The sequence below is a fragment of the Bos grunniens genome, chromosome 18 (assembly GCF_055505025.1).
Source record: "Bos grunniens cultivar Pamir isolate PY7600 chromosome 18, Bosgru_T2T1.0, whole genome shotgun sequence".
Classification (NCBI taxonomy): domain Eukaryota; kingdom Metazoa; phylum Chordata; class Mammalia; order Artiodactyla; family Bovidae; genus Bos; species Bos grunniens.
This window is the reverse complement of record NC_141182.1, coordinates 54,373,835-54,434,782: the sequence shown is the minus strand read 5'-3', so window position 1 is coordinate 54,434,782 and position 60,948 is coordinate 54,373,835. Positions and strand designations below refer to the sequence as shown.

Here is a 60,948-nt window from a genome sequence, read left to right as displayed (position 1 = left end):
GAAATTACCCACCCCTGTAAAAACTGACAACTCTCTACCCTGGTGCTGGTGTCACCTTCTGAGATGGCCCACACTGTGTAGAGTGTGTTTCTATCAAAATCCACTTTTTCCTATCACTTTTTCTCTCACTGAATTCTTTCTGCAATGAGACATCAAGAACATGAGCTTTATCAAGTTCTGAGACCAGGTGAGTGATCTCAGTTAAAAGACCACGGGTACAAGTTTGAATCTGAGTTACATGCCTTCATCAAGACCCACTTTCGTATTTTTCCTTTCCACTCTCTCAGCCCTGATCTAACTCTCCATGTGTTAAACAAAATTTTTGGACAACTTAGTCATGAGCACGTGCCAATATTTTATTATAATCATGCATGCAAGGGAAAAAGTTCTCTTGAAGGCCAATTGAAACATTTTCTCTTGTAGGAGCATTTTTTATAGAAGAGAATTGTTAAGTAACCTTCTTAGACTACTGATTAGATCCAGGAAGAAAAGATGATCTGGTTAAAGATCAGCAGATTCTTGGCTGGCAGTCAGCTGACTTTTAACTGGGTGGGCCACTGATTTCCCAGAAGTTTCATTCCAACAAAACTCAATAGAAAATGGCTTAATCTTGTCACTTTATCAGGAATGCTAATTTCTCCCCTGAAAGAGAAAGTGAAATTGTTCAGTCATGTCCGACTCTTTGCTACCGCATGGACTGTAGCCTACAGGGCTCCTCCGTCCATGGGATTTTCCGGCAGAGGTACTGGGGTGGGTTGCCATTTCCTTCTCCAGAGGATCTTCCTGACTCAGTGATCAAACCCAGGTCCACCTGCATTGCAGGCAGACGCTTTACCCTCTGAGCCACTAGAGACCGCAAATTACCCTCCTGAAGATCTTGTGGCCCAGACCTGGTTTGCAATATTTTAAAATTTTATAGTAAGATAAATATAGCAGGCGATCTGGCAGCCTCTGCCTCCAGATTCTCTCTTAATGCCACAAGGCTTTTCTTGTTCTTGGAATCTAACTGGTCCTTGCTTTGTCGGATTCTGAAAGAATCTATTTCCTCTGCCTAGAATTATCTCTTCTTGTCTCAGCTCAAACAACCTTGTCCGCCAATACAATAAGAGTCTTCATTTACTCTTTAACTTCCAGTTTCTTTCCCCTGTGGCATTATCGGTTTCTAAGCTCTATTAAGAAGAAACTATGTTCCATTCGCCCATCACAGGACTTCGACCTGTACAAGGTGCTCATAAAAGCATCCAACGAAGCTCCTCTCTTGTAAATAGCACTGAACAGAATTTTTGCAGGGGAGCAATGGAATGACAGCTGTGATTAAAACTTTGGTATGTTCCCTACGGCTAATCCTATAACCATGAGCCAATTAGCTAGATACTGAGGTTCAGTCTACATCCATCAAAGGGGCATAATGGTAGCTCCCCTTATAAGAGTTGTGAGGGTCAAAAGATTTTACGTTTTTATACTGTTGGAACCCGCTCAGCGTTCCCAAGTCTAGCTTTTGAGATCTTCTACCTACTAAGCTCAAGGTTCTTACATTCTCCCAAAGAATGACTAAGACCCGCCCTCCCGCACCGCCCAAGAATAACATTAGCGACAGAGGTCTCTAATGACGTCATCTCCGGGCCTGTTCAGCTTCATCCTCCGGAAACCTACAACTCCAGGCACCCGATCTCCAGCTTTCGGTTATTATTTTCTCTCCGTATCCCGAATTCCTTCTCTCCCATTCTCCCACCTAAGGCTTTCGACTCTTCCCGCCTCCCTTAAACCTAGCAATTTTAGGTTCTTCTCGCTTGCTCTCGGGCGAATTCCTCAAAGTCTTTACTCTCGTCATTAATCGCTTCACCAGCCCCACACTTCAGCGCTTTCGGTCTATAAACCTTATTACCGCCGCCGGGCATCACTCGGCTCTTTCCGCCTCCTGCCACTCACCCTCGACACTGCCTTCGGTTCTTTCCGGATCACCTCAGATTCTCGTTATTTCCCAGTCCCGATTCGCTTCGGCTATTTCCGGCACCGAGCGTCTTCCCATTCTTTCCCTAGCCCCACCCCCATCGACAACTTCGGCTCTTCCCGCCTCTCGCGAATTTCAGCTCAGGTCCTTCCGGCTTTTTCCGCCTTGCCTCGGCCTTACTCTCTCCCTTCGGCTCTTTCCGCCGCTCATCGGAAGAGCTGTCTCTGCCTCTCTCCTCCACGTGACATGGCCTCCGCCTCCCAGTTTCCCCCTCCCACCTCGCGTTTCCTCCCGCCTCAGCCTCCTGGCTCGTCCAGGCCGGGCCGCCATTTTGTGTGAATTTCTGACAGCGGCGGGGGCCGGGTAGCTGGGGCACCTAGGCGGGCTGACAGACAGACAGTCCGCCCGTCTCTGCGGCCCGTTTCCTCTCCTTAAAACCTTTTTTTTTTTTTTTTAACCGCCCTCGCTCGCTCTCCTCTTCTCCCCTTTCCCCTCGCTTGCTCCATCGCGCGCGGCCCGCGCTAATTACACCGAACCACCCACCAGTGTCCGTGTCCCCCGGGTCTCCCACCCCCGGGCCCGCGGGGGTGCGTGTGTGTGTGTGTGTCGGGGGCGCCTCTCGCCCCGATGAGGGCCCCGCGCCCGTGAGCGAGTGACCCCGCGGCGGGCTGCGGAGTAAGCAGGCGGCGAGCGGCCCGCGGAGGCCTAGGCCGCACGGCCTACGCGGAGGTCGGCGCAGAGGTGATTCCGAAATTGAAAAAATATATACCCATTCCGATCAGGAGCCCTCAAGAGCTGAAGTGTGCCCCTCCCGCTACGCCCAAGCAGTCCTTTTTCGTGCATTAACATCCCCTCCCCCCCCCCCAAAGGAACTATGGAGGCCGCGCCCGGGACCCCCCCGCCGCCGCCATCAGAGTCGCCGCCGCCGCCATCGCCACCACCGCCATCAACGCCTTCGCCTCCTCTGTGTTCCCCCGACGCCTGCCTGGCTACCCCGCACCTCCTCCACCGCCTCCCGCTCCCTGACGACAGGTCAGGCCCCCGGCCCGGCTGGGGCGGCGTCCCCGGGGGGAGGTAGAGGAGGAGGAGGAAGGGGGGCGGCGGCCATGTTGGGCCGGGCCGCGGAGGAGGAGGAGGAGGAGGAGGAGAAGAAGGAAGGGCGGGGTCGGTGGGTGTCTCTCGCTCGCTCGCTCTTTCTCGCTTGCTTTCTCTCCTGGCCTCATGCGTTTCCCCCCCCTCGCGGCGCTCGCCCGCTCTCCCTCGCTCTCGCTCTGTCTTTTTTGGGCGCCATGCTGAGGGGAAGGTGAGGAGGCGCCCCCCGGACCCCCTGCGCCCGCCCTGGGGAGGGGGCGCCGGGGGGGGTGCTTCGGAAGCCCACGGGGGTCCTGGCTGCCCCTGCGCCCGGAGCTGGCAGCCACGGGCCCGCCTGCCTGTCGCCTGGCTTCGGGGAAGGGAATGGGGGAGGGGCTCCCGGACCCTTTGAGGGCATCTGGAGCAACAGCCCCGCTCTTAGGGAGTTGGCGGGGTCTCCCAGCCCCCGGTAGTATCCTTTCTCCTGGGGGAGGTGTGCCCTGCCCTACTTGGAGAGGTACCCTAGCTTTCGTGGGAGACAGAAAGTGGGGGTTCGTTCATTTCTTTCTCCATCCTAATGGGGGGGTCCTTTTGGTTGGGGCTCTTTTACACTTTTTGGCGGGAGTTGTTGCCTAGCTATTCCCTAGGGGGGCAAAAATTGCGGGGGGGTGTGATCCCTTGCCCCTTTGGAAGCCCTTGCCTCTTTTGGGGGCGAAGACCCTTCCCCAAGCTATTTTTAAAGGGAGGGGTCCTTCTGCTTTTCGTAGGTAGGTGATGGCGTTTATTGGCGCGCGGGGTGGGGGGGTAAGCTGTTGAGGTTTGGTTTCCCTGCCTGGTAGAGGAGAGGAAGTTGGTCCCCTCTTTCTCATGGGGTTCCCTCCCTTTTCGGGCTATCATGGGGCGCCATCCCTTCCGGGAGGAAAAAAAAAAACGAGGTTTCCTTGTGCTTTGCCAAGTGGTGAAAGGGAGCGCCCCCCTCCCCTGTATTAAGTGCGAAATGGGCTCGCCCCATGCCCTTCTCTGGAGGGTGATAAAGGGGCCAGCCCGGCGCGTTTCAGCGCGAGGTTGGGGCCCCATTTCACCTGCGCCAGCAGAAGGTTGGGGTGCGGGGTTCGCCCACTCTTCCCTGGTAGGGCAGAGGAAGAGGTGGCTAGAGAGTGGATTTGGAAATGGTAGCAGGGTTTCAGCCGGCTGGAGAGTCTCGGAGGGAGTGGGGGTGGGGAGAGGAAGAGGGCGCTGGACAGATGGCTGCCTGGTCGCAGCCCGTGGCTGGGGAGTCGCAGAGGACCCTCCCTTAGACTGGGGTCTTAGCTAGGGCTTTCCCCCGCCAGGCACCACGGCCCCTTCTCCCCACTCCCACCTCCCCTTTTCCCTTTCTCCTTCACAGACCATACTTTGCCTTTTAAAAGAAATGCCACCCACATTCAGAGACACAAGTGCAGCAGTTTGGTGAGCTTTTTACAAATTTTTTTTTGTTTTATTCTGTTTTGTTCTAATTAAATGTATCGTCCTGGGAATCGCAGCCCATCGCAGCCTGACTCCAGTTCAAGGAAATAAACAGATTAGCAAAGGTCTGTTCGCTAAGCCCACGTTGGGCTTCCGGGCCCCCTCTTGGGGCAGGTGCTTTACTCAAAGGTGCTTACACGCTTTATTCGACCTCTAAGGAGTTCTCTTATGTCAGAAGTGTATGTCTTACAATGGGTTGGGCTGGTAAGTAGCCTCTTTTATTGAGTAATTCAATTATCTCCCTCTTTTTGTCCCTTTCCTGCCTGCCTTCCTCCTCGCCTTTAGACCAAAGTGATGCTTGAGTGAGTGAATTTATATGTTCAAATCGGGATTCTAACCCTGTTGAGCCCTTTTAGACTTGCACATCCTTTCGATGTTTAGTTTTTTAAATTTGATGTACACAGTTTTCTCAAAAAAAAAAAAAAAAGGTGCATTACTGTAACATGTCAAAAACCTGCCTAAGAGGCCCATGTGTTTCCAAGCCCTTGCTCTCCCTCTTGCCATTTCAGTCCATTGCTTTGTCTCCAGGCTTCATGTTTGAAGAAAGTGGATACTTCACATCCGTTTGTAGGAGACAAAGTTACTGAATTTGGTTTATGATACTTGTGTTCAAGTTAATGTTCTCCCTCCCCTTTTCCCAACCAACCCAAAAGATGGTGGTTCAAGTAGATCCTAGTTTCTCATATCTCTTATGGTGATGGACGTTTAAATTAAGCAAGTCATTTGTAAAGTACTGTTTAAGCACCAAATCTGTAAAGTGTGTCAAGCTTCAGTCTCCTCTCCCCATCTGCACTGTTCTTTGTTCGAAAGCACATGCCTGACCGTGAAAAGTTGATGCAAACGTGTTACACGCCCAGCCATGGTGGAGAGAACACTTCCTCCAGCCCCCAGTCCCCTCTCTCCTACATGTACAAAGAAAAAGCAACAGAAATGACTTGCATAACCAAACACTCCTTCTGATATGTTTTACAAGCATAAGTTCTGTTAAAAGACAAAACACGGTGAAGTTCCATTTTCCCTCTTGCCCACTTTTGGTCCCTGACATACTACTCTGTTAGAGAAAACTTTTTAACACACAGCCCTCTTCCCCTCCCAAAGATCCTGTTTCCTTTTTTCCGTTCTCAGGGGAAAAAAGTTCACTGACGTTTAGATGAGGAAACACGTAAACTGCAATTCAGTGGGCCACTTATTTTGTTCTTTCTCTCCATATGTTCACAACTAAAGTGCCGTGACGATCTTAGGTATTTAAAAGCCTTTGTGGGAGGAAGAAATGTCCACACGGTCCAGTATTCCTGCAAAAAAATGTCTGAAGCACAAACTGAACACACTTTCTAGTGCATAGGGTCAGCTGAAAATGAGCATTTATTTGAAGTTTCCCATTTGTGAAATTCCTCCTCCAGGAGTCAAGAGCAGAAACTGGATGCTAATAGATGACCCTACCAAGTGTCAAGGGCTACTCAAGTGTAGAAGGATGCTTTTTTAAAATTTTACTTTTAAAATGAAATGTGAAGGAAATTGGATTTCTTTTTTAAGTGAACTTTTTTAGCGGTCATTAATGTTAAAATCTCCTCAAACAGTGTGAAACGCTCAGGCACATCAACACAAAGGTTTGTTGTTTTTTCCTTCTCAAAGAAATCCTATCAAATCCAAGAAGCCCCAGTCATTATGTCAAACTGTATCTCAGTAGTCTTCCTTTTTGAAATGTCACAGTACTACCTTTTCCCCCCAAACTGATGTACCAGTGTTAAAATTCAAATTAATGGATGTTGCAAAAAAGAAAAAAAAAAAGGGTGTCACTTAGAATCTCTGATTTAACAGCAGGTCTTACACACTTGTAATCTTTAAAATTTTTATATTCTCTGGGGGAGAGGTTTAATCTGAAAGCAAATAAAAAATCTCCCAGTAGAAACAAAAATCATCTGTGACCATGGAAACATGGTTATTCTGGTCATAAACTCCTTTATTTTTTTTTTAACTCCTCTCAAATTTGCTCTTCAAAAGAAAAAAAAAATGTGATTCCCCAAAAGGGCTTTCTAATTCACCTTCTACAACTGTCTCCCAGATAAGGTTTCAATTTGCTCTGAAGGTTTACATTTTTGAGTCTCAGACAAGCCAGAATTTTTTGAAAGTAGAGCTAGCTGTTTTAGAAAACCACCACTCTGACTTATCCTCAGCCAGGAAGGCTGATCCCAAGGGGACCTTGTTCTGCACCTGCAGAAGTGAAGGCTTTCCCAGCTGTTGACTGGCAGGTTAGAGATGGATGTTGATTGACTTTGGATGTTCCCGTCCGGGTGAATGTGGAGAGTTTCCTATCGGGGCTTGTTGAATAAGGCCTCCACCTCCACTCTTTTCTCTTTGATCTTTTCCCTTCCCTGATGGGAGAAAATTGGGTGTCTCAGGGTTGCCTTACTTGTTCACTTATGTTACGTTCTTGTGGTTGTCAGGTCCCTAGAACATCCCATCGTGTAGGCCAGATCCAGTTACAGTAAATAGCCTCTGTGGTGAAAATTGCTAATGAAACTATTACCAAGCCTCTGTGGGTAGCTTCAGGCCAAACCATATTCCAGAGAACCTAATTTTGGTCCCTGTGGACCATATCTTCTAGGACCAGAGCAGCTGATTGTAACCCAGCTTAAGGGGTTAGAAGAAAATAATTCAGCACAAACAGTGAAGTGGCTGTGTCTGAGCACAGTGCTCACCTGTACCTTGGTAACGTAACTACTGACACAGTAGGAAGGGAAAAGAAAAAAAAGGATGATTTCTGAGATTTCTGGCAGTTGGTATTTAATAAGCTGATTGAAAGAACTGTAGGAGCAGTCTGCTCACTGGTGGAGGGAATCCTGTTACACGGCTTGAGGTCCGTTTCAGAGTCAAAACCCAGTGAAAAGAGTGGAAAAGGCTTGGCTGTTTGGGTGGCATATAAGGTTAATTTGGGTAAGTTAAGGTGAAACTGGAAGTTGGGTATCATGGATTTGACCTTCCAGATTTATGGGCCAGGTCTTTGCTGCAGGCTGTTTACTTTTGTTAGTTCACGAAGATGCAGTGTTGAAGACATCGTGCAAAGCTTTTACCTTGCTTTAGTAACGGTATGAGGTTACAAGGGCAGTTTCTTTTAATACATTTCTGAAGTTGAATCAGTTGATGAGCAAGAGGAAGACACCGCTTTTGGATTGGTGTAGATGTAGTTAGGTCCCGTATTGGAATCGTTTTCAGTAGTATGTCGGCTCTCTGCTCAGAGCGTAGTTTGCGTCTGCTGTCCAAATTGCTGTAGGTTGAGGATCTTTCTCGTTTTTGTTACTTCTCATCTGTGTGAACTGGTGACTCAGCTCGCTATTTGTAAGGCAAGTGGTGACATCTTCTGAACATTGGAGGTGGCGACAGGATGTGAAGGAACAGCGTGGGTTTGGAGACGGATAAGCTTGTGTTCAGTGTGCAGTGGGCACTGAGGATAATGCCCTCCCCTCAGGGGCATTGTGGTCAGATGGGCATATGTAGGACACCCACACAATGCCTGGCATTCAGAGAATCTTGGCTTCTTTATCTTCCTGCTGTCCCTGCTAGAGAAGAACTCTAAATAGAATATACACTCTGGTGTGTAAACAGAAGTAGAGTAACGTCTGTGTCTTTGAAGGAAGTCAGTTTCTTACCTCTTAGGTTTCTTTATGGTCAACTCATTAAAATTGCAAGGAGCCCATTAGGGTTGCACCCGGGTGGGAGCAATCTTAAAAAGCATTTCTTACTTGCTCAGTGTCATTATTATAAGATGCTAAAACAGACATGGGCTTCTCTGGTGGCTTAGACAGTAAGGAATCTGCCTGCTACGCAAGAGATCTGGGTTCGATCCCTGGGTCAGGAAGATCTCCTGGAGAAGGGAATGGCTGCTCACCCCAGTATTCTTGAATTGAGCTCATACTGGCTACTTCCCCTATTCATCTTTTGCAGTTCAGGTCTGAGTTAAGGCTACAACTTTGGCCAGCCTCCTGAGAACAAGGGATCGAGAGGGCTATGGCAGCTCACCCACTGCTAACTAGTCACATCCCCCTGAGCAAGTCCTTCACCCTCACCAGAGTCTCTCAGAAAAATAGGCAAGGCCTGCCCCAGCTCCAAGGTTCTCCCACCCCTGGTGGGAGATTTGGCCGAGCCAGTTCAGGTTCTATTCATTTATCAGCCAGGCTTGTCCCGTGCTTTTCTTGGAGCAGAACAGTGTTCACTCGCAGTGTTTAAGGAGTCCGTCTCTCCTCAGGACTTTATTTAGAGTTGGGCAAAGGTTGACACTGCCTTTTTAGTAGGCCTCATGTTACCTTCTCGTGTCTGCCCTGCCTTCTGTGGCTTCTGGCCACGGTGAACCATGGTTGCTGCGACTGCAGCTCCTGGTACCGGCTGCAGAGTAGATGCCTTGGAAATGAATTGTAAGGTTAGGCTAAATGGCTAGATCCCAGGCAGAGCCATTAGAGAAACCTTGGCTCGGCAGCTAGCTGAATTTCAAGCTGGATCCTTTGTCCCTGTCAAGGGGTCCCAGAAACCCGACTCTGGAGCCATGAAGCTCCGTGGAGCCTGGATGCTGCCTGCTCCCTCCACACCAGGCTGGCCCTGTGCCCAGAGGCCAACCTGGACCTGGTACAGTATTTTTTAAACTGCAGCAGGCAGGCTTTAGTGGAATATGAAGTTCATTTATTGATTTGCCTCCTGTATTTGAGGGAAAAAAAATAAAGAGGATAGAAAAAGCAGAGTACTGCGAAGGTTAAATGTGGTTTTGTGGAAGTTTGTTTGTTGAGTTTTGTTGAAGCGTTCCTTTATCTCCATGGTGGCTGCTTTTGCACTAAACAGCGGAGTAATTGGGACATAGACTGTATGACTTGCAAAGCCTGAAGTGTTTATTCCTTTGCTCTGTAAGAAAAAGTTTGCTGGCCTCTGCACTGGTTGTGGGCCTAGTGCCTGGAGGGCTTGCACATCAGCCACCGTTGCTTATTTTTGTGTGGGGGTGGGGAGTGGGAGGGAACTTTAAAGTTGTTGAGGGAGTCCTCTGTACTCCTGCCCCTCTATGACTTGCTGAGGGTTCCATCATTGCTGTGTTCCATACCCCGGCTTTTGAACCTTTTGAAGCAAAGGGATTTTCATTCATTAGGAGTAACTGGAGCCCTCTTGAAATCCAGCGTGAACTCGGATGGCAGCTAACCCATCCCTGCCGTGGCCCGACCCAGGGGAGCCTGGGCCCAGGCGCAAGTGTCATTTGGCTGAACGTCCGCTGCAGGTGGCTTGGATTATTGCCTTCTGCATTTTCCTAACAGACACTAGGGCTTAGGTTTCCTTGGGATTCCAGGCCCTGCCGTCGCTCAGGACACCAGAGCAGTCCCCGGAAGCGCAGCCTTTCCGCAGCCGAGGCGGGGCCCTGGCTGCAGCCCTGAGGCGACTGACTGGCAGCTGCTTTTATCTGCTGGGTTGATGTAGCAGTCACCTAGGGGCTCCTGTCCTTTACCCTCTGGCCTCTCTGGAAGCCCTCACCAAACACCTTGATGAATGAGTTTGTAATCAGAGGTCACCCCTCAGTGACCTGTTGATTACAGAGTTTTAAGTGATCCAGGTTGCTCCCTTGGAAATAGTCCAATGACTGTGCTGATGAAATTGACAAAGGGTGTGGATGGCTGAGATGGATGCCTGTTTGTGTGGACAGAATCCCAAGCACCCACCCCATCTATACCTGGCCCTGTTCTGAGCCCGTGGAAACCCAGGGATGACTATCAGTCTCTTCTCTGCCCTCCCAGAGCCCAGAGTTGACCAGAAGTTAACAAATAATTGTAAACAGAGAATTGTGTATATGAACAAGAAATCTGGGCATCCTAAGCCAGATCTCTTGTAAGAGGAAAATATTAATATGTTGTCTTGGCTAAATGGAATCAAATTGATTCCTCTGAAAAAAATTATCAACAAGTCTTAGTTCACAGGTGTTGTGATTCAGCTTTCCTTTCTGGAATAACAGGAATCGGCTCTCTTTGGATGAGAGCCAGCATCTTTCCAGCTTTAAGCAGTCCAAAGCGTGGTTGGCCTGAGAAGGTGGCTAGAAAGAGAAGCATATTTCAGAGGTTCATCTGACAGGAAAAACTTGAATCAGAGAGATGCTTTTATCAAGAAGACTGTTTTCAGAGCAAGTGGGAGTAGGAGAATAGCTATTCAAGCCAAGAAAAGGATACTTTTGACTCAGATCCTTCCAGGAGGCTGGGTTTTTGCTTGCTCAGCTTGTTTTCAGCTCTACAGCAATGTTCTGCTTCAGAGGTTTGTGGATGCCACACACTTGGGGATGAAGCAGTCCTTCTAGAGGACTTTGGAGTTTTCTTTCCTTGGATTAATGTTGCTTTCTGTCCCTGTTGGGATAAATCCTGTTTTTTTTTTTTTTGCTAAGATTTCTTGGACCTTTCTGAGTACCTCTTATTCCCTAAACTATCCAGATTCTTTGGGTCATATTTTTGAATGTCCCAGTTCCGTTCGTTTGACGTGGGATGGCCTGGGGGGATGGGCTTATAGTGTCTTTTCATGTTGATAGATTTACTCCTGAGCCTGTATTTTGGGCCAGGTTGACGCCAAATCCTTGATTTACATGGTTTCGGGGGATTCTTCCCAGGAAGATGTATTAATACGTCCATCTCAGAGGTTCCTTTACTGCCTTCGCTTTGCAGTTGGAACAGGGCAGAGTGTTGAAGGAGCTTGTTTGGTGTCTTAGGGCCTCCCTTTGGCATTTTTTGCAGTACTGTTTGATTTGATCTATTTTCTGCACCTATGTGTTTTTTTTTTTCCAACTCAAGTTTAAACTTCAGGGTGGCAGTTGTTTGGTTAGTTGGTCTGTATAGTAAATTACTCTCTTTTGGATAATTTCTAATTGTCTTAAGGGTTGAGGTTAAGAGCTGGCCATGGAGTCAGAAAGTCCTGAACTTGGATTCCCGTTCTGCTTCTTCCTGCTGTGACCCTGTGGGCATATTTCTTCCCATCTCTGAGCCTCAGTTTACTTGTCTGTAAAATGGGGATACTGAGTCACTACTGCATGTTTGTTCATGGGTTTCGGTGACAGGTTGTAGAGCTCAGCAGTGTGGTACTTGGCATGGAAATCACTGCTGCAGGATGTTAGTCATGAATAGTTCCTATGGCTCTTGGACTTTATGAGGCCCTGGGGTGCCCAGGGAGGTTTTGTAGTTGGGGAAACCACCGTCCAGAGGTGAGGGCTGGCGGAGGCCCTCCCTTGAACTCCAGCTCTTTGCTGGGGGGAAAGAACGTCTTGAGGACCTTGATGAGCTCTGTTCACTTGACTGAGGTTGTCCTCACCCAGGGCATCTTTTTTAATCTGTTCATGTTTTCTTAGGGACATTTTCTAACAAATCAGTATTTAAGAGACAAGGAAATAATATCATAGACTGCCATGTACCCGTCACCAGTTTCAACAATTCTAAACATCATTTTGCCAGTTTTGGTTCATCTCACTACCTCCCCCGTCCCCCTTGAGTAGTTTGAAGCACATCCCAGGTTTCATCTCATTTCACCCATACATTCTTCAGTATGAATCTTTAACTTAATTTTTTTTTTAAGATAACTACAAAACTTGAACCATGCTTAACAAAATTAACAGTAATTACGTAGTATCTCAGATACCCAATCTGGACTCAGAGTTCTCCAGTTTCCCCCACGCTGACTTGTTGGTGTGTTTCTCGCAGGGTCCTTGCACTGGGCAGGCTATCTCACTTCTTTTGAGAAGTGAGGGGTTCAGGGTGTGGCTCGGGTTTCTCATCTCCCAGGGCTGGTTGGTGCTTGCTGCTTGGGTGGGGTCTGTGATGTGGCCCTGTTGCCATGGAAATGCTGTGACATCACAGAGCCAGTTATGACCACTCCTGAGAATGTTGAGGGCCAGGCAAACCCAGTGCTTATTTGCTCCTGATTTGTGGTTGATGAACCTAGGTAGTAAGGACACTGAAAAACACGTGCAAGACCCAGAGGTTTATTTCCAGAATTTCCAGCCTCTGAAAATCCCTCAGTGAGGCTCCCTTCCCTGTGGCCTAAATCGAGGGAAGGTCTCCGGGGGCCTTCCTCAGGCAGGCGCCCTGAGTCAGTTTTGTAAAGGAAAAAGGCTCCATGCCTTTGCTCTTAGTAACCTACTGTCCCCCCGGGTCAGACTTGGGGATCCCGGACGTCTGCATTTAGGCCTGTCGTTAAACATTTGAAGAGGCGGAGCCTCCTCGTAATTTTGTAATTTTGTCCCTAGTTAATGGGTCATTCAGAGCCTACCCAGGCACTTTGTTGAGAGTTGGGGCAGTTAATGATCATGACCCTGACCTTCACATTAACCTAGCCGCCTCTTGTCAAGGGCCCTCATGATGTTCAGGTAATAGCCACTGCTCCCATGGGTTTTCATCTTTGTTGTTCTGTGCCAGTCTCTCCCCCCGCCCCTCTCTCTCATAAATCAGGTCAATGCATAAACCCAGGCCCCTCTAAGCTTCCATCCAGCTCTCTCATCTAGAGGATGTCCATGTTGCCAAACCTCATTTCTGTCGGGGACCTTTGTTCCCTTTTCCCGGGACTCAGTGCTCCCTGGGCCTCTTCCTCCTAGTCCTCCACTTGGTTACTTTGTTGGACCCCCTAGATGAGAGCTGAGGAAGGGGAGGTGTCGACCTGTCAGTGTCATTGTCAGAGGATGGCGTATGCGTAGACAGACCAAAGAAAGCAGGAGCTTGCTGGCCAGTGCTGTCCCTGAGGGGAGTTGGCTGTAGCTTCTGCACAGAGAAAGTGCTTTCATATAAGGATTGGCAACTGTTTAGGTTAGTCCGTCCCCATGGAGGTGCTCCTGCTGTGGTTCTTAATACCACTCGTTACTATGTGTCTAGTACTTACTCTTTGCCTTCCCGGGAGGGACATCAGGGGTTTTATACATGTTATCTCATTTAATCCTCACAACCCCCTGAGGGGGGTGCTACACTTACTCCATTCTGCAGGTGAGAAAACCAAGGCTCAGATTCCATACCAGAGCACACTCTAGGGAAGACTCAGAGCTGGCCAAGTTACTTGATCTGCAGAAGGAAGCAGGATGCCCACTCTCTAGACTGGCGGGGGTAGGGGGGTGGAGGGTGGTGAGGCCAGCCTCCTTTGAAGCGTGAGGTTTCTTTACTGTTTTTGCCAAGCCCATGATGTGTGGTGAACCTGTGGAGTTGGCCTGGTAGGCATTCCTTAGAATGGGCACCCAGATCTCTTCTTTGACCCAAAAAGAGGAATTGGCCATCACCAGCTCTGCAAGGGGAAACCTAAATGTCCTGGATGCTCAGTCCAAGAGGCACCAGGCAGAACTGACCCTACACAGGGATTTGGCCTGTTTTCCCCACCGGTGCCCATCCGAGGTTGGTCTCCCAGCGTGGTTGATTGCTGGTCCCCAATGGCTCTGGCGGGCTGGCTGTTGTGCAGCCGTCCCAGCGTGTTGCCAGCCCAGGCCCTGGAAATCAAGCAGCCACTGCCCAGGCTGATGCTTTAGGCTTTCTCCTCCATGCTTGTCTCAAGAGGGTTTGGCACGTCTAGATTGAAATGATTAGCGCAGTGGGGCTTCCCCCACTCTGCTTGGGGGATTATGTCACAGTCTATTAAGCATGCTCCCTTGGTATTTAATGCCACTCTGACACGGATTTTGCTGGCAGTCTGTTAAGTGGCACCACTTAAACCACGTTGCTGTTTTGTGGAGGCAGCCCTTGTGCGTGTCAGAATTTCTGCCTCCATCCCAGTTGGTTGACCCCCCCTCTTTTTTTTTTCCTTCTGGTATAGAAGAAAATAGGCCCTGTATTCATGCAGGACATTTAGCTGGGAATCTCAGTGTTATCCAGGGCACCCCCTCAGGTGACCAGAGATGAGCCCAGTCCTTGGAAAAGCTGGAGAGCACAGCGTGGCCAGAGAGTGGGGAGAAAGAGCAGTGGGCAGTCAGGTGTCTGCATTCATTTCCACACCTCCTCTAGTATCCTGTTCCCCCTTCAGAAATGACCAGGAAATTTTTTTTTTAATGTTATTTGTTTTGCATCAGCTCCCAGGGAACAGAGTTTCAAGTATTTACTCCCCAGTTTGTAAAAAGTTGTAGATCTGCCTGGGGCTGTTAATGAGATGATACGGAAAAGCTGTCTTTGACTAAAAGAAGTCTTTGTAGAGTGGATTTGAATGCTGGAATTCCCGGCCTTGGATAAAGCCTGTGGAATGAAAAGGCATTATTGTGGAATCTCTCTTAAAGGTGGTTGAAGCTCTTGGAGTTGCTGGGATGGTCTTTGCCCCCCAGCGAGTGTGAGGTGTGTGTGACAGCGGGATGCAGGTGGAGGTCTCAGCTGACCCCGGGCAGGACTTGGCGCCTGCTGTGCCTGGGCGTCCTTGTCCACGAGTGTAGGGGTGGAGGAGTATCTGCAGGGGCCAGCCCCTCTGGCTCAGCTGCTGGCCCTGTATCCCAGAGGGCTCAGCTCCCCTGCCCTATGGACTCAGCTTCTTGTCATTTGTACCTTTCCCTGCAAGGGCAGCGTAGAACTGGGCTTGCTGAGACCCAGCACAGAGAAGATGCTCGGTATGCGTGGCGTCGGAGGAGGCGGTCAGTGAGCTGCTCCTGCTTCGCTTTCGATCCTCACCAAGCAAGGGAAGAGTGGGGAGCTAAGAACCAGTTTCTGACTTTTTCCATGTCACTTGTCTGTCTGGCCTCAACACGCCCTTTCACCTGCCGTCCCTTCGGTTTGTTCCTTCAGTTTGAAAACGAGAGGGTTGACGATGTCCCACTGTCCCTTGCACTCTGACAGGCCTTTGCTGGCTCCAGGGGGGCCTTTTGCTCTCTGCGACCTTTGACTTCTCATCCAGGCTTCTGGGCCCCCAGACAGTTCCTGTCTTCCCAGGTTCCCTCCCTCCTGCCCTGTGGTTCTGGGTGCTTATTTAACTTTTCCCTTTCCGGACTAAAGCGTGGAGAGTGGTGCTTTTGCTTTCCTTTTAGCTTTTCTTCACAGAGTACCAACCCCTTCCTCTCCAGTCTGTCTGTGGGCCTTCCCTAGTCCCGTAGCGTCTGTCTGTCTAGTCCTGTCTGTCCCTGTTTTTTTCTGCTGAGGTTTGGTGACCTGGCCCGTCCAGCCAGATTCTCAGCAGGGATGGGTTTGCTCTCTCCGTGTCCTGCAGGACTCCAGGTCTCTGCGGGAAGTTTGCCATGCCCCTGAATAACAGCTTCCCCCTCAGCTCAGAACTCGCCAGAACCAGTTTCCCCAGTCAGGTGGCACCTTTACTGTGGGTGAGGCCGTTCCAGCAGAGTCGCCTCTTCCCAGGAGAGCTTTGCTCCCATGGAGCAACTCTCATGTGGGCCACACCCAAGCCAGGAGGTGGCTCACTTGTCAGGAATGTGGCCTTCTCCAGCCTTGACTCTTCCTGCGTGGCTGGCCCAGGACCGCCGGGCGGGTTCCGGGGTCACCTCACTCTATTGTTGAAACGTCAGTAGGAGTTTTTTGGTTCTGCGTTCTGTGTTTGAGAACTACCTTTGATCTCTGCCGACGGAGTAACTGTCGGCCTGGACCACTTGGGTTTTAAGCCGCCCCGACTCCTTTGAATTGAGAGTGAGAATTAATGGGAGGGTCCCCTTGATGGGTGGTGAGGCGGACAGCACAGAGGTGCCCAAAGGGAGCCTTGCGTGTGTAAAGGCCCTGGAGGATCCTGAGAGGTCAGCCGTCGTTTCTCCACAAAGCCTCTTAGAACCTTTGAGGTTCCAGGGGCTGAGCCCCCTTGATGAGCTTGTTCCCACACTGAGCTGGTCCCTTCTGAACACCAGGGGCCTTTTCTGCCGAGATTAGTTCCTTTTGGGGTTAGCCTTTTAGGTCCTGGGCCCTTCATGTTATTCTTTTTTATCTTTTCATTCTCTCTGTGGGTCTTAGTTAATGGAGTATTTTGTGCTCTCACACATACTTGGCAATCATCATGCATGATGAACTTCGAGAGATTTGGACTTTTTTTTTACACTTGTTTATTTTTTTTAAACCAACTTCTGCATTTGTGAGAACTGTGTCTGTGGGTTTGGCTCCAAAAACTGGATTCTTTTTCCAGCTGCTCCTTTTCTTAATCTGATTTATCCCTTCACCCCCAACCCCACCCCATAGATATTTAGATGTTCAGAATGTCCTGTCGGCAGCATCTGTCCCACGCGGAGGGTTGTTTCTTAAAGTGCTGGAGATCAGGGTGACATGTAGGGGATTCAACAGAAAGTCGTAGGACAGGGAGCCGGGGGCTGCTGTGGGTAAGGCGAGCCAGGTGGGAAACAAGGGGCCAGCGCAGGCTGGGGGGCCCTTCTGTGGGCACTGCTGCTCCTGTCATGCGGGGACCCCAGGGAGGGGTCTGGGACCCTCCCCCCTGCCGCCCAGCTCTTCACCTCTGGCCCAGAGCCGAGGAGCCGACGGAGCAGGGCCGGCCTGAGACCCGGGGACCCGAGCCTGTTCTCCACGGGCCCCCGTCCTCCGCCTCAAGAGACAGTAGAGAATGGCGTCGGTGCCGGGGGCTACGGGGTGGGGCAGGAGGCAGGCCTCGTGCCCTCAGTCCTGGGCCCTGCTGGCCCACGGACCCCGGGCCCCCCTCAGACCCTGTGCTCACTCAGCCATGGGGTTGGTTCGCAGGGAAGATGGTGAGTTGGAAGAAGGCGAGCTGGAAGATGACGGAGCCGAGGAGACGCAGGACACCTCTGGGGGCCCCGAGAGGAGCCGGAAGGAGAAGGGGGAGAAGCACCACAGTGACTCGGACGAGGAGAAGTCTCACCGGAGGCTGAAGCGGAAGCGCAAGAAAGAGCGGGAGAAGGAGAAGAGGAGGTCCAAGAAGAGGAGGAAATCCAAGCATAAAGTAGGTCCCAGAGGGTGCCCTGGGCCTGCTGGCGCCCAGCCCGGCCTAGTGCCCCGGGGCCCAAGCTCAGCTTGTCAGGCCACAGGGCACTCTTAATCAGGCTGGTTTTCCTTTCCCCAAACTGTTTAAAGACCTTTTCTGAAGAGTGGTAGCTCATGCTCCATTGCCGCTAGATGCCCCTAGGTGAGGCCTTCCGCGCGCAGCCTGGCTGGCACCCTACAGCAGCCAGGCACGTGGCTTGCCCGCCGCCAGAGCCCTGACCTTCTGCCCTGTCCCTGCAGCGCCACGCTTCTTCCAGCGATGACTTCTCGGACTTCTCCGATGACTCGGACTTCAGCCCCAGCGAGAAGGGGCACCGCAAATACCGAGAGTACAGCCCCCCCTACGCGCCGGTGAGTGCCTGCTGCCCCGGGGCCCGAGCTGGGGTCATTAGATCACCCACGTTTCCTGAGCACCGGCGCTGTGCTGGGCACTCATGCGTGGCCCTGTACACGGGTTTTAATTCTGCAGGATTAGGTGTTGGTTTTATCCCCCGCTTTCTAGGTGAGGACACTGAGACTTCGAGCACTTCAGCCAGGCTGAGGCTCCCGGGGCAGGAGCCAGGTTGAGCCCAGTCGGTGCTTCTCTAGGCCACCTCCGCAGTGGCCTTGGCAGGACTCATCGTGTCTGTCCCCTGTCTCTGAGAAAGATGTTGATTTGTCCCTGTCAGAGCTGACTTTAACTATTCTGAAATGACCTTTTGTAGAAAATGGGCAAGAAAGTGAAATGGTTATGGGAATAAATCACCTCAGATGTTGTAGGGTCTGAAGTTATATAGCACTGAGCTTAAGCATAAATTTAAATGATTTGCCCAGTTTGTGTATTGTTTTCCCCTGGCAAAACCAGTAAGAGATGAATCAGCATAGATATTTAAGGTTTTTATTGGGAGAAAAAAAAAATTTAAGTTCTTAAAAGTATCCGGTGTTCAGCATTACCCGTCATAGCAGATACTGTAGATATTCGAACTGATGTTAATCTGCTCACGTAGGTTCAGACTTTAAACTTGAGGGCTGCAGGGAATCCAGGGAACACCACAAGCTTTGATGGGGAACTAGGGGTTAAGGCATTTTTAAGATCCACTTTTAGAGCCGTTTCAGTTTTTAAAATTTTGCTGAATATAGTTGATTTACAGTGTGTTAATTTCTGCTGTGCAGCAGAGTGACTCAGTTACACACAAATTATATTCTTTTCATATTCTTTTCCATTATGGTTTGTCACAGGATGTTGAATAGAGTTTCCTGTGTTATACAGTAGGACCTTGTTGTTCTTAGAGCGGTTTTAGGTTTAGAGAAAACTGAGGAGCTAGGCCAGTCCCCTCCCCACCCCACCCCACCCCACCCCCCTGTTTCCATGTCTTAGATCAGCGTGGTCCATTCGTTGTAATTGTTTAGGCACCATTGGTGTGTCCTGTTGTGTAGTCACCAAAGACTGTCATATAAAGTAGTTTGAATGCCCTTAAGTCCCTCTCTGCAGGCCCCTCACACTCACCAGTCTTTTTACTGTTGCTGTAGTTTTGCCAGTTCCAGAAGGTCATGTAATTGGACTTGTATGCAGCTTTTCCAGATTGACTTCTTTCACTTCACAGGATGCCTTTATGGTCCTTCCGTGTCTTTTCATTGTTGGATACTCCACTGGAGTTGGATACTCCATCTGAATGTACCACAGTTTGCTTACCTGTTTTACCTACTTAAGGACACCTTGGTGGCCTCCATTTGTGCTATGTTTTTAAACTTCATCCAGTATCTGTTGGAACTAGCACAGTCGGAAAGCATCATTTTAAATGGTTTCTACCTGGGCCCCAAAAGTCAAAGTGAAAGTCACTCAGCTGTCTTTGACTCTTTGTGACCACATGGACTATACCCTGCCAGGCTCCTCTGTCCATGGAATTCTCCAGGCAAGAATACTGGAGTGGGTAGCCATTCCCTTCTCCAGGGGATCTTCCCAACCCAGGGATCGAATCCAGGTCTCCTGTATTGCTGGCAGATTCTTTACCAACTGAACTACCAAGGAAGTCACTAGTTTGGGTCCCAAGCAGTCATTAATTGAATTCCAAGGTCCCAGGAGATTTCTGACTAGAGAGCGTCCCTCTTGCCTAGCAAGCCCCCTCCCCAAATGAGATTATTCTAGATCCCTGGGAAATACGCCCTTCTTTTCCCAATCGTTCTTCACGGGTCATGGGGCCTCTGTTTCTCAGCTGTCTTTACAACTATGGCTCTTCTGAAGAGCAGAGGCACCTGGGTCCACAGCCCAGCTCTCATTCAGGTGGAAGCCAGGAACCAGCGTGGCTCGGGGCTGGCCTCTCACCCCAGGGCCAGCAGGGACGCCCACACAGACGTGCCAGTTTGGGGGACAGCGGGGGTCTTGGCGGTCCGAACCGGAGGCCCCGGGACTCATGTCCTCTCCCCGTCAGTCCCACCAGCAGTACCCTCCGTCTCACACCACGCCCCTGCCCAAGAAGTCCTACTCCAAGATGGACAGCAAAGGCTACGGCATGTATGACGACTACGAGAACGAGCAGTATGGGGAGTATGAGGGGGACGAGGAGGAGGACATGGGCAAGGACGACTACGACGACTTCACCAAAGAGCTGAACCAGTACCGGCGCGCCAAGGAGGGCAGCAGCCGGGGCCGAGGTGAGACCCGCCACTTCCCCTGGCCTGCTGGGCTGGGCCCCGTCCCTCGCAGCCTCAGGTCCGGGACCAGAGGAGGACTGTTGTTCAGGGCTGAGATGAGCATAGCGGGGGCTGGGCGGGGAGCTGCCCTTGAGCACCAGAGATGGGCTCTGCCCCCAGAGTAGAGGGTCTGTGCTGAGGCTGTGGCTGGGAGGGAGCCAGGCCGGCATGAGGCAAGGAGAGGGCTCTTGTGACTCAGGTTGCTTTTGGAGGGGGGCCTCCCCTCCCAGGGATCGAACCCAGGCCCGGCAGTGAAAGTGCTGAGTGCTAACCAACTACTGGACCCCTGGGGAATCCTCTGAAGCGTTGTTCTTTAAATTCATTTCCTGGTCAGTTCTGAAGAGATAGACAACTTTTCACACAGCTTGGGAGGGTCACGGGCTGACGCCTGTCTCCTGTCACCTGACAAGGTGTGACTGCAGCCCACGGGACTGCCACACCTCTGAACCTTGAACTGTGGCAGTTAGGAGGATGCGGGGGGGCCGTGCACCAGAGACACAGCCTGACCTCTCAGAACCATCTGCCAGTCATATTTCTCAGCCCCAGAGGGCTTCCAGAACTTTCAAGCTCAGCGGTTCTTAGTGCTGCTTGTTTAAGTGGCTAGTCATTCAGCAGTCTTTCTTGCACTTCTTTGTAGATAGGCCCCGTTCTTTGGGGAGACGCTAGACTGGCCTGTCCAACAGAAATACAATGCAAGCCACTGTCGAATTACAAATTTTCTAGTGGTCACACTAAAAACATAAAAGAAAGCATATGAAATAATTTTAAGAACACATTTTATGAGGCTTATATATTCTAAATCTTATTTTAACATGTAATCAAAATAGATGTGATTTTTTTATAAATATATATTACCTCTCTCTTGCTCTCTTTTAACTAAGTCTTTGAAATTCACTGTGCACTTTATACTCCCAGCATTTTCTTTTTTTCTTTCATTTAAAACCGTAAACGTGAACTTTTAAGCATTTAAAAACGTAAACTTTTAAGTGTAAAGTTATTACTACTAGTCCACAGAGTTTTAATATTTTGATCGTCTGGTTGGTTTAACAAAGAACCTAGCCAACTTTCCTCCTTGTAGGCTTTTTTTAAAGTACTGTACATATTTGCAATCACATTGTGCATAGATTCCTATTGAGTAATTTTCTCCTGTCAGGCCACAACAATGAACTGCAGATTCCTTGTTTGTAATGTAAATGATTGAATACATTTTGTTAATATGTTTTTATTCCTATGTTTTGCTATTAAAAATTTTTATAACATTTCCAAGACAAAAAAAAGACAAGTTTATGCTTTGAAAAATTTACGTAATTAAAATTTCATGAAACTAATCTTTTTAGTTTAGGAGTTATTTGGATTTTGACACTGGGGTTGCACCAACAGCATCAGAAATGTAAGATGCTTAAAATTGTTACACTACTTCTGTTGATTGGGGGTTGGGTTTGAGAGTTCTTTGGTTTTATTAAAAAGCTTTTTTTTTTTTCCAAATTTAAAAGCCTTAAATGTACTGTAAGCCTCCGATTGTTGTACAGCTGGGTTGCGGGTGACTGCCCGTCTGTGTAGTGTTGCCTGGTTGCAACACAGTGGTTGGTCATGGAATAAAGGATGCATGGATCTGGAAAAAAAAACAAAAACCGTAAACGTTTACTGAAAATCAGTGCATGCAGGAGAGGGCAGTAGGTGTTGTGTGTCACAGCCTCTTAGTTTGGTCAGCCCCGTGTTGGGTGCTCGGTGGCCCCATGTGCCTGGTGCCCTCGTGTGGGAAAGTGCAGCAGTCAGGGTTGTGTGGGGAGCGTGCAGCAGCTGTGTGTCCATGGCGCTGAGCCAGCCCTGTCCAGAGGCCCAGGGACTGTGTCAGCCCAGAGCAGCTTGCAAGGCTTCTTGGAGGAGGAGGAGGAAGTGATTGACCTCGGGCGGACGGAGGTTGAGGTCTCCCTTGTTCACTGTCTCATCATCATGCAGGCAGCCGGGGCCGAGGCAGGGGCTACCGAGGCCGAGGCAGCCGCGGAGGGTCTCGAGGCCGAGGCATGGGCAGGGGCGGCCGAGGCAGGGGCAGAGGCTCTGTGGGAGGAGACCACCCGGAGGACGAAGAGGACTTCTACGAGGAGGAGATGGACGTAAGGCTTTCTCCAACTCGGGGGCGGGGGGAGCGTGGCTGGTGGGTGCAGCCTCTGTTGGAGGCGGTCCCTGAGACTGCTGGGAAGAAGGCATTAGATGGCAGGTTTCTTTCTGTGTTTCCAAATGTTCCTTTGTTGTTTGAATAGAGAGAACCTTCCTGAGGTTCAGAACTGAAAGGGTTCCCAGGGCTGAGCTGTCAGAACATCCTCAGCCGCTCCTTTCTCTTGGCGCCTCCGTTCCCCATCCCTGAAGAAAGGGTTCCCCAGGGTGCTTTCGAAGCCTTTGTAGTCATCTGTTTACTCACCCCCTGCACACACAGGAGAGCTGCCATACTCACGTTCTGTCCCTGCCCGAGGTCTGGCCACGCTGCTGCTTGTTCCAGCTGCACCGCTGCCCCCTGGGAGCTGGGAGTGACGGGCTGGGAGTCCTGAGCGTACAGACCTCAGGGAAAGGACTAGGACCCAGATGCTGCCCAGGCTGGGGTGGGTGAAGAGGGGTGCAGGTGGGAGTCCCGGGGCCGCTCACTGGCTCTTCCCCAGCCTGGTGGTGTCCCGAGTGTACAAAAAGGCAGAAGGAGGTGGCATATATAGTTCAGGACATGGTTCCCTGTTCCCCGAATGATGCATTCCTGCTTTCCTCCTCTCGGGCTCCAGTATGGAGAGAGTGAGGAGCCGATGGGAGATGAGGACTACGACGACTACTCCAAGGAGCTGAGCCAGTACCGCCGGTCCAAGGACGGCCGAGGGCGAGGTAGGCAGGCGCCCCGAGGGGCGAGGTGGCAGGGAGGGCAGGGGCTCCCGCGGCAGCTGTGGGACTCAGGTCCTGGGCAGAGGCTGCGGACGGACGCCGTCTCTCTCCTCTGCAGGGTTAAGTCGAGGCCGCGGCCGGGGTTCCCGAGGTCGAGGGAAAGGGATGGGCCGGGGCCGCGGTCGAGGAGGCAGCCGAGGTGGGATGAACAAGGGCGGGATGAACGACGATGAAGACTTCTATGACGACGACATGGGCGTAAGTCGGCCCTCCGTCCCCTTGTGATGCTCTTACTCAAGGCTCCTTCTTGAAATTTTTTTCTTCTTTAAATGAGTTGTCTTCTGAGGCTGATCCCAACCCCTTGCTCCCATCAGCCGTTCCCATGGGTGAGCCTCTCAGCACTAATCAGCTCTCCTGGGTGATGCTCTTCGGGGGAGACCCTCTTGTTTTTAAAGCCACATCTTTGTAGCACCTGCAGTCACCTGCTCTCTGAGTTCTCCAGGAAGGCGCCGCCTCGGAGCGGATGCGTTCCTGCTGGTGTGTGGCACGCACATCCTCAGCTCCGAGCAGTGGGGCTCTAACCCACCCACCTGCACCCTGGATGGAACTGGCTGGCCGGTGCCCCTGTCAGCCCTGCCAGTCAGCCCCTCTCACCCTCGCAGTCCACTCCACCTGGCCTGCACAGGCCCCTCCCCGCCCTTCCTTTTAATTCTCCTTTCCATTCCCACTCTGTGTTCCCAACAGGATGGTGGTGGGAGCTACCGGAGGAGTGACCACGACAAGCCCCACCAGCAGTCTGACAAGAAAGGCAAAGTCATCTGCAAATACTTCGTGGAAGGGCGGTGCACGTGGGTAAGGGCAGTCCCAGGGCCAGGGTTCCTGGAGCTGGGACCAGGGGCCTCCTGGTCTCCTTTCATTCTGGAGGCCACACTCTCTGGGGCAGTGTTTGGGGGGGCTTGGAGTAGTTGAGAGATGCGTCGGGGGCCTGGAAATGATTGAAGAGCCAGGACGAGATTGGTGACACATCTGTGTTGTTTTGGTTGGGGGGATTTTTTGGCCAAAATTTTCACCCAGTCCATGGAACCTCAAATGTTGGACCTGTTGGACCTGTTGCTAATGCAAAGGTGTAACATAGCCTGGTTGAGTTAGTGAACTTTAATGTTGGAGAGGGAGTCATCAAGGCAGAAGAGGTGGGAGTGGGAAGGGATCAGGCCCTCCTTGACCTTCACAGCAGAATGTTACGCCAAGAGATGTGCCAGTGACCTCAGGGTCCTGAAGGAAACAAGTATAATCCAGTGTCAGTTCAGCCAGCCAACTTTTTATTCAAATTCAGTGAGTGGGCAGATAATTGGCCAACATGTTCCCAGGGAATACTGTACCTATGTATCTGTGTCAGGAAAAAATGTTACTATGTTTTAAGCAAAGGTTTGCATGTGTGCCTGTGTACGTGCATAAAGTTTTCCTTGTTAAGAGTTGCAGTTCATACTATTTTTAGAAACTTGAAATACATACAAACAAAAATGAATAGCTATTAGGAAGAGAAAGAGGAAGCAGGTATTCAACAGTTTCTTTCTTCTGTTCACCTGGATGTTTTGTTTGGATTGTATGGTTTGCAAATAGCCGAAAGCTCAACTCCACTGGCTGAAACCCACAGACATTTTGTCTCTCAGAACAGAGTGTGGGAATTCCCGGGCCGTCCAGTCCTAACAGGACTCTGTGCTTCCACTGCAGCAGGCACGGGTTTGATGCCTGGCTGGGGAACTGAGATCCTGTGTGCCATGTCATGTGACCAAAAATAAAAAGATCAAAGAGTCTGGGAGTGGGCACTACAGGGCAGGTACAGTGATCAGTGGCACCATGGGAGACCCAGGTTCCTTCCTGGCTTTTACGCTGGAGTCTTCAAGCATGTGGCTTTCGTCCTCGTGGTTGCTTAGTGGTTGCTGTGCCATCACCACATCTAAGGGCTGGGAGGAAGAAAACTGTGTGAAGGAATTGTTGGGAAAAAAAATACCTTGGCAGTATTGTCTTCCCTGGGACTTTTATGTACATCTCATTGGGCAGAACTGCATAGGAAGCTGGGAAATAGAGTATTTTTAACTGAGCACAAACCAGCTTGGGGTTCTGTTAGGAAGAAAGAAGAGTGAAACTGAATACTGGCTGTTATGCAGCAAGCAGAAAGCAGTAAGTGGGTAAGACAGGGGAAGGCAGGAGGAGGGTTTAGAAGCAGTGAAGGCAGCAGAAGGGAGGAGGTGGGGGTAGCTGAGGACAAGGGGGAGGGGGCAGGGGCAGGAGAAAGGGGCACACACTTTGGCAGAAGTTTCAAGCTGGTGGGAAACTGCATTTATGGGTCGGAATAAATGCCCGGGGCTGTGTGGAGGGGCCTGTTCATTTTTGTCATCGGTCCCTCTGTGCTTCCCCAGTGACAGAGCAGTTCTTCCTTGGCGGACAGCTTACCTTTGACTGGTTCTCTTCCAGGGAGACCACTGTAATTTTAGCCACGACATCGAGCTACCAAAGAAGCGAGAACTGTGCAAGTTTTACATCACTGGGTTTTGTGCCAGAGCCGAGAACTGCCCCTACATGCATGATATCCTTTGGTGCCCACCTTTGAGTGCATGGAGGGTGTAGACCTTTTCTCCTTACTGGTGTTAACAGCTGGCCTTCATCGCACTCCCGCTTTGTGCACCGACGAGGTGCCAAGAGCCCTCTGCTCGTCTCCATCTCTTTCAGCCCTCACCTTTGCCCTGCAACAGGTCTGCTCTTGCCATTCTGCAGATGAGTAAACTGAGGCGCGCGTGTTATGTGTTCCCATACATATACAGTTGACCCTTGAGCGGCGTGGGTTTGAACTCTGCAGGTGCATTCATACGTGGATTGTTTTTGGTAGGATCTGCAGCTGGTTGGATCTTAAGACACAAAAATCTGAGTATAGTTTATATATAATCTATCCTCCATACTCTTGGTACAGATGGAAAACCGAGGGTGTGGAGGACGGATTATAAATCATACTCCTATATTTGACTGGGCAGAAGGTTGGTGCCCTAACCCCCATGTCATTCAAGGGTCAAGTATATTCTCGAGACCATGCCATTGCCCGCTGTCTTTCTGAGACTTTTCCAAGTGGCTGTGTATCCGTGGGAAGATTATTGAACTTTCACCCTCTTCCTGTTGAATGAAGATCTGAGGACAGGGCCTCAAGGCCTGCGTGGTGGAGCGGGCTGCACTCCAGATGGGCATCTCATCTTGGCTCAGTTGCCAACCTGCTGTGCACAGCTGAACCAGTCACTGCACCTCTCGGGGCTTCAGTTTCCTCCTCTCTGAAACAGAGGGGCTTGGTTTCTGTCCTGGGGTGGGTTTCATGAGGTGAGGCATTCGCCTTAACTTGCCATGTACGTGATTTCCCGTGTAAGCTGTACCACACGACTGGGAACTGTATCAACGGCGATGACTGCATGTTCTCTCACGACCCCCTGACCGAGGAGACCCGAGAGCTCTTGGACAAGGTAATGCCTGGGCTGACGGGGACTGGGACAGCCAGGGGCTTGGCCTCCGTGCGGGACCAGGATGCCAGCTGCGTTGATCTGGAGCTGGGACGAGTTCAGGAGGGAGTGGGGACCGTATGCTCTGCAGGGAGGATGGGGGTGGTCACGTGTGTGTCTTCTCTCTGCCTGGGGAGGTGTTCACTGGGGAGCAGCTCCCTGAAAGGAATGTGGCCTGGTGTGTCTCCAAACGTACCTTGTGATTTCCTAGCTGGCCTTCCAAGAGCCCAGGGAGCACGGAGAAGAAGTGAGGCTTCGGATGGCTTCTGTTTCGATGGAAAAGTCAAATGTTTTTTTCCAAGTCTTTTATGTAGTAGAAAAAGTACAGGGCATTGGGAGCTCTGAGGGCGGGGGACCCCCTCCAGTGAGGTATCAGGGCTTCCTTATCAGCCAGAGGACGCCTGAAACTCATTCTCATGTCCTTTGTCTCCCTGGGGAGTCAAGACTGAGGACTTTGGAGGCCCCGGTTCCTGTCCTTGGTTTCCTGACATCTATTATAGGGTGATGGGCTTCCCTGGTGCTCAGCTGGTAAAGAATCCACCTGCAATGCGGGAGACCTGGGTTCAATCTCTGGGTTGGGAAGATCCCCTGGAGAAGGAAACAGCTACCCACTCCAGTATTCTGGCCGGGAGAATCCCTTGGACCGTAGGTTGCAAAGAGTAGAATCGACTTTCACTTCACTCTGTCATCGGGTGAATGGGTGTGAGCAGGGTGATTGGGTGTGAGAAAATGTGTCCTCCCAGGTGAAGGCTTTCCCACCTTCTTTCTGGTTCCCAGGAGGTTTGAGGAGATGGGCTATTTTTTGATACTGGGAAGAATCAGTGCCTTAGCCAGCTTCCAAGAATCCATCCATTGGTGACTTCACTGTTGAGATGGGGCCAAGGGCTGCCTGAGGGCCTCAGGGGAAGCCCTGAGCAAGCAGAGCAAGAGGACATCCACTCCTCCCTGGGAGAGCGTCAGGGAGAAGGTCCTTGTCTTTGGTGCACCTTTTGGCCTGTGAGCCTAGGAATAGGGTTTTGTAACTGCTAGCTGTCTAGAATCTGTGAGTCCTTCTCAGGGGAAGGAGTGGAAAAAGTAATGCTGGCTTCATTTCTCATTTGAAGAACTGAGTCATCTATGACTGAGGGCTGCCCCCTCCTGGAGATTCAGAGTTTGCACTCTAGACCAATGCTGTCCAAGAACACAGCAGAGCTACATACAAATTTTTCTAGTAGCCATGTTAGAAAAAAGTAAAAAGTAACAGATGATATTAATGTTACCAGTGTATTTTATTTAATCCAGTATATCCATGTCCAGAGTACCATTTCAGCAAGTAATAAACATATGAAAAAAATTGCGATATTTTGTATTATTTTTTTTTAATATATATACTAAGTCTAAGGAATCTGGTGCTTACTTTCTACTTATAACCCCATTTCAAGCACCTGGTAGCCACATGTGACCAGTGACCACCATATTGGACAGCACAGCTCGAGACACTCTAATGAAAACCCAAAGCAAATCAGGGTGGCACATTTCCATTTCTGGCCATAAACATTCTGAGAGCATCAGTATCGTGCCCTGCCTCAAGTCAAATCTCAGTAGGTTAATAGTGTCGACACCACAGCTGGAGCATAGTCCCCGCTCACCACAATTGGAGAAAGCCCCATGCAGCAGTGACAACCCAGTGCAGCCAAAATGGATAATTTTTTTTTTTTTTAATGAGTGTTGAACCTGGAAAAACCATTCCAGAATCGAATTTTGGTGGTCAGAAAGTAAAACTTCAACCTTTACGACGGGCCCAGGGTAATAACCCTGATAAAGGCGGGAGGTCAGCCGTCTCCTCCTCTCCTGGACAGAGTTGTAGCCCGACCCCCAGGGGTGTGACCTGAGGCTCCTGGGCCAGCCCTGGGCCCAGGCTGTGGTGCCACTGAGGCTGGGGCCTTCACCACCCTCTCCTCTGTGTTCTCTCTCCCTCCCTTCTCTGCAGCCTTGTTTTCTTACATCTCAGTGACATTTCTGTCTGTCCAGATACATCAGCGTCCAGCTGTCCACTCCAGGTTTGAGACACGCCTGCCTTTGGGACTGTTGGTAATGGTTCTGTGAGAGCGAGTGGCAAGAATTCTTCCACCTGAGATCCCTTGATTGGCATTATTTTGCCCCATTTGTTTTATCAGTTGCTCTCCTTTGTTCCTTGAGCCGCTTGAAAGTAAGTGGCACACACTATGGTTCTTACCATTAAATCTTTCTGTTATTGATTTATACACACACTTTCATAGTCAGGTTTGTCAAGGTATAGTTTGTATCCAGCTTAAAAAAAAAAAAACACCTTTTCTTTGAGTTTTGACAGATACAGAGTCATGTAACTACCTCACAGTCTAGCTAGAGAAAAGTCACTTTCACCCTCAGGACTCACCCTTTTGTAGTCAGCACCTCTCCCATCTCCAGCCCCTGGTAACCGCTGATCCGTTTACTGTCCCTGTAGTTTTGGCTTTCCAAGGAAGTCATATGAATAGATTTATATGGGATGTAGCTTCTAAGTGTGTGCGTGGTTTTGAATCTGGCTTCTCATCCACGTTGTTGCAAGTATTGGTGGTTCATCACTGTTAGTTCCTGAGTACTACCCCACTTTATGGATGATGGGAGACACTGTTTATCTAGTCACCAGTTGAACGTTTGATTTGTTTCTAGTTTGGGCAGAAGCTTAGAATTTTTGACAGACACGAGCTTATTTCTTTGGCCTGATGAAATGGCCACATTTCTTGCCCCACACGTCTGTGTGTGTCTGCCGGTGTGGCAGTCCTTTTCCACTGACAGCACGCCTCTGAACTTGGGGAACCCGAGGATCGTTCAGAATCAGTTCTGGTGGTGGGAGTGGGTTGTGGTGCCCAGGCAGGGCCTGGTGGTCTGGTGTGAGCGCCTCTTTGCTGCACAGAGGCCCAGGAGTCTAGACGTACCGAGGGACAGCCTGCATGGTTTGGGTTCAGGGTTTCACAGGGAGGGACAGCATCTCTTTTTTTTTTTTAATTAATTTTATTTTATTTTTAAACTTTACATAATTGTATTAGTTTTGCCAAATATCAAAATGAATCCACCACAGGTATACATGTGTTCCCCATCCTGAACCCTCCTCCCTCCTCCCTCCCCATACCATCCCTCTGGGTCGTCCCAGTGCACCAGCCCCAAGCATCCAGTATCATGCATTGAACCTGGACTGGCATCTCGTTTCATACATGATATTTTACATGTTTCAATGCCATTCTCCCAAATCTTCCCACCCTCTCCCTCTCCCACAGAGTCCATAAGACTGTTCTATACGTCAGTGTCTCTTTTGCTGGGACAGCATCTCTTATGTGTCAGTGTCCGGGGCTCCAATGTGGTTCAGTGCCTGCCCTCAGGCTGCACTCGGGACCCAGGGCGGGTGGTGGGGACAGGGGTAAGCGCAAGGGGCTGTCTGTGTCCCCAGGTGGAGTCCAGCAGGGTGTTGTGGGGTCTGCACGAGGGGTAGGGGGGGAAGTCCTGTAGTGGAAGCCACGGCGAGGTAAGACTCCATCCCCAGCACAGGATGGGCACAGAAGCCCCAACTGCAGAGCGCAGTGGGGAAGCTAAAGGCACGGGGCCCCAGGAGGTGAGCATGGGAAAGGGGGCCCACCGCGCTGGGGATCAGCAGTACCTTCAGGAGGCTGTCCTGGGGGCCAGCACTGCGGTTCATTTAGTTGTTGAGTCCACTGTGTGGCCCTGTGTGCTGAGTACCGCGCTTCAGGCCGGGGGCAGCAGTGAAAAGATCTCCATGGCCTCTGTCCCCAGCAGAGTGTTCCTGCTGAGTGCTGAGTGGTGAGGAGACACACAACCCTAGTCTTGGGGGTGAGGGGAGTGTGGCACATTCAGTGGCTGGCGGTGGTACCCCTCCCCGGGTCGAGAGGAAGCTCATCAAGTTTGTATCTGTTAAATGAAGCGTAACCTTGTTAGGTTTTGCCCACACCTGAGGGCACCGAGTTGCCCCTGTGAGGATCTAGCAGTGCAGGGCCCAGCGGCTCTGTAACCACAGGCCGCCCTGCCTGAGTGGGGAGGAGGCTGGGGCAGGGTCCTGTTTAGAGGTAGGTGCCGGGGCCCAGGCTCGAGGCCCCATTTGCACATTGGCCTTCCAAGAGACGCAGGCAGATCCGCAGTATCAACTTCGGCACAGGATCCCAATCCGTGGGATGTTCCACTTGAATCCAGACTTTCAAACTGTCCCTCTGCCCTGTAATAGGCCTTAGGTGGAACCTGGGGGTCTTGCCCTTGTGGAATTGGTAGTCATCGGGCCAGGAATATCAAGAGATACAACTAAATGTAAAATCTTTTTTTTTTTTTTTAATCTTAACAAAGCTTGGGTAGTGCTTTGGAGGGATCTGATGGTGTTCCCATAGTGAATACAGGAGACCAGGCCTGTCACTCTGAACTGACCTTTTAATGAGAGACCTCAGCAATTGGGGGGCATGGAGCCATATGTGGAGGGAAAAATGAATGCCCAGACAGAGGCCCGGTCCAGTGAGGGCCCTGTTGAGGGGGGAAATGCTTAGCTGTCCGCGGGGCTGAAACACAGGGTTGGGTACTTAGGCTGGAGGAGTACGCGCACCGCGAAGCCCTCCATAGACACCAGCCCTGCTATCTGGCCCTGCGGGTCCTCATAAGTGCTGGCGGTTTGATTGCAAGTGCGGTGAGGCGCTTAAAATCCAAACAGAACCATGAGCTATTGGCTGTGAAATAGATGACACAGCTGCACCATGGGTGAACCTGGAAAACGTCACGATGCTCAGTGGAAGAAGCCAAGCCACAAAAGGCCACATATTATAGGGCTTCGTCTATAGGAAATGTCCAGAATAGGCAAATACGTAGACAGGAGGTGGGTGGTTGCCAGGGGCTGGGGGAGGGGAAGTGGGGCGTGGCCTTTCCATGGGAGCGATGACTTCATGGGGGAGTGGCCTCTTGATGGGCGTGGCGTCTTCTGAGAAGGGAGTGGGGAGTGGCCGCTTGACAGGCGTGGCGTCTTCTGGGGGCGTGGCCGGTTGGTTGGCGTGGCATCTTCTGAGGGGAGAGAGGTGAGTGGCCGCTTGACAACATGGCGTCTTCTGGGGGAGTGGCCAGTTGGTTGGCGTGGCATCTTCTGAGGGGAGAGTGGTGAGTGGCTGCTTGACAACATGGCGTCTTTTGTGGGCGTGGTTTCTTGATGGGCATGGCGTCTTCTGGGGGATAGTGGTGAGTGGCCGCTTGACGGGCGTGGCGTCTTCTGTGGGAGTGGCCTTTTGATGGGTGTGGCATCTTCTGGGGGAGTGGCCGCTTGGTGGGCGTGGTGTCTTCTGAGGCAGGGAGTTGGGGGTGGCCGCTTGCTTGAGGGCGTGGCGTTTTCTCTGAGGTGACAGATCTTGATAATCGTGGCAATTGTACAACATTGAGAATGTACTTGATGTCTGAATTGTTGACCTGGAAATGGTGAAATAGTGCATGGTATGTTGCATATATTTTGCGGCAGAATAAGAATGGCTGCCCTATCAACCGGTCACCAGGAGTGGATGCGTAGGTGGTACGGGGGCGATGATTTCTGTTCCCGAGAGGTTTCGTGGTCGGTGGCCTTATGCTATAAGGGTCTCGGGGGGCAGAAGCACTTTGCTTGGAGAATTCAGGTCTCAGCCCTGGAGGGGTACATTACCACCTGCCCCTCCCCATCATGACTCGCAGACGCCTTTGTCCTTCTTGCTTGCAGATGCTGGCGGACGATGCGGAGGCGGGCGCCGAGGATGAGAAGGAGGTGGAGGAGCTGAAGAAGCAGGGCATCAACCCCCTGCCCAAGCCGCCCCCCGGCGTGGGCCTCCTGCCCACCCCGCCCCGCCCGCCCGGCCCCCCGGCCCCCACATCTCCGAATGGCCGGCCCATGCAGGGTGGCCCCCCGCCCCCACCCCCTCCCCCACCCCCGCCCCCCGGACCCCCTCAGATGCCCCTGCCAGCGCACGAGCCGCTGTCCCCACAGCAGCTGCAGCAGCAGCAGGACATGTACAATAAGAAGATCCCCTCCTTGTTTGAGATCGTGGTACGGCCCACAGGGCAGCTGGCTGAGAAGCTGGGCGTAAGGTGAGTGCCCAGCTGGCCAGCATGCGGTATCTCTGGAGCCTTCAGAGCCTGGTCAGAGCCCTCTTCAGGCTGCAGCTCCCGCCTTTCTCTGTAGCCTCTCTCACAGGCACCATTGTCTCCTTCCAGGTTCCCTGGACCCGGAGGACCCCCGGGGCCAATGGGCCCTGGGCCCAACATGGGACCCCCAGGGCCGATGGGGGGCCCGATGCATCCTGACATGCACCCCGACATGCACCCAGATATGCACCCTGACATGCACCCCGACATGCACCCAGATATGCCGATGGGCCCCGGCATGAACCCTGGCCCACCCATGGGCCCCGGCGGCCCTCCTATGATGCCCTACGGTCCCGGAGACTCCCCGCATTCTGGAATGATGCCCCCCATCCCACCAGCCCAGAACTTCTACGAAAACTTCTACCAGCAGCAGGAGGGCATGGAGATGGAGCCGGGACTCATTGGGGACGCAGGTATGCGGGGCTCAGGGTGGGGGCCGACTGGGGCCTGCACAGTGGAATGTAGTCAGGAATATTGGGGTTTCCTTCCTTGGTCTGAGTCTTTGAAAACATAAATCCAACTCCATCGCTGTTCCATAAGTGGCTGAACCTTTTCAGTGATGTAGGATTCACCACCCTGTTGAGTCTGGGCGGGATGTTATCATCACTATAACTTAGTTTCTTGTAAGTTTGCTGGGTGTGTGTGGACTGGGAGTGTGGGAAGTTAGGGGGTGGATGCCAAATGGTGTAAACTTGATGGCTGAGGTGCCCTCTGCCAGTGGCCTGCTTCTGGTGGTTCTTGGCTTGGAGCTCCCTTTCGACTGTGCTCGTTCTGTTGCCACACTGACCATCTTCCTTCCTCTTTTCCTTCCTTTCTTGGTAAAATGAGAACATGTGTTGTTAACAACCTAAAGGTCCGGCTGTCAGGGTGCTTGGATGACAGTGCTGCTTGACAGGAGACGGTGTGTAGCCTCTAGGAGGATGGGAGGTGTCCAGGGGGCCAGGCGTGCTTCCAGGCCTGGGGTCAGAGCAGGCCTGGACGGCGTTTCAGTGGTGAGAAGCAGACAGGAAACTTGTCAATAAGCATGCCACTCACGTTGGCGTCGGTCATTGATGGAAGTAAAGTGGGGCGACGGGTGACGGGTGGAGGCGGGCTGGGGGCGGCTGTCCTCTGGTGTGACACCGCCTGTCCGAGGTGTAAGTGAGAAGCAAATGGGAGAGGGATGTGAAGCGGGAGGAAGGCTTGGCTTGGGGGGAGCCGCAGCAGGTAGAGGTTCCAGCCAGTCACCTTGTTGGTGGACTCCCCAGGTGTTCGTGTGGCTTGGGACAGGAGGACAGGGGAAAGAAGCACACGAGACTCTGTGGGCCATGGTGAGGTGTGCTCGGTGGAAGGATGGGGATAGCAGAGGAGCATGGGGGCCATGGGTGCTCATAGCATGGAGGGGAGTCTGGGAAGCTTGCAGGCTGCCCTGGAGTCACCCTGGGCAGACGTGAGGCAAGGGGCACCCAGGGTGACTGGGAGTCAGCAGGGCTGGGTGTGGAAGCACCATGGGGCCAAGGGGCCAAGGCGGCAGGGTCGGGTGGGGATGCCTGTGGGGGGCAGAGTCTTTGGGCAGGTGCCCACGCTGTCCCTGGGGCTGGAGATGCTGCAGAGAGCCAGGTTGGGAGGAAGGAGGGCAGCACTTGCGCTTTGGCTGCCGAAAGCACAAGGTGCCCATTTAACACCACGTGGAGTCGACGACGGGCATCAGGGAGCTGACCAGGCTGGAGGTCGGGGTAGAGTTTACGCTGGCGTCTAGTATGTGGAGACATAAAAACAGGTGTGTGGGCAGGGCGCCAGGACAGTGACACACTCTCACATGAGAAAAGCAGGTGACCCTGACCGAAAGGGTCTCCTCCCCCTTTAAACAATGGATGTGAGATGCATGAAGGTCCAGGTGGGGAAGCAAAAAGTCTGTCCAGCTGGTGATGATATCTCTGGAGCAATTGACTCAAATGCCCATATTGTGAAATCTACCCTTTTTGTGCCGTTCAGTTGCCTTTAATAGTATTCAGCGTTGTAAAACCATCAGCTGCAAGGGGGCCTGGGTGGGACTGTTGTTTAAGAAGTGAGGCTGTGGCCCAGAGCAGCCCGGCACACTGAGTTCCCATGTTCTGAAGTTCAGAGGCTGGAAGAAAGTGGCTTTTCACATTTTGCTTTATATGATTACATAGGAAGTATTTCGGAGAAGGCAATGGCAACCGACTCCAGTACTCTTGCCTGGAAACTCCCATGGGCAGAGGAGCCTGGTAGGCTGCAGTCCATGGGGTCGTGAAGAGTCGGACACGACTGAGCGACTTCACTTTCCTGCATTGGAGAAGGCAATGGCAACCCACTCCAGTGTTCTTTCCTGGAGAATCCCAGGGACGGGGGAGCCTGGTGGGCTGCCGTCTTTGGGGTCACACAGAGTCAGACTCGAATGAAGCGACTTAGCAGCAGCAGCAGCAGGAAGTGTTTATCTTTCTAAAAAGATTTAAGCGTTTGACTCCTGGAACTTTAGCTTAAATTACGGACTCCCTTTCTTGGTAGAGCTGGCCGCATTTCAGCTGCTCAGTAGGGGCGCTGCACTCAGTAGGTGCAGTTCGGGGCTATTTCATCATTGCAGAATGGCCTGTGGGCAGTGCTCACTGGACTCTGTCTCCAACACACACACGCACACACACACACAGTCTCTAGGCGCTTCGTCACAGACCTCCACATGCTGTTCCCCTCATCCTTGGCTCTATCTTTAGCATTTGCGAAGGGAGGCGGCTAGTGCCGGACGCTGCCCACCCTTCAGGAGAAATGGCAAGCCCTTCCACCTGGTGCTTCCTAGATGCTGTGCTGGAGAAACACCCCCACCCATCCCGTTCCCTTAAACGTAGCAGCTGCCCAGAAACATTTGTGGAAGGAGAAGGAATCGCCCGGCAGCCTCTGGGTGGACTTGTAGCCATAGCAACGTTTTGGTGTATTTTCTTCTTTTCTTTATGGGTCTTTGTTTACTGTGATTGAACTCATATTATGAGCTTACTGTGAGATTGAGTGTTTTTCTTTCTTTATTTATTTAAAGAGACTATAAGATTAATGCTCATCAAAAGTATTTAAAACAGATGGGAAATGAGTGGAGTAAAAAAGTGAACGATGCCTCAACCCCCTCCCCCAATCTCATTCCCCCCGCTCTCATTCCCAGAGGGCCTGTTCTCCGTCTGTCTTTTCAAAGCCTTTTCTTTGCGTTTTATAAACATTCGTACGCCGTTCCGTCCTGTTCTCACCTCATGAGCATTTGCCCATGTCACTAAACCTCACCGTGAATCCCATTCTCAGTGGCTGCGTCCTAGTTGGGACCTCCGCCTCCCCCTTTGGCTGCTCCGTCCCCTACTGCTAGGGCCCCTCCCGGGAAGGGTAGGAGTGTGTGGGCTGTGCATTCTCACCCATCGCCATCAGGGGTGGTTTTCCAGCTGAGGGCACGGGTGGGCCGGAGTTGGTGCCGCACGGCCCTTCCCGACGTGAACGCTCGGTTCTTCCCTGCCACAGAGGACTACGGGCACTACGAAGAGCTGCCGGGGGAGCCTGGGGAGCACCTCTTCCCCGAGCACCCTCTGGAGCCAGACAGCTTCTCTGAGGGAGGGCCCCCAGGCCGGCCGAAGCCGGGCGCCGGTGTCCCCGACTTCCTGCCCTCGGCCCAGAGGGCCCTGTACCTGAGGATCCAGCAGAAGCAGCAGGAGGAGGAGAGAGCGAGGAGGCTGGCTGAGAGCAGCAAGCAGGACCGGGAGAATGAGGAAGGCACGTGTCCTCCCCCGGGGCAGGGCTCTCCCCGATGGGCGCGGGCCGTGGCCACCCTGTGGGGAGTGGTGGGGCGTGCCTAGGTCTGGGGTCTGCGTCGGACAGGAGCCTGTGGCCGGGAGGACCCCTGCGGACAAGGGCGAGACCCTGGTCCCGTGGAGGAGGGCAGTGGGCTGGTCCCTGGAGGAGACCGCACCCTCGCGGAGGAGGCTGGAGGGAGACGCTCAGCCCCTGCTCCCCAGACTGTGTCCTTGGGAAGCCCAGAGATGAAAGCCAGTCACTGACCAAACCAGTAACAGTCCCCACCTCAGCTGCCGAGTCTTGTGGGGCTGAGTGGTGCCCTGGTGGCATCCGCCCTGGAGGGAATGGGGCAGACAGAAAAGGCATCTGGAGCGTGCAGCCAGGAGCCGGGGAGCAAGTAGGGCAGTGAGAACGGGACAGTCCCCTCCCCGGGGTCTCCGACTGCACCTGCCGAGGAGGCTGGACACGGGCCAGCTTCTGCGTCTGCTCACCTGGCCCCGCCTCTTAACAGCTGGTGACTGCCTGCCCTGGGGTGCGGGAGCACTGTGAGGGGTCTGGGAGCCCAAGCTCACTGAGAGCCCAGGCAGCGGCTGCTGCTCACGGGCACCCAGAGCAGGGTCTGCCGTGGCAGGGTCTGAGTCTGCCCAGGTGAGAAGGCAGCGCCGGAGCCTGGGGCTCGGGAGTCTGAGCTCAGGCCTGGCTTTGTCCCCGATCTCGGGGTGCTGTGTCGGTGCCTCTGTTTTCTCATCTGTCAAATGGGCGTGGTGACAACGCTGTATCCTGGGTGGTTGTGGCAAATAAGGCAAAGTCCTTAGCTCGGTGCTGATACACAGGGAAGGGTCCGTCCACAATAGGCAGAGACCTGCCAGGCTCCGTGCTTGGCCTGAGCTCCCTGGCTCTTCGTGCCATTCTGTGGTGGTGGGGAGGGTGAGCAGCAGGTGTTTTAAGCGAGAGAAATAGAGGTTCTGAGAGATAAGAGGTGGGGAGCAGGCTACTGTGGGATCCAAGAGGGCTGGTGGCGAGTATGGTGACCACTCACCATCTCCCTGCGCCTGTCTGCTCGCTCGCAGGTGACACTGGAAACTGGTACTCAAGCGATGAGGATGAAGGTGGGAGCAGTGTCACCTCCATCCTGAAGACGCTGAGGCAGCAGACGTCCAGCCGGCCCCAGGCTTCTGTTGGAGAGCTGAGCGGCAGTGGGCTGGGGGATCCCCGCCTCCAGAAGGGACACCCCACAGGAGGCCGACTGGCCGACCCCCGCCTCAGCCGGGACCCCAGGCTTTCTCGCCATGCCGAGGCTTCCAGTGGGTCAGGCCCAGGTGACACCGGACCCTCTGACCCGCGACTGGCTCGCTCCCTACCCAGCTCCAAGCCCGACGGTGGCTTGCATTCCAGCCCTGCCGGTCCCGGGGGCTCCAAGGGGTCTGGGCCACCCCCGGCGGAAGAAGAGGAAGGGGAGCGAGCCCTGCGGGAGAAGGCCGTCAACATTCCCCTGGAGCCGCTCCCTGGGCACCCGCTGCGGGACCCACGGTCACAGCTGCAGCAGTTCAGCCACATCAAGAAGGACGTCACCCTGAGCCGGCCCAGCTTCGCCCGCACTGTGCTCTGGAGCCCTGAGGACCTGATCCCGCTGCCCCTGCCCAAGCAGGAGGCGGCGCCCCCCGTGCCCGCCGCCCTGCAGTCCCTGCCGGCGCTGGATCCCAGGCTACACCGCGCCGCCGCCTCGGGGCCCCCCAACTCCCGGCAGCGCGCGGGCAACTCTGCAGATGCTGGTGCGGCCGGCTCCAGCCTGCCTGACTTTGAGCTCCTCTCGCGCATCCTCAAAACTGTCAACGTCACTGGCCCCTTGGCCACCCCTGGCTCCGGCGACAAGCCCAGTGACCCCCGAGTGCGGAAGACGCCTACCGACCCCCGGCTGCAGAAACCCACAGACTCCGCCACTGCCTCCTCCCGGGCAGCCAAACCTGGCCCCGCCGAGGTGCCCTCTCCAGCTGCCAGCCCCAGCGGGGAGTCCTCCCCGCCAGCCACCGCCCCCTACGACCCCCGTGTGCTGGCAGCCGGCGGCCTGGGCCAGGGCGGCGGGGGCGGCCAGAGCAGCGTGCTGAGCGGCATCAGCCTCTACGACCCCAGGACTCCCAACGTGGGGGGCAAAGCCGCGGAGCCAGCCGCCGACACGGGCGCCCAACCCAAGGGCCCTGAGGGCAACGGCAGGAGCTCTGCTGCCGCCAAGGCCAAGGAGCCCCCGTTTGTCCGCAAGTCCGCCCTGGAACAGCCCGAGTCCGGGAAGCCTGGGGCCGACGGGGCCACAGCCACGGACAGATACAACAGTTACAACCGGCCCCGGCCCAAGGCCGCCGCGGCCCCCGCTGCCGCTGTGGGTGCCCCATCAGCAGAGGGCAGCCTGCCCCAGCCCGGCGTGCACAACCTGCCCGTGCCCACCCTCTTCGGGACCGTGAAACCAGCACCCAAGACGGGCTCCGGAAGCCCATTTGCTGGCAACAGCCCAGCCCAAGAGGGTGAGCAGGACGCTGGGTCCCTGAAAGATGTGTTTAAAGGCTTCGACCCCACCGCCTCCCCTTTCTGCCAGTAGTGTTAAGCCGGAGTCCAGCGCTCCCCACACCCCACCCTTCCCAGGGCAATATTTAAGGGCAGTGACCAGAGTTGGGGCTTGGGGGGAGGGGGGAGGGGGTTTGGGTGTTCTTTCTTTTCTTTCTTCCTATTCTGTTTTCTTTTTTCCTCTATCTTTTTTTTTTTTTTAAGTAGTATCTTCTTTAAAACATATGAATTGTATATAACCATCTTTAACTTCTGGTCAGTGCTGCGGGGCTGCTAGGTGCCCGCCAACAAAACCTCCACGTGCATGTGAGCAGTCGTGAGTCCCCTGGGCCTCAGCCCAGCTGGCACTCCGCCTGGCCTGGCCAGGCCCAATTTTCAGGGACTCCCTTAAAGGCTGGGGCTCCAGTCTGGCGGCTGGGGGTCTGGTGGGTTTTCTGGGCAAAGCTGGGCCCCTCCTCCTGCTGCCACCCCCACCCCCCCAACCCCACCCCCAGGACGAAGGGAGCAGCAGGCGTCAAGAAGGCACGAAGTGTTGCATGAGCAAGAAGAGCTGGAGCCGAGATGGCGGGCAGGCCCCGCGGGGAAGCAGGTCTAGGCATTTCTGCGTCTCCTCTGCAGCGTGCAGGCCATGATGACCCGCTTCAGGGGCCAGTGGAAGCAAGGAAGTATCAAGAAAGAAGAGCCTTTGGAAGCTGCCTGGGCCAGGAGAAAAAGTCCTTTCCCACTGCTGTCTCGTCTGGATTCACCCGCAGGGCCCCCCTGCCCCCGCCCCCCTCTGTCCAGAGTTCACCCGTGAACCCAAGCCCGCCAGCCTGCGGCAGAAGACTCCGGGGTGAGAGATGGACCTGGAGTCGGCAGGGCTGGTGCGGGGCGGTGGCCCCGCAGACCGTGTGCTCTCCGTCAGTATTAGCCCCTGTCTTGTGGACATTCCTTTCTCCCCGCATGCCAGGCTCTGTCCTGGGCCCTGGAAGGCAGAGCCACGTGCCCAGTGTGCCGGCCCCAGCCCCTCTGGGGACAGCTCAAGGATCCGTGCGTGGCCGTGCCACCATGCTCCCGACGGAGGGAGCCGGGGTGGTGGTCGGCAAAGCATCACCCTCTCTCCATACCCCCTCATAGTGTACCTTCAGGGCCCGTGGTTTTGGTGTGTTTGGTTTTCTTTCAAGCCAAAGGGGGCATGGGTTCAGAGGCATGTGCAGTGTTGGCTTTATGGCCACGTCCAGGAAGTGGGCCTGAGGACACGGTGGGAAGCTGGCCAGGGCCAGGAGGGTGACCGGTCCCCTGCTGTGAGCGGGGCAAGGACCCCACAGCCCGCGACCTGCTCTTCTCATCCATCCGGCTGAGCCGGGAAGGGAGCCGAAAGGGCTGCCCTGGGCTCCCCACCGCCCCCAGGACCCTGGCTGAGCTCCTGTCCTGTCCACAGAGCCCAGAAGAGGCCCACGCCGTGACCTCAGGAGCTGGACACGGCCTGTGTTCCCACACATGCCCACTCTCTCCTGCCTCGCTCCTCATCCTGCCATCTCGGCCACCTCGCTTAAGGGCGCTGACTTCCTGCTAATAATGAGGAAGCCTGGTGTCCCAGCCAGCCAGAGGGTTGCCCCTCCCACCTCCCTGGGGTGGGAGGTTAAAGAAGGTCCCACACCCCCTCCCCAGAAAAGGAACAGTCATAGAGTCTGGTGCCGGAAGCAAGGGCTGGGGAGGCACCCCCACAGGGTCAGAGCACCATGATCAGGGGGATTTGGTTTGTCTTTGTGTCTTTTTCTGTTTTGTTTTTTTTTTTTTTAACAATCATTAATGAGATTTTTCTTCAGCCACCAGTGTTGGCTTCGAAGCAGAGGGCTGCAGCCCCTGGTGTTCGTAATATAAGAAAGAATACGCAGTGTGGCTGTGGTTGGGTGTTGGGTTGTTTGTTTTTTTTTTCCCCTCCTTTGAGAATTTTCTTTTGTAGAAGCAAAATGAAATACTTTTTTAAAACTGAAATCTGTGGATGAAATAGAAGCTGGAACCCTCCTCTTGGAACATTCAGCCTAAGAACCTCATGGGACTATGAATTCACCCAAAATTTTCATTTGCCATCAGGCCGAGCTTTTAAAGAAAAAAAATAAATTGTTCTCTAACCAGGATTGTAACAAAAGTGTAAATACTATTTCAGAGTTGAAAGTTGACGGTGCAAATATGTATATAACGTACTGTATTTTTACAATGATCGTCGCATGACTCTATTCCGCCCCCTTTTTGTACTCCATATCTGTCTTCCAGAAACACCACCTGTCCTTTCTCCTGTGGTCTCTTAATCCAATAATTGTATTACTGCCATTAAAGGATGCAGTTATTTTAAAAAAAAAACAACTAATCTACGGATCTTGTCTCTCTGCTGCCCCCAGCACCCTTTGCCCCAGAGATGACAAGGGGGTGGGGGGCGCAGCCTTGCAACCAGGGTCTGTCCTCAGTGGCCAGTCAGTCCCTGGGTGGCGGTCGCAGTGACGCTGTGGGGATGGCACCTCCAGACCGCCTCCGCTTCCCCGGGCTCCAGCTCTGGACACTGGCGACCCACGCGGATCACAGAAGAGGCCAGGGCTGACCTCAGGACCATGGGGCTGGCTTAAACAGGGGTCCTGACTGCTGTAGATTGAACATTTGTGTCGCCTCAAAATTCCCCTGTGGAAATCTGTTTGCCCAAGACAATGGGGTTTGGAGGTGGGGCCTTTGGGAGGTCAGGAGGATGAAGCCTTTGTGAAAGTTATTAGTGCCATTTAAAAAAAAACCCACAGAGTATCCTCACCCCTTCCGTTGTGTGAAGGTGTGGCGTGAAGACAGCCATCCGGCAAGAGGGTGTTCGCCCAACACTGAGTCTGCTGCCGCTTGACCTTGGACTTCCAGCCTGCACAGCTGTGGGTTTTAGTGGACCCAGAGATTCCCCTCTTGCTAACCTGGGGTCATGCTCTGCGAGGGAGAGACGGGAGCAGGTCTTGGCCTGGAGGGTAGCCACGTCTTCTCGGGACTTAATTTGGTTTCTGTGTTTTGATGGGCCTCTCTCAGTTTTCATGACTGCCATATAAATTATACAAGCCAAGTGGTTTAAATCAGAAACAGTGAAATAAAAAAAAACAAAAAACAGGAACTTGATACCTTACAGTGCTGGGAGTCAGAAGTGTGACATAAGTCTCACTCAGCTAAAATCAAACTGTTGCGGGGCTTCCTGGAGGCTCAGTGGTAAAGACTCTGCTTGTCAACCCAGGAGATACCGGTTCCATCCCCAATCCAGGAAAATCCCACATGCCAAAGAGCAGCTCAGCCCATGCACCACAAATTATGAAGACTGTGCTCTAGAGCCCAGGAGTTGGAACTACTGAAGTCCAAGTGCCCTAGAGCCCCAGAACGTGTGCTCCACCACGAGAAAGGCCACTGCAATGAGAAGCCATGCACCGAAGCTAGAGAGGAGGCCCTGCTTGCTGCAACTAGAGAAGAGCCTATGCAGCAGTGAAGAACCAGCACAGCCAAAAATAAATAAATCTGGGGTCCGATATTTGGAGTATTTCTAATTCATCCACATTGAGTACGGCCGATTTCACCTGTAACTCAGGACTCCCCCTCAGCTACCTTCGACAGGCAGGAACCCATCATCCCAGGTAAGAGGGTTGGTAGGGCGGGTCCAGGCTTGGTAAAGTCCAGGTGAACTCTGAATTCACCCAGGTTCAGCCCCTCTTCCACACTGCTGGTCTGGGACGGCAGCACCCCTTGTGATGGCAAGACAGCTAGAGGGGCTTCCAGCCTTTACCTCCTCATGCAGCCAAGCAAAGCAGCAGAAAAGAACCTTCCCGTGTATCTATGAGCCAGGTTCACAACTGAGAAAGGAGTATGACAAAGCTGTATACTGATTGTCACCTCGCTTATTTAAGTTACATGCAGAGCACATCATGCGAAATGCAGGGCAGGATGAATCACAAGCTGGACTCAAGATTTCCAGGAGATGTATCTACAACCTCAGAAGGCAGATTTTACCACTCTCATGGCAGACAGCAAAGGAACTAAAGAGCCTCCTGATGAGGGTGAAAGAGGAGAAGTGAAAAAGCTGGCTTAAAACTCAACTAAAAGCAAAGATGATGGCATCCAGTCCCATCACTTCATGACTAATAGATGGGGAAAAAGTGGAAACAGTGACAGATGTTATTTTCTTGGGCTCAAAAATCACTACAGATGGTGACTGCAGCCATGAAATTAAAAGACACTTACTCCTTGGAAGGAAAGCTATGACCAACCTAGACAGTGTATTAAAAAGCAGAGACATCACTTTGCTGACAAAGGTCCATCTAGTCAAACCTATGGTTTTTCCAGTAGTCGTGTGTGGCTGTGAGAGTTGGACTATAAAGAAGGCTGTGCGCTGAAGAATTGATGCTTTCAAATTGTGATGCTAAAGGAGACTCTTGAGTGTCCCTTGGACTGCATGGTAATCAAACCAGTCAATCCTAAAGGAAATCAACCCGGAGTATTCAATGGAAGGACTGATGCTGAAGCTGAAGTTACAATATTTTGGCCACCTAATTCGAAGAGTTGACTCACTGGAAAAGACCCTGATGCTGGGAAGGGTTGAGGGCAGGAGGCGAGGGGGGCGACAGAGGATGAGATAGTTGGATGGCATCATCGAACCACTGGACATGACTTTGAGCAAACTCCAGGAGACAGTGAAGGAGCGGGAAGTGTGATGTGCTGCAGTCCATGGGGTCGTAAAGAGTTGGACAGGACTTACCGAGTGAGCAACAAGGGGCAAGGAACTGCTTCCCAGAAGCCCCTCAGGCTTCCTCTCAATCACTTTGGCAGGCTCAGATTGTGTGCTCCTCCCTACCTTGGTCCACAGCAAGAGGGCAACAGAGGTCTCACGTCTGGTTCTTATACGTCAAAGATACAGCATCCTTGGCCAAGCACATGGCTACTTGGAAGGTGAACATGCTCATGGGGCTCATGCAGGGGGAAGACGGTGCAGGAGTTGGAAGCCGCAGTGGTGATACAGGCATCATTCAAGTCTTTAGGGCATGGACCTTCTCCAGACCAGATCCTGTGGTCGGCACCAGGCTCTAACAGGGATGACCTGTTGGCTGGAGTGAAGTCTGCAAAGAGAAGGCAGATGGCACCTGGGGCTTGGAAGGTTGGCAGGCCCTGGAGAGCCTTGAAGGCTGTGTTCCAGATACGGGCAGAGAAGAGCTTGTATTCAAGTTTCTGTTTAGTTGCTCCATCGTGTCCAACTTTTTGCAACCCCATGGACTGCAGCCCACCAGGCTCCTCTGCCCATGGGACTTCCCAAGCAAGAATACTGGAGTGGGTAGCTGTTCCCTTCTCCAGGAGATCTTTCCAACCCAGAGATCGAACCCAGGTCCCCTGCATTGCAGGCAGATTCTTCACTGCTGAGCCACCCAGGCCTCCCAGGTGACTCCCAGGTCTCAGTGGCTCATCCACGGGTCAGCAGGGGGCTCTGCTCGTCACAGTCACCCAGGGACCCACATTGGCTGAAGCACCACCCTTGGGAAAACTTGGCAATGGTGGGGAAAGTGGAGAAGAACCCACCAGCTCTTAAGTGCTTCTTCCCCACAGTCAAGGACTTCAGTTCTGCTGTTTCCTTAGCTAAGCAAGTCCGGAAGCCAGCCTCACTTCAAGGGCATCAGTCAGTTCAGTTCAGTTCAGTTGCTCTGTCGTGTCCGACTCTTTGCGACCCCATGGACTGCAGCACACCAGGCTTCCCTGTACATCACCAACTCCCGGAGCTTGCTGCAACTCATATCCATCCTGTTGGTGAGGCCATCTAACCATCTCATCCTCTGCCTTCCCCTTCTCCTCCTGTTTTCAATCTTTCCCAGCATCAGGGTCTTTTCCAATGAGTCAGTTCTTCGCATCAAGCGGCCAAAGTATTGGAGTTTCAGCTTCAGCATCAGTCCTTCCAATGAATATTCAGGACTGATTTCCTTTAGGATTGACTGGTTTGATCCCCTTGCTGTCCAAGGGACACTCAGGAGTCTTTTCCAACACCACAGTTCAAAAGCATCAATTCTTTGGTGCTCAGCTTTCTTTATGGTCCAACTCTCACATCCATACATGACTACTGAAAAAACCATAGCTTTGACTAGACATACCTTTGTCAGCAAAGTAATGTCTCTGCTTTTTAATATGCTGTCTAGGTTGGTCATAGCTTTTCTGCCAAGGAGCAAGCGTCTTTTAATTCCATGGCTGCAGTCACCATCTGCAGTGATTTTTGGAGCCCAAGAAAATAAAGTCTGACACTGTTCCCAGTTTCCCCATCTATTTGCCATGAAGTGATGGGGCCATAATCTTAGTTTTCTGAATGTTGAGTTTTAAGCCCGCTTTTTCAAGGGCATCAGGAGGTGCATTTCCACTGTGTGTCCAGTAGGCGGCGAGTTGAAAATCCTTGGAGACCCAGCATTCCTGTTTTCCACGTCAGCCCCAGCCCTCCAGCCCCAGTGCTCCCGGGCGTCCCTCATTGTTTGCAGGTGCCGTGCCACGGGCTACATCGCCAACTGCTGAGGTGTGGTGGCCTGGATCCCTCGCTGCAGGGAGCGTCGTTATCTTAAAATGAGAGTTGCTGCGTCTGGAAATAGGCCGCCGGTTTGCGTGGAGGCCACGCCTCTACTGCCTGCTCCAGCCAATGAGTGAGCTGACAGGGGCGGAGGGTGGGACCCAGGGAATGAGGGTTGGTTGGGCGGAGAGAGGGAGAAAACTGGCATCTCCTCTAAAGACCATAATCCTATTGGATCAGGGCCCCACTTTATGGCTTTATTGAACCTTAATTACTTAAAAGTTAGGGCTTCAGCATATCAATTTTTGGAAGACAATTCAGTTCATAGTACCCATTGTATCCCTTCTAGCATATCTCCAGTAGCTCAGTGAAAGGCAAAAAGTTTCTCATTATTTCTTCTGGTGGTTACTCTGTTCCTCTCAAGATACGTCAACTTTAGGTACTTCTTGTCAACTTCCTGCTCCCTTCCCTCCCCCTTACTTTCAGGCTGCTCTTCGAATTTCAAATACCATGACATCTCATTAGCCGAGTCTTATTCTGTCAACCAGCACTGCCCCCTAGAATGTTCCACAGTGATGAAAATGCTCTCTCTCCATGTCGTCCAAAATGGCAGCCACTGGGCACATGTGGCCACCGAGCACTGGAACTGTGGCCAGTGAAACTGGGGCACTAAATTTTCTTTTTTGGTTAATATAAGTTAAGTTTGGGGCTTCCCTGGTGGCTCAGTGGTAAAGAATCCACCTGCAATGCAGGAGACTCCAGTATTCTTGCCTGGAGAATTCCATGGACAGAGGAGCCTGGCAGGCTGCAGTCTGTGGGGTCACAAAAAGTCAGACACGACTGAGTGACTAACACACACACACACACACATTCCACGCTAAACCCTCACTTTACATGGAAAGAAAACCAGACAGGAAACTAACTCACCTAGGGCCACCATCAGTCTTAGAACAGACAGCCAAAATCATTTTAAGGCCTCACATTCACCTGTACTAAAACAATAACCGCTAACACACACACACACACACACACACACACACACACAGCACGTGAGTCAGTGTTGGCTCTGTGCTGGGTGGCTTTGCATGCATTGAAAAATTTTCACAGCTCCATGAAGTCGGTCTTATTATGTTCTCATTTCACAGATAAGGAAACTGAGACCCAGGAAGACTAAGCAACTTGTCCTAGATGGATAGCTGCTGCTGCTGCTACTGCTAAGTCACTTCAGTCATGTCCGACTCTGTGCAACCCCATAGACAGCAGCCCCGTCCCTGGGATTCTCCAGGCAAGAACACTGGAGTGGGTTGTCATTTCCTTCTCCAATGCATGAAAGTGAAAAGTGAAAGTGAAGTCACTCAGTCTTGTCCGACTCAGCGACCCCATGGACTGCAGCCTACCAGGCTCCTCCATCCATGGGATTTTCCAGGCAAGAGTACTGGAGTGGGAGATCGATAGCTACTGAGTGGCAAAGTCAGGCTCCAAATACAGACAGTCTGGCTTCAGAGTCATCTTGGGGAGAGAGCAGCTCCAAGGAAGAGATGCCAGGGTCATCAGAGAAATCCAGAGCAATGTTCTTCCTTTCCTCTTCATCAGTATCTGATCAGGAAAACTGAAACCACTCCAGGCATTTAAGCTAGAGGAAATATAGTTAGGGAATTGGACACCAAGAGGCTGGAAAGGCTGGAGGGTAAAAGAGGCATAATCGGGTTACCACTGATTAGTAGCTGCAGGAAGCTGCTAGAATTCCTAGAGTCGGCTTGACAAGAAAATGATGGGGTAGGGAGTTCCCTGGCGGTCAAGTGGTTGGGACTCCATGCTCTCACTGCAGAGGGCCTGGGTTCAATCCCTGATCAAGGAACTAAGATCCTGTACTGTGGTGTCACCTAGAGACTGCGACTGCTCTGTTGCCGAAGTAGGAACCAGGCTGGACCCCTGAACTCTCAGCTTGGCAGCTCTCTTTCAGGGCACTGCCAAAAGCAAGGGGGGAAAAGACTTCTCTGTGTGTGTGTGTGTGTGTGTGTGTGTGTGTGTGTGTGCCAAGTCACTTCAGTCACGTCCGTCTCCATGTGACCCCACGGACTATAGCCCACCAGTCTCCTCTGTCCATAGAATTCTCCAGGCAAGAATACTGGAATGGATTGTCCCATTACCTCCTCCAGTTTTTATTTTTTACTGCCTTCCAACTGCCAGAAACCAATAGGAAATCAGCTGGCAAAGAGACAGAGAAATCGTTTGCAGGCTTCTAGCCCCAGATGCAGAGAGGAAGGCATAGGAGCGAGCGTGGGTCTAAGATACACCGACTGTCTTCCTCATGTCCTGGGGCTGTCTTTGAGGGGTGCTGTGAAGACTTCTGCTGTGTGGGCTGCCACTCTTGCAGGGGACCCAGCCCTCACTTTGTTGTGTCCTCAGAGTCGCAACCAACTATTGAGGAGGCTCAGCAGTGAAGAGGAGATGGGACAAGCTGGTAGAGGAGACGGGGAGATGACTCCTTACGCCTAAGCCCTGCTTAACCCTCCCTTTCTTCCCGGCATGTCCCAGGAATTATCAGAGTGGGCTCTGCGTCTTCCCTGGAAGGAACTCTACTTCACTCTTCCTGACACAGCTCACTTTATCCAGTCTTCTGTCTGTGTTTCTCATACACCTCATGGAGACCTGATGTGTCTTCATGAAGGGCCTTAAGACAAATAGCCAGTGCTCCATGCCAGTGGGCATCTAAGTGCCAAAAGCACAGACCGTATCTTGTGGGAGGTGAGCCCCAAAGGAAAGCCTGGAGAGGGAGTGAGTGGATGCATGGGTGTCCCGGAAGGACACAGCTCTCTGATCTCCCGGCAGGTGTACAGGACATAGGATTGCCTTGTACGGTCATGCAGGTTTCTCACTGAACAAGGACATCACAAGTAAAGGGGGCTCACTTACATGGAAATCATAGGTTTGTAAACTAATGACCATTTTCTAGCAAGTGGCAGAAAAGGTCTCTTGTTCTAACCAAATTAATGTAGCAGGCAATTTATCAGGTGAGTGGAGATTCCCCCAGTGGCTCAGTGGTAAAGAATCCCCCGTCCAATGCAAGAGACACAGGTGACTTGAGTTCAATCCCTGAGTTGGGAATATCCCTGGAGAAGGAAATGGCAACCCACTCCAGTATTCTCGCCTGGAGAATCCCATGGACAGAGGACCCTGGTGGGCTACAGTCCAAGGGGTTGCAAGGAGTCGGACATGACCGATCAACTGAGCGTGAGCATGGACACAGTAAAGGAGAGTCTTGATCCTTGGTAGGTTGGAGGCCAAGGAAGTGGGAGGGAAAGGAAGGGACTGTGTGAGGGAACCCCCAAGAATCCCAGAGGAAGACACCAAGGTGGAGGGAGGGGCAGTTTGCTGGCATAGACATGAGGTCAGAAAGGGGAGTTGCTTTCAGCAGAAAGATGGATGTACAACTCAGCGGGGTCTGAGAGGCAGGGAGAACAGAGGTCCCATCCAGAGCCTTCAAACCCCTCCATCTCGTCTCCTCACATCCCTTACTCCAACAGCTGCTTCTCCAGAAGTGGACGGAAGGTCAGTGTCCACCCAGGGGCATCCAGGTTCGGAGAGGCATAGGACACTGAAGCTGTAGGGAACAGAAGAGCTCTGGGGACACTGGGAAGGGCCCCAGCTGCTCCTGTGGCTTGGCCTGCCCTGACAGTTCTGCTTTCAGAACGACGTTTCTTGGGAAACAGGTGAAGGTCCTCAACAGGCACAAACTTCCAGTTAGAAGATGAATGCATTCTGGGGACCTAATGCGTGGTGAGTCTGGGTAACAGCACTGTATCGTACACCTGAAGATTGCTAGGACGGTAGATTTTTTCTTTTAATATCTACTTATTTGGCTGCACCAGGTCTTAGTTGTGGCACGCAGCATCTTTGATTTTTGTTGTGGCACACGGGATCTTTAGTTTCGGCATGTGGGATCTAGTTCCCTGACCAGAGATTGAACCTCAGGCCCTTCTGCATTGGGAGTGAGGAATCTTAGCCACTGGACCACCAGGGGAGTCCCAAGACAGTAGATCTTAAATGGTCTCACCATACGTTAAAAAAAAAAAAAAGTGGTACCCATGTGAAGTGAAGGAGGTGTTCAGTTCAGTTCAGTTCAGTTGAGTCGCTCAGTCGTGTCCGACTCTTTGTGACCCCATGAATCGCAGCACGCCAGGCCTCCCTTTCCATCACCAACTCCCGGAGTTCACTCAGACTCACGTCCATCGAGTTGGTGATGCCATCGAGCCATCTCATCCTCTGTCGTCCCCTTCTCCTCCTGCCCCCAATCCCTCCCAGCATCAGAGTCTTTTCCAGTGAGGCAACTCTAGCTAACCTTATAATGAGGTACTCACTTCTCAATATATATTGCATATCGAATCATCACTTTGTGCATCTTAAACACAAACGTATACACTAATTATATCTCAATAAAGCTGGGGAAAAGAAACCAAATGGCACTTCTGCCCTTCCACTCAGCCACCCCAGCTTACAAAAGCAATCTTCATGGTAAAATCTTTTGAAAAATCCCCCCAAAATGGGAAGAAGGAAATAAGTATTATCCAAAATCTCATAGGGGCTTTCCTGGCAGTCCAGTGTCTAAGACGCTGCACTTCCACTGCAGAGGGCATGGGGTTTGATCCCTGGTTAGGGAGCTAAGATCCTCCATGGCCAAAAGATAGGGGGGGGAAAAAAAAGGATTCGGATTGTCATAGGGAGACCTGATCCTTCATGTAGAAAACCCTCACAACCCACCACCTCCTCTTCTCTGGGTTCATCTCTTCACTTTCTGGAATACATCCTTGAAGTTATTTTTACAAGGAAGAGAATACCTAGGTGTGGGAGGATATAATGTGGAGAGGTGCATTCAGTCAAGAAAAATACTATATACAAGCAGTAACCAATCAGGAAATTAACAGAAAAATCAGATAAGCTTCCCAAGAGCAATTAAAAAACCAGGAAGTAGCCAAATGAAGAATGCCAGAGAACTTTATGGAGATGTCAAATAAAAACAAATCTGGACTGAGAGAACTTTATTCAAAAAGCCCACTTGCAGTAAGGAGAATGCTCTGAGCTCAGAAATATGCAAGCTTCTCAGAATCGAACAGAAAAAGTCTTTACTTGTCTAGAGTAAGAGGAGTTCCCCATAAAGGGGAAGTTGATGAGTTGAGGAAAAGTAACCACCATGGTTGGCAAAACACTCAGGAAGTGTGTCTTCTATGGGTCAGCGGTTCTCAGGAGAAGCTGACAAGGGGGCCAGTCCCACTTTTCAGTCCTCAGGAGGCGAGGGAAACTACATTTGAGGGTGAGTGGGAATGCAAAAGTAGGAAGTCAAGAAACACCTGGAATAACAGGCAAATTTGGCCTTGGAATACGGATTGAAGCAGGGCAAAGACTAATAGAGTTTTGCCAAGAAAATGCACTGGTCATAACAAACACCCTCTTCCAACAACACAAGAGAAGACTCTATACATGGACATCACCAGATGGTCAACACCGAAATCAGATTGATTATATTCTTTGCAGCCAAAGATGGAGAAGCTCTATACAGTCAGCAAAAACAAGACCAGGAGCTGACTGTGGCTCAGACCATGAACTCCTTACTGCCAAATTCAGACTTAAATTGAAGAAAGTAGGGAAAACCACTAGACCATTCAGGTATGACCTAAATCAAATCCCTTATGATTATACAGTGGAAGTGAGAAATAGATTTAAGGGCCTAGATCTGATAGATAGAGTGCCTGACGAACTATGGAATGAGGTTCGTGACATTGTACAGGAGACAGGGATCAAGACCATTCCCATAGAAAAGAAATGCAAAAAAGCAAAATGGCTGTCTGGGAAGGCCTTACAAATAGCTGTGAAAAGAAGAGAAGCGAAAAGCAAAGGAGAAAAGGAAAGATATAAACATCTGAATGCAGAGTTCCAAAGAATAGCAAGAAGAGATAAGAAAGCCTTCTTCAGCGATCAGTGCAAAGAAATAGAGGAAAACAACAGAATGGGAAAGACTAGGGATCTCTTCAAGAAAATCAGAGATACCAAAGGAACATTTCATGCAAAGATGAGCTCGATAAAGGACAGAAATTGTATGGACCTAACAGAAGCAGAAGATATTAAGAAGAGATGGCAAGAATACACAGAAGAACTGTACAAAAAAGATCTTCACGACCCAGATAATCACGATGGTGTGATCACTGACCCAGAGCCAGACATTCTGGAATGTGAAGTCAAGTGGGCCTTAGAAAGCATCACTACGAACAAAGCTAGTGGAGGTGATGGAATTCCAGTTGAGCTATTCCAAATCCTGAAAGATGATGCTGTGAAAGTGCTGCACTCAATATGCCAGCAAATTTGGAAAACTCAGCAGTGGCCACAGGACTGAAAAAGGTCAGTTTTCATTCCAATCCCAAAGAAAGGCAATGCCAAAGAATGCTCAAACTACCGCACAATTGCACTCATCTCACACGCTAGTAAAGTGATGCTCAAAATTCTCCAAGCCAGGCTTCAGCAATATGTGAACTGTGAACTTCCTGATACTCAAGCTGGTTTTAGAAAAGGCAGAGGAACCAGAGATCAAATTGCCAACATCCGCTGGATCATGGAAAAAGCAAGAGAGTTCCAGAAAAGCATCTATTTCTGCTTTATTGACTATGCCAAAGCCTTTGACTGTGTGGATCACAATAAACTGTGGAAAATTCTGAAAGAGATGGGAATACCAGACCACCTGATCTGCCTCTTGAGAAATTTGTATGCAGGTCAGGAAGCAACATGGAACAACAGACTGGTTCCAAATAGGAAAAGGAGTTCGTCAAGGCTGTATATTGTCACCCTGTTTATTGAACTTCTATGCAGAGTACATCATGAGAAACGCTGGACTGGAAGAAACACAAGCTGGAATCAAGATTGCCGGGAGAAATATCACTAACCTCAGATATGCAGATGACACCACCCTTATGGCAGAAAGTGAAGAGGAACTAAAAAGCCTCTTGATGAAAGTGAAAGTGGAGAGTGAAAAGTTGGCTTAAAGCTCAACATTCAGAAAACGAAGATCATGGCATGCGGTCCCACCACTTCATGGGAAATAAATGGGGAAACAGTGGAAACAGTGTCAGACTTTATTTTTCTGGGCTCTAAAATCACTGCAGATGGTGACTGCAGCCACGAAATTAAAAGACGCTTACTCCTTGGAAGGAAAGTTATGACCAACCTAGATAGCATGTTCAAAAGCAGAGACATTACTTTGCCAACAAAGGTTCGTCTAGTTAAGGCTATGGTTTTTCCTGTGGTCATGTATGGATGTGAGAGTTGGACTGTGAAGAAGGCTGAGCACCGAAGAATTGATGCTTTTGAATTGTGGTGTTGGAGAAGACTCTTGAGAGTCCCTTGGACTGCAAGGAGATCCAACCAGTCCATTCTGAAGGAGATCAGCCCTGGGATTTCTTTGGAAGGAATGATGCTGAAGCTGAAACTCCAGTACTTTGGCCACCTCATGCAAAGAGTTGACTCATTGGAAAAGACTCTGATGCTGGGAAGGATTGGGGGCAGGAGGAGAAGGGGACGACAGAGGATGAGATGGCTGGATGGCATCACTGACTCGGACGTGAGTCTCAGTGAACTCCAGGAGTTGGTGATGGACAGGGAGGCCTGGCATGCTGCGATTCATGGGGTCGCAGAGTCGGACACGACTGAGCGACTGATCTGATCTGATCTGGGGAGAAGAGAAGCCAGACTTAAGCTTGCTCAGAGCAAAACAGAGGGTGAGGAATGAGCCATGAACACCTCGTTGGACAAAATATTGAAATCTTGTTCAAGGACGACCTGAATAAATGGCTGATCTATGGGCTTCACAGTATGCAGTTGTAATCCACCTCCACATTCTGAAATGGGCTGCCACCAAAGCTTATTCTTTACCTCTTGTTTATCTCTTTGGTTTATTGAATTCACTATTGTGTCCAGAGATGTTGGAACAGTCCCTGACATCTAATCAGTTCTTGATACAAATATATTCTTTTAAAACAAATCTTAGGGCTTCCCTGGTAGCTTGGGGGTAAAGAATCCACCTGCCAATGCAGGGGACATGGGTTTGATCCCACATGCTGCGGAGCAACTAAAACCAGGAGCCACAACTACTGAGCCTGTGCTCTAGAGCCTGGGAGCTGCAACTGCTGAGCCCACGTGCCCTAAGTTTGTGCTCGGTAACAAGAGAAGCCACCACAATGAGAAGCTTGAGCACCACAACTCAAGAAAAAGCCCGAGGAGCAGCAAAGACCCGGCACAGCCAAAAATAAATAAGTACAATTATTTTATTAAAAAATTTTAAGAGAATTCCCGGTGGTCCAGTGGTTAGGACTCTGCCGAGGAGGGTCCAGGTTCAATCCCTGGTCCAGGAACTAAATTCCTATAAGCCAAGTGATGCAGCAAAAAAAAAAATATATATATATATATTTTTTTTTTTTTTTAATGGAGCTATAATTGACATAGAATACTGTCTGAGATTGTATTGTAACTATGATAATTTGACACACAGTGATCTGTACATACAATTACACATTGCAGTGTGATTACTACCACTATCTTGGAGCACCTCCATCGCATTATGTAATTATCATTTCTTTTCTTGTGGTGAATAAAAATATTAATATATTCACTGTAAAAGGCCACCAGTGCCTGGTCCCACCCTCCAATCCACAGGTCCTGGTGGCATGGCTCCAGAGTGGGGCTGGAGCATTAATGTTTGTCTTAACAAAGTTCCTGGACGATTCGTATTAGAACCACTGATCTAATCACAAGTGCAGAGGCCACTGGCCAGCTCTGTCTCTTTAAAAAGGATTTGTTTTCTCTTCTCTGACCCTTTCTGGTATTTAATTTCTCCCCCTCTCACAATCTGCCTAAACCATCTCACCAGCCAAGAATGTGAATAATGTGTTTCAAATATTTTCAGTTCCCATTTAAGCCCATTTAATGCTTGTTCACTGCCAGCAGGCAGACTATCTTTTAGACTATCAGCCTATTTGAACTCCCTCCCCAAGTTTAACCCCCAATCTGCCTCTCCCTCCATAAAATCCAAGCTCTTCCCAGTGGGAGATGAAGGAGCAGAGGGCAAGAGGGGCCTGGCCCAGCAGGTCGTGTAGTCATGGTTTTAGTAGGGGGGCAATGGAAAGCTGTGGAAGGTCTTCCCCTTCATGGGAGGGTTTAAGCTGGAAGAGACATCACTAGATGCTCATTTAAAACATCTGGGGAATTCCCGGGTGGTCTAGTGGTTAAGACTCCCTGCTTCCAATGCAGCAGGCATGAGTTCAGTCCCTGATTGGGGAACTAAGATCCCACATGTGTGATGAGGGGAAAAAAAGGAATCCTACAGAAGTGAGTTAACTGGGTCGTTCAGGCTTGGGGTCTCCCATGACCTTGGGCTGGGGCCAGGATCACCCAAAGATTTGATGGGGGCTGGAGGGTTCACTTCCAATTAAGTTCAATCGTGTGGCTGGCATGCTGTTGCTGGATGTTTGCAGGGAGCCTCAGTTCCTCTCCACGTGAGCCTCTCCGCAAAGCTGCTTGAGTATCCTCGAAATGCAGTAGCTGGTTTCCCACAGAAAAGGTGATTAGAGAGAACAAGGTGGAAGTCATAAAGGACCTAAAAGATCCAGTCTTGGAAGTCACACTGTCACTTCCACAGTATTCAACTGGTCACACAGACCAGCCCTGATGTGATGTGGGGAGTGACTGTATACAAAATGTGAAGATCATTGGGGTCATCTATTCTTTTAAATTTACTTGGCTGCAAGAGGTCCTAATTGTGGCAGGTGGGATCTCAACCTGCGTTGAGGGATCGAACCTGCGTCCCCTGCATTGCAACGCGGATTCTTAACCACTAGATCCCCACGGGGGTACTGTGTGTTTCTTTTCATTAGATGCACTTTGTAACCTGCATCTTGTGTTCAAAATAAATAATATTTTTAAATTAAAAAAATTATGCCGTGAGAAAATATTCAGTGCCACTGGTCAGTGTTCATTATTGACTGTTACCTGAAAAAAATTAAGTTGTCTAACGGCAATCTTTTACACCCGTCTAGAAAAAAGACGGGATAGGAATACAACAAAATATTACCAGTAACCGCTCATTGGTGGGATCAGTGATGAGTTTTACTTTCTCCTTTGGAGTCTTCGAGATTTTGCAAACGTTCTACATTAAGTACCACGAGTTTTGATTTTTTGGCCGTTAGAATTGTTATTAATAAAAACTACAAGTCCCGAAAGACATTGCGCCTCCAGCTTCTGAAGACAGGCCTTCCCTCGATGCAATGAACGCTGGGATTCGCAGTCCATCCCCGAAGCAAGGTGGGACGCACAATACCGGCACAGATGACAGAGGAGGGATCACCACCATTTCGACCAGTGAACAGTGCGTACTGGTCCTGAGTGGCGCGTGGACAACCAATAGATAGGCGGCTAAGCCTGAGTGACGTGTACTTCAGCCTACGGGCGGCCCATGGGGCGGGGCGGGGCTCGGCGGCCGTAGTGCGAACCATGGGAGGCGGCTGGTGGTGGGCTCGAGCCGCCCGCCTTGCCCGACTCCGCTTCCGGGGGGCGCTGCTGCCGCCTCCGCGGCCCCGGAGCGGGGGCGCTCGGGGGTCCTTTGCCCCTGGCCATGGCCCCCGCGCTGGGGCTTCGCCGCCGCCCGTGTCCGAGCTGGACCGCGCAGACGCCTGGCTCCTCCGGAAGGCGCATGAGACAGGTCTGGGGCTGGAGCTGGGGTCAGCCTGGATGGGAGACGGGGTTCCGCCTAGCCAACGTGCCCGCGCGCACGAGTGGAGGATGGGGGTGGGATTTCTGCTGGAAACGGGGCTCGAGCTTAGAAGGGAGAAGGGCTTCCGTGTAAGCGCAGGGAAGCGGCTGGCCGTAGGAGCGCAGTCTGTGCGCACAGGAGAAGGGCTTGCGGATGGGACGGTGGGTCTGGTTTATGGGTTGCAGTAGAAATTGGAGAGGTTGGTCGGGCCAGGACAGGGAGGCTTATCCAACTGCGCTGTCTAGATGGGAGAGGCTTCCAAAGAGGGCTACGGGCGGGGGAGTTGAATGCAAGAGGGGGCCTGGTTGGAGGGGCCAGTTAGGGTTAGGGGACCACTCTGCATAAGGCGGGAGCGTAGAGCCCCACAGAAGAGGAGGGAAGTTCCGGATTGGAAGAGGGAACAACCAATAGAAGAAAACCTCTCGACTGATTGGAGGGCGTGGTGCCCTTGGCTTAGGGGGCGGGGCTTCATGTGGGCCTTGGAGGTCCTGATTGGAGAGGAGGTCAAGGTACAGGATGGGACAGGGGTTGGGGGGATTGTAACCCGACCAGTCCCGCTAGTGGCATACCAGGGACTTGAATGGATGTGAATGACATCGAGGAGGAGCATACCCACCAGCAGTGAGGTTTCAGAAAGCTGAAGGGGAGGCTGGAGAGAGGCCTGGGAAAGAGGGGGGGGGGGGGGGGGTGGGTAACAATTTGTTGGGATGTGAGAAAGAAGTGGGGCGGGGCGAGCCCATGGGGGATACACTTGTGGCAACGACGTTGACCCACATGGCCTCTTGGGATCTTCCTGTCTTGATTTGTTGTTCAGTCGCTCAATCATGTCTGACGCTTTGCGACCCCATGGGACTGCCAGCAGGCCAGGCTTCCCTGTCCACCATCTCCCCAAGCTTGCTCAAACTCATGTCCATTGAGTCGGTGATACCATCCAACCATCTCGTCCTCTGTCACCCCCTTCTCTTCCTGCCCTCAATGTTTCCCAGCATCAGGTCCTCAGATTCAGGTTCTGAATTTTGATCCTAGATCCTCCTCAACTCATGTCTTGCATCTTTGGTGTTGCAAAGTTTGGGGTGGGGAGGGACTCGGAGATGGAGACGTGAGAGGGTTTGGGGCAGATAGACTTTGGTAGGTGGGCCGCCTGGACAAGGTGGGGATTTAGGGCCGCACAGGGTGGTAGGATGAAGAGGCACCCCTCGGTTGGACTATCCGGACTGGGGGGTTGAGGGCAGGGTTTGGGCTGACGCTGACTTTTCTGCCCTGCCGCCACCCCCAGCCTTCCTCTCGTGGTTCCGCAATGGCCTCCTGGCATCGGGCATCGGGGTCATCTCCTTCATGCAGAGCGACATGGGCCGGGAGGCTGCCTATGGTGAGTGTAGACCCCCTGCACCCTGAAAGTTAGACTCTGTCCTGCCCCACTCAGTCATCCCCCCATAGTAAATGAACCCCTCCTGCTTCCCCCACCAGAAGTGCCTCCTTCATTTGTGAGTGTCCTCCTCCCCACCTCATCCCTACCTCATTGGCACCGGACCCACCAGATGGGGTGGCTCAGGGCAGGGCTGTGGGTCCGTGCCCTTTCCAATTTGACTTCTCAGCAAAGATGTGGGTCCCTGTCTCAGCCCCTCATGCTGCCCCGACTCCCATCTTATCTTTGCTCTCAGACAGGCCTCCCCCCTCCAAGCCCTAGCCACCCCTTCTGATTCCCTCTCATGTCCCCAACCTTGGCTCTGTACTACCCCTCACCCTGCCCTTGAGTGCGCCCCATCCCCTTTCTAATGCCACCAGGGCCCCAACCCCCCTGGGTCCCCAGGATCAGGCTCCCTGACCCCGGTCCCCCTCTCTGTCCCACAGGCTTCTTCCTGCTGGGCGGCCTATGCGTGGTGTGGGGCGGCGCCTCCTACGTGGTGGGCCTGGCGGCACTGCGGGGGCCCATGCAGCTCTCGGTGGGGGGCGCGGCCGCGGGCGTGGGGGCCGTGCTGGCTGCCGGCCTGCTCTGGGCTTGTGCTGTTGGCCTCTACATGGGCCAGCTGGAGCTGGATGTAGAACTGGTACCCGAGGATGACGGAACCACCGCGGCCGAAGGGCCTGATGAGGCAGGCCGGCCTCCACCTGAGTGAGCCACGGGGAATCGGCCGGGCGCTGGCCAGCCTGGCCCGGAGGACCAGGACATTAAAACCTGACCCTTCCCGCATTCCAGATTCCGAGTGGTGGTTTCTTTGGTGGGGATGCTGAGCCAAGGGAGAGGGGAGGGGAGGGGCAAGGGGGGCACGTGGAGATAATTAAGGAGGAAGGAGAGAAGAGGAGCTCCGTGGCCACAGAGCGGGAGCAGGTGTTTAATTCACAGGGGCTGAGAGCCCTGCCCCCTGTCCCCTTGGGGTCCCCACCCGTCCTCCCTGTCCGGCCACGTGGAGGGCTGTCCGAGTCCTCAGTCCCCCTTCCGCTGCACCCTGGTGCCCAGGGCCCCCGGGTAGGGCAGGCCCAGGGCGGGGTAGAAGGCCTCTGGGAGGGCGGGGCCCGGGCCCAGCCTCTGCAGGTGTGGGTACGTCAGGCCCAGCTCAGCAGGGCCGTAGCGGATGGTGCCTGGCGCGCACAAGCCCCGCAGGACTGGGGGCAGGAAGCCGGTGTGCAGGAGGGAAGGCGGGGGGTCCCCAGGAGGCGCCAGGCCCCACGGCCCCACCAAATCCTGCTTCAGGGCCCCCGCCCGGATAACGGACGTGAACTCGGGCCTCGTTGGGGCCAGATGGCCCGACGGCTCCTCGTCCTCACTGTCTTCTGGGTCTTCTTTCTCCCCGGGGGCGGGCTCCACTTTGATAGGTTTGCCTCGGGGCTGGGGGGCCTCGTCCTCCTCCGGGGGGGCGGCCTGCTTTCCTTCCACTGGAGGCTCTGGCTCTGCAAGAGGAAGATTTGGAAGGGTGCTGTCCTACTCATCCCCAGCCCTCAGCCTTCCCATCTGTAGAATGGGGCCACGTTCCATGGTCCTCCGCTGGGGTGGTTTTGTCCCTTCAGGGACAGTTGGCCAAGTCTGGAGGCATTTTTGGTCGTCACAGCTGGGGAGAAGGATGCGCCTGGATCCGAGGGGGTGGATGTCAGGGATGCAGCTAAATACCATACAGTGTGGCAGGCTGGCCCCCACCACAAAGTGTGACCAGGCCCCAGAGGTCAGAGGCTCCGGTCTGGACCCAGGCCATCCAACGGGACTTCCTGTGAGGATGAACGTGTTCCATATCTGCACTGGCCACCTATGGCTACTGAGCTCTTCAAATGTAGGGAGTACGACTAAGGAAATGGAACTGAAACTACTTATGATTATTCTGTGCCACACCGTACGGCCTGTGGGGTTCACCAAGCGAGTATTAAACCCAGGCTCGTGGCAGTGAGAGCCGAGAGTCCTAACTCCTAGATCTCCAGGGAACTCCTGAGTTTGAACTGTACTTTTACTGTAAATAGCCTCCACACTGGACAGCACAGGTCCCAGAGGCTGCTCAGGGCCTCCCAGGGGCTGGGCTGGGAGGTGGGGCTCACCTGTGGGCTCTGGCTCCGGGCTGGATGCATCCTCACGGGCCACACTGGCTGGAAGCTGGAAGGCATCCAGAGGTGTCTGCTCCCCCTCAGCTTGGCTGGGAAAAAACATGAAATTGGGAGCTAGGGGCCCAGGCCACCCAGCCTCTGGGGAAGGGAGCCTTCCTCCTGCCCACCAGTCTTTTTAGTAGACTTCCCCTCCCCCTCTGAGAGCAGGCACCTCCCCCCACTGCAGTGACTGGGGACCCCCCCGCCCCCGCCACCGGAGGCACTTAGGCCTCATCATTGGATCCCAGACTCCAAGTTGGTGTCTAGACCAGCTTGGCTCTGTCTCCTGAGGCCAAACCTCTGCAGGATGTCACCCTAAGTATCCCCTTGGGCACCGCATGCTCATCTGACCTCAGCATCCTCCTTCCAAACCTGCTGCTCCTCCCAGAGACCCAGTCCCAGGCCCCGCAAAGCCAGAGATGGCCTGGTGGCTGCCACCCCCTCCACCCGTGCTGCCTGGCATCTCCCTGTCCCTAGGCTTCCAGCCCGTCTTGTCCCACAGACAGACCTCCATCTTCATGGCAGCCAGAGGGTCCTTTCACAAAGCCGATTTAACTGTGACTGCCTCCAGCTCTAAACCCTCTCACAGTTCCCCAGTGCCCCACCACCATCCTCAGCTTCGTTTCTGGGGACTCTACTCCAGCCCAGAGCGCTCGCTCCCTTTGGTTCCTCAGCTGGGTCAGCCGGGACTCTGAGCTTTGTCTGTGCTCGGCCCAGAATGTCCTCCCCACCTCTAGTTTCTTTCCATCAGTTGTTCTGTCCCTCTCCTGGATATTGCCTGCCATGGCCCCCCAGTGCCCCAGAATCCACCTAGGCCTGAGGCCACTTGGCATCTGTGTTTCTCCCTAGAAGAGACCATCACTTCCTCTCTGCCTCCTGCAAGGAAGGTCTCTTCTCCTCCAGGCCTTCACTCTCACTGGACTCCATTCCCCTTCATGTTTTTACCACCTCACCCCCCTAGACTTGTCTAGCAACCCTCCCTGAGAGCTCCCACCCAAAGGTGGGAAGAGCTGACAGAATCTTCTGGAAGGAGTTCTGAGCTCCTCATGGGGAGAGGGGGTGGGCAACCCTCACCTGAGCACATAGCTGACCCAGAGCACATGGCGCTCTCCAGGGCTCTTCCC

The 60,948-nt window shown here is 52.3% G+C and overlaps 3 protein-coding genes and 1 long non-coding RNA gene across 12 annotated transcripts in view; 2 read left to right on the top strand and 2 right to left on the bottom strand.

Annotated features, from left to right (window-relative positions):
* Nucleotides 1–335: 335 nt before the first annotated feature.
* Nucleotides 336–2,176, bottom strand: LOC147354118 (uncharacterized). The gene is made up of 2 exons (XR_015146223.1): nucleotides 1,930–2,176; nucleotides 336–642 (listed from the first exon to the last, which is right to left on the bottom strand). It is a non-coding gene; the product is annotated as an uncharacterized LOC147354118 (long non-coding RNA).
* On the top strand, nucleotides 1,592–41,291 carry ZC3H4 (zinc finger CCCH-type containing 4). 8 transcript variants are annotated; one of them, XM_086353291.1, is made up of 16 exons: nucleotides 1,592–1,682; nucleotides 2,821–2,983; nucleotides 17,155–17,374; nucleotides 17,656–17,766; nucleotides 19,824–20,046; nucleotides 22,045–22,199; nucleotides 22,854–22,950; nucleotides 23,066–23,205; nucleotides 23,692–23,799; nucleotides 25,423–25,534; nucleotides 26,341–26,450; nucleotides 32,209–32,573; nucleotides 32,700–33,043; nucleotides 36,123–36,371; nucleotides 37,463–38,908; nucleotides 39,567–41,291. In XM_086353291.1, exons 1-16 carry the CDS (start codon nucleotides 1,607–1,609, stop codon nucleotides 39,578–39,580), a joined length of 3,933 nt encoding a protein of 1,310 aa, XP_086209417.1. In that variant the 5' UTR covers nucleotides 1,592–1,606; the 3' UTR covers nucleotides 39,581–41,291. The 8 variants fall into 8 exon arrangements, with proteins under 8 accessions (XP_086209417.1, XP_086209416.1, XP_086209425.1 ...); XM_086353295.1 differs by lacking the exon at nucleotides 1,592–1,682 and adding exons at nucleotides 2,390–2,692; nucleotides 4,410–4,471 and having other exon boundaries at nucleotides 37,463–41,291; XM_086353290.1 differs by having other exon boundaries at nucleotides 37,463–41,291.
* A 14,697-nt stretch (nucleotides 41,292–55,988) lies between these two features.
* On the top strand, nucleotides 55,989–58,448 carry TMEM160 (transmembrane protein 160). The gene is made up of 3 exons (XM_086353289.1): nucleotides 55,989–56,206; nucleotides 57,534–57,626; nucleotides 58,109–58,448. Exons 1-3 carry the CDS (start codon nucleotides 55,999–56,001, stop codon nucleotides 58,372–58,374), a joined length of 567 nt encoding a protein of 188 aa, XP_086209415.1. The 5' UTR covers nucleotides 55,989–55,998; the 3' UTR covers nucleotides 58,375–58,448.
* Nucleotides 58,108–60,948, bottom strand: part of NPAS1 (neuronal PAS domain protein 1) — a 19,315-nt gene continuing 16,474 nt past the window's right edge. For both annotated transcript variants that reach the window (XR_015146222.1, XM_086353287.1), the window contains exons 9-11: nucleotides 60,899–60,948; nucleotides 59,780–59,874; nucleotides 58,108–59,146 (exon numbers count right to left, since the gene is read on the bottom strand). The exon at nucleotides 60,899–60,948 is cut by the window's right edge. Coding sequence is in view for 1 of the 2 variants with exons in the window: in XM_086353287.1 (XP_086209413.1) it covers nucleotides 58,683–59,146; nucleotides 59,780–59,874; nucleotides 60,899–60,948 (609 nt within the window). In the remaining variant the exon portion in view is untranslated. The remainder of the gene's footprint in view (nucleotides 59,147–59,779; nucleotides 59,875–60,898) is intronic.

Excerpts from the sequence above, each read along its gene's own strand:
- ZC3H4 (XM_086353290.1), top strand. The coding sequence starts at position 1,607 with ATGACGTCATCTCCGGGCCTGTTCAGCTTCATCCTCCGGAAACCTACA. Across the intron at positions 2,984-17,154 it reads CTCCCGCTCCCTGACGACAG|GGAAGATGGTGAGTTGGAAG; the intron begins GTCAGGCCCCCG and ends GTTGGTTCGCAG. Across the intron at positions 32,574-32,699 it reads GCTGAGAAGCTGGGCGTAAG|GTTCCCTGGACCCGGAGGAC; the intron begins GTGAGTGCCCAG and ends GTCTCCTTCCAG.
- TMEM160 (XM_086353289.1), top strand. The coding sequence starts at position 55,999 with ATGGGAGGCGGCTGGTGGTGGGCTCGAGCCGCCCGCCTTGCCCGACTC. Across the intron at positions 56,207-57,533 it reads CCGGAAGGCGCATGAGACAG|CCTTCCTCTCGTGGTTCCGC; the intron begins GTCTGGGGCTGG and ends CGCCACCCCCAG. Across the intron at positions 57,627-58,108 it reads GGGCCGGGAGGCTGCCTATG|GCTTCTTCCTGCTGGGCGGC; the intron begins GTGAGTGTAGAC and ends TCTGTCCCACAG.